Source organism: Diabrotica virgifera, chromosome 3 (genome assembly GCF_917563875.1).
Source record: "Diabrotica virgifera virgifera chromosome 3, PGI_DIABVI_V3a".
NCBI classification, from domain to species: Eukaryota; Metazoa; Arthropoda; class Insecta; order Coleoptera; family Chrysomelidae; genus Diabrotica; species Diabrotica virgifera.
Genome location: NC_065445.1, coordinates 206,913,541 through 206,985,629, shown reverse-complemented (window position 1 = coordinate 206,985,629; position 72,089 = coordinate 206,913,541). Strand labels below are relative to the sequence as shown.

Genomic DNA, 72,089 nt, shown 5'->3' with positions numbered 1-72,089 from the left:
ACGTTTTTTTGTTTATATCTTAGCAATATTCATAGCCTGTAGAATTGTAGTAATTTGACAAAGAAATTTCTATTTATGTTCAAACGTTTTTAATATAGTCTACTATTATTGCTAAACATTATTAATATAGAGAAACGTTTAGTTTTAGTATAGAGGGTTGGTCAAAACTCGGAACTCGGTCTTTTAGTACTGTACTGAAATGATATTTTATGGTACTTTTTTATTTCTTAACCATTCCCTATACCTAAGTGCTTTAATTTGTGAGTTATTCGTGATTCTTTAAGCCAAACATTATTTTTTATTGCAACGAAAAAAGGTACGTGAAATTTTATTAGGTGACCGTGAAAATATTTAATCAAAATAATTTTTCGAAAAAAACACATAATAATAATCTAGACTGGTCGTTACTTTATTAATTTTTGAATTAATTAATTTATTAATTGGAAGAGATATCAAAAAACCTACGTTAAGATTGCTATCGCCTATAATATAAACCAAAACATATAATATTCGCTAACTTCATAAGAACTTGGCGAATCACAACAGCGAATAATGTTTCAAATTCAAATCGAGTTGGTGCTGAATTTGACGCTTTTTTTGCCGCTAAATAGTTGTGAAAAAATTAATATTGCCTCCACTTTATTTTTTTAATATTCGATGTATCGCTAACTTCTATATGAACATAGCGAATCACAACAGTGAATAATATCTCAAATTCAAATCGAGGTGGTGCTGAATTTGTCGCTTTTTTACCGCTAATTAGCAGCTAATAAGCGTCAAGCCGATTCATACATGCAACAGTTATTGTCCATGCTTCCATTTCGTAGAGCAGAACTGTGGATATGTAGCATCTCAGCAGCCGATATTTTGTTTTTAATGATATTATGTCTCGACTGTTGAAAATTGGCCTCATTTTAATGTACGCTGCTTTTGCTTTTATTATTCGCTGTTTAATTTCTGTTGAGTGGTCCTATTGAAAAAAGCGTAAGTATATTGTTTAATTCTTGAGTGATATCTACTTGTCGATTGATTAGCAAATTGTGTTTAAATTTCTTTATATCAGGTGTCTTGCAGTGAAATAATTTATTTTGTGATAACAACGCGAGACATACATTATGTGTTGGTATTAAAAATGCCGGCTAAATTGCATTTTCAAAGAAAGAAACTATGTACATAAAGTTAGCGAATCACTTCTCGCAAACATTATGGCAATCACAATGGAAAGTTGCCGCTTTTTGCCGCTAGTTAGTTGTCGAAAAATTAATTTTGCCGCTTTTTTGTTTTTTTTTTTAATATTCAACGTTTCGCTAACTTCACAACTATCGCTAATTCGCTAGGCACAACTGTCAAAAATTAATCAGATCCAACCAATGCCAACTATAAAATATATGTATTGTAAATGATCTTGAGTTGAATTGATCCTTAATGGACTTGTTTTTCTGCTGCTGCTTCCTGCTCAGTGAGTTTTAAATTGAAAATACTTGAAAAAGAAATTTTATTTTTATACACGAGAGTTTTCTTTTCCATGTACTAAGTGAGAGCTTGAGGTTTGTCTCATAAATAATAAAAGGAATTTTTTACAAAGCAAACATTCATGATAATTTGAGTTTATTTCTATTGAAGGATATAAACACAGAATTTATTTCCACGGCTTGTTACAAAAATTTTTAAAACTTTTTACGTATATAAAAAATTTACAATATGGGGTTATTTTAAATTAAGTCGCGTTTAGTATGTACCCTGCATCATAACATTTACCTGCTTAATAATACCCTGTTGATCCGTTTTTTTTTTCATTTACCGTGTGGCACAATTTTAAGATAAAAATATATAGATAGGTACACAACTAAAAAAAAATATTTAAGAAAAAATACCAACATAAGTCGAAATATGTAAAAAACTAGAGTCACGATGTTTGTTTACGCTAATTTCCAAAACTAGTATATTATGCGGGAAACGATGAACCACATCACTGGAATGGCGTAGGCGTAATTCTGAGCAAAAAGATTGCTGGGGCTGTGATCAGCGTGCTACCTCTCTCTGACAGAGTCATTCTCATGAAGCTGCAAAGCAGGCCAATACCAACATCATTTAAATCTACGCTCCAACATCAGAAAAACCAGAGGAGGACATCGAGGAGTTCTACGTACTTGTACAAAAAGCACTAAAATATACCAAGAAGAACGAGCTTACCATCATCATGGGTGATTTCAATGCCAAAGTCGGTAAAAACAGAATTGAAGACATTGTCGGACAACACGGCTTAGGCGAGAAAGACGAAAGGGGAGACCGGCTTATCCAATTTTGCCGGGAAGAAGATTTTACTATTGCTAACACGTCGTTTAGACTTCCCCCGAGACGACTTTACACATGGAAATCACCTGCAGATACAGCCAACAATATCATCAGAAACCAGATAGACTTTATTCTCATTAACAAAAGGTTCAAGAACAGCTTGACTTCGGTGAAGACCTACCCAGGAGCAAACGTCTCATCGGACCACAACCCATTAGTGGGCCCGGTAGAACTCAAACTAAAGAAACTCATCAAAAGTAAACCTAAACAGAACCTGGATTATGACACTCTAAAATACCCCGTAGTTCGTCAGAACATAAGAGATGTAATGAGAGTAAAACTAGAAACCGCTAAACAACAAGAACAGAGTGGAGTAGAGGAACTTTCAGTACTCAAATCCGAGTAAAGATATAAAAATAATAGATGATGGTTTTGCTTGTTTTCGATTCAGAGGGATGCACACCCACTGGACAGGCTGTTTCTACCATTGCAGGCCTCATCAGCAGCGTTCGTTAGCGTGCACTCCTCTGAATCGAAAAACAGCCGGACCATCAATTTAAAGGGAATCTGAAAGATAATTCAAAATCTTCATTAGGACGCGATACAGCGACATCTCTTAACAAATTGAAGAGTGTCAGATGCAGAATCCACTAAAAATGGTAAATAGTTATTTAAATCGGAGAATATTCGTGTTGAAAGTTCTTTCTGGTACATCCTTAATCTGCGACTTTTTCAATTAATAAGACCGCAGACGACGAATATAGAAAACGAAAAGGAAACGATCACATTCCGTTGTAGTAACAATAGTATATTGTACAACAAGTGAGAAAAAAGACATTTTTCTCACGAGCGCAGAAGTTTGTTGGCACGAGCCGAGGCACGAGGCGAGGGCCGCAAATCATGCGAGAGAGAAATATGTCATTTTCTCATGTGTTGTACACTGTACTTTTTCTATAGATGCGGTTTTGTCAAGAGTTTAAACTTCAAAATTAAATAATGTAGGTGCTTTTAGGTATATTAGATGCATAAATTGAAATACAGTATATTATACATGTAGGTATTTAATATTCTTTAAATTGATATAAGTTATTTATTTAAAATTCTAATTAACAGTTATTTTTGAACAGTTTTGAAAGGTTATTCCTGGTAAATTTTGCTTCAACACATTTTTTTGACAAGACTAATTGTGTTTGTATCGTGCATGTTACCATGGAAACAGCGATATGTATGGAAAACCCTAGGAGAACCCGCGAGAAAAAATATTTCTCACTGCAATGGCCGACTTTTCTCACTGCATGAGGAATTGTTCGTTTTGAATGTTTGTAAGTAGTGAGAGAAGTCGCACATTATTGGAATATGTTTTTGTAATGTTCATATAAACCACCCTTTAGGTTGTTATTTAAAATGTTTATAAAAAAATTAAGTAGGTAGTTGTTGATATAAAAAAAGAGAGTAGAAGTTGTTGAATAAATAAAAAGCAGTTTTTAATGAAAAGTCAAAATCTCTAGTTCTTTCTTAAATTAAATATATAAAATCTAATAGGTTATGTGGCCCCAGATCATACTTAACTATTGCGTATATTTAGTTTAAAGTATCGGTGTATCCGAAAAAGCAAGAAAGTATATTTAAAGACTTTGCCGGTGTGTCCGAAGTATAAGGGTTTGAAAGAAAGAACTAGACCTAGTGAAAGAAAGAACTAGAGTGGCGTGTGTCGCCGGAAATTTGAAGCAAAAAAAAAAATAATGGGTGACAAAATAGATATATCCACAGTTGGTAAATTTGATGGCGTTAACTTTCAACAGTGGAAGTTCCAACTGAAATGTGCCTTAAGAGCCAAAGGTATATATGGAGTTATTGATTGCTCGTTAATCAAACCAGAAGTAGCAGGAGACGAATTAGAGGCATGGTTTAAAAAGGATGTTCAGGCTATGTTCACTTTAACATCTGCAGTGAGTTTAAATCAGATTACTTTGATTGAAAGTTGTAATACTGCTAAAGAGATTATGGAGACCCTTGAGTCTATTTATGAGCAGAAATCAGAATCAAATAAATTGATGTTGCATGAACGGTTTCATCAATATAAGATGAGTAGCCTAGATACTATCGCTCAACACATAGCAAAAGTGCAGAATATTGCTAAGCAAATTAAAGAAGCAGGTGATGATGTGAGTGATATTGCTATTATGAAAAAAATACTGAGTACATTGCCCCAAAATTACAGAAATGTTAGACAGGCATGGTTGTCCGTAGACAGTGCTAAACAAACTATAGGTAACCTCACCGCAAGACTGTTAGATGAAGAAATGAACTTAACTGCATATGAAGAGACAGAACAAGCACTAGCAACAATGTCATTCAAAGGAAAATATGATCAGAAAGGTCAAGAAAGGGGTTTAATATGTTTTGGATGTAGAAAGCGGGGGCACATTGTCAAATTTTGCAGAGAGAAAAAGAACGAACAAGAAAACAGTAGTAGCAGGTCATATAGAAGTTATAATCGAGGCAGAGGTGGCTTTAGTAACTACAGAAAAGGTTATAAAAAGAATTACAGAGCACAAGCTGGCAACTCTACAGAAAATCAGCATGGTGGTTCTTCGAGTAGCGCATATTATAATGTTAATAATGAGAGTGCATTCAACATAGAAGAAAAACAGCTAGAAAAAGTGGATACAAGTGATGATTGGATTATGGACAGTGGTGCATCAGCACATATGTGTTACAGGGAAGAATATTTTTTTAATATTGACACAACTTTTACATCACAGGTATCATTTGGCAATAATCAAACACTACCAGTACAAGGTAAGGGAACTATTAAAATAGAGAAATTGATCAATAGACAATGGTTTAAATCCACTATAAATGATGTGCTCTATATCCCACAGTTGAGAAAGAATTTATTTTCAGAAGGTGTTTGGACAAACAAAGGTATGAGTTTAATTAAGATTAACAATGAAGCCAAAGTATATAAAAATGAGAATCTAGCAGCAGTTGGTATAAAGGATAGAAACAACACATATAAAATGATGTTTCGCACAATAATATATAATGCATGTGTGACTACAGTAGATGATTTAAAGATATGGCATGAAAGATTGGGACATGTTAATAAGAAATATTTAGAAGATATGGTAAAAATGAACTTAATCAAAGGTGTTACAGAAAAGAAACAAGATTTTGTGTGTGAAGGTTGTTTGATGGGAAAGCAACATAAGAAGACTTTTAAAGAGAGACCACACACTAAGTTACCTCCTGGAAAAAGAATATTCAGTGATATTTGTGGACCTATGCAAACTGAATCTATGCAAGGAGCACGTTACTTTGTAACATTCAAAGATGAGTACACAGGGTATAGACTAGCATATTTTATTAGATATAAAGCAGATGTACTAGATTGTTTCAAAGTGTATAATAGCAAAATAAAGACAAAGTATGGCTACTCTGTTGAAAAACTGCATACAGATAATGGTACTGAGTATACAAATAATGCTTTCAAAGAGTATTTAGAACAAGAAGGTATAGAGTCAGAAACCACAGCACCATACACCCCAGAGCAAAATGACAGATCTGAGCGAGATAACAGATTGATTGTATAAATGGTTCGATGTATGTTATACCAATCTGGAGTAGATAAGAGGCTATGGGCAGAGGAAGTGAATACTGTCATCTACATTTGCAACAGAATTACAAGCAGACACCAGGTTCTACAGCTTATGAACAGTGGACAGGGCAGAAACCTGTATTTGACCACATGAAAGTGTTTGGGTGTGATGCATATGTACATATTCCTGACCAGAAAAGAAGGAAACTAGATGCAAAGAGTGAGAAGGTTATATTTGTTGGATATGACAAAAACTCCACAAATTATAGATTATTCAACCCAACAACACAGAAAATAGTAATCTCTAGAAATGTGTTTTTCAATGAGAAAATGTACAGTGCAAAGAAAAACAATGTGATCAAGATAGCAGCAGAAGATGATGTGACAATTTTTGAAATACAAGAAAATGAACTTGAAGAGAGACAAGAAGAAGAACAAATAAACGTTAATAATGAAACAGAAGTTTTACAACATGATGATAATATCAACTTGAGACCACAAAGACATATACGTTTGCCAGCCAGATTAAATGATTTTGAGGTAAATTTTACTGAAGTTGATATACCACAGACATATGAAGAAGCAGTGTCAAGTAGTGACAAAGAAAAATGGAAAATTGCCATAAATGAAGAGTTTGATGCACTATTGAAAAATGAAACATGGACTATGGTTAAGAAGCCAGACAATAAAAACATTATAGACTCAAAATGGGTGTTCAAAGTCAAGAGACACCCAGATGGCTCAATAGAAAGATATAAGGCTAGATTGTGTGCCCAGAGGGATATGCCCAGAAAGAAGGAATAGATTACAATGAAATTTTTGCACCAACAACAAGGTATGACTCCATAAGAATCTTGTTAGCTCTAGCTACAATAAATGACTATGAAATCATGCAGTTCGATATAAAAACAGCATTTTTATATGGACATCTTGACGAAGACATTTTTATGTCACCACCTCAGGGGCTAAAGTGTGAACCCGGACTAGTGTGCAAGTTAGATAAGTCGTTGTACGGTTTAAAACAATCACCACGGTGTTGGAATCGAAAATTCCACTCGTTCTTGGCTAACTACGGTTTTCAAAAATCATCAGCTGATCAGTGTGTTTATACTGGATATGTAGACAATATTAAAGTGATCTTAATCATTTACGTTGATGACGGTTTGTTATTTTCTGAGAAAAAGTTAGCAATAGAGACTTTATGCGCGTTAAAAGACTGTTTTGAAGTGACCGTGTCAGTTGGGAACTATTTTGTCGGACTAGAAATTACAAGAAACTTAAAGGCTGGTACAATGTTTCTAAGTCAAGCAAGTTATAAAAAACAGATAATAGATAGATTTGGTCAACAAAATGCAAATCCTGTAAGTACACCAGAAGATATAAGTGCTGACTTAACAGGTGAATCAAATAAGAGCATGTTAGAAAATGAAATGCCATATAGACAAGCTGTAGGTTCATTAATGTTTTTAGCCGTAGTGTCAAGACCTGACATTGCACATGCGGTGGGAGTAGTCAGCCGTTATACAAACAATTACAATGCAGCACAATGGAATGCCGTCAAAAGAATCATCAGGTACTTAAAAGGCACAATAAATTATGGCATTTATTATGACAAATTCAATCAAGTTAACATGCATGGATACAGTGACGCAGATTATGCAAGTGATAAAGAAACTCGTCGTTCCACCACTGGCTACGTGTTTAAGATGGCAAATGGTCCTATTACCTGGACAAGCAAGAGACAGACCTCGGTATCTTTATCAACAACCGAATCTGAGTTTGTAGCTGCATCACAAGCAACAAAAGAGTTGGTGTGGCTTCAAAACTTTTTATCAGATCTTGAAGAACATGCAAGTTTCACTCTATATATAGACAATCAGAGTGCAATAAAACTTATTAAAAATCCAGACTTCCACCAAAGAACAAAACACATAGCTGTGAAGTTCAAGTTTGTTCGTGAAAAGTATGAGCTTGGATATGTTTCCAGAGTATGTTAATACAAAAGAACAAGAAGCAGACATCGTCACTAAAGCATTGCCTAAAAATCAATTTGAAATGCTTAGAATGAAAATTGGAATTGGGACGACAGAACAGAAATAGTAATTTGTTTTGTTAGCTAGTTTTGAATTTATTTGGTGGACATTTGTTATATTTTTTTATTTAAATGGTTTGTTTATGAGTTGAACAACTAAAAAGGTGGGAGTATTGGAATATGTTTTTGTAATGTTCATATAAATCACCCTTTAGGTTGTTATTTAAAATGTTTATAAAAAAAATTAAGCAGGTAGTTGTTGATAAAAAAAGAACAGTAGAAGTTGTTGAATAAATAAAAAGCAGTTTTTAATGCAAAGTCAAAATCTCTAGTTCTTTCTTAAATTAAATATATAAAATCTAATACACATTGTATAGCATCCATAGAAAAAATATTTTTTCTCCTTTGCACTTTGTAGGTAATTTAATCTATATACAGTATATCTACGTAAATTTGAATCATATGGGAATCTTTTGGTTAAATAAAATATAATAAAAAAAGTTAATATTCATAAAACTCATAAAAATCATAAGTACTCAATTATAAGATGTAACCATCACATATCAAATTTTGTCAACTTTATACGAGGTATGTCAAAAATTATGAATTTCGCTCAAAAATACAGCACGGTTTTCTTTAATGTGTTTTGGCTTAACTTACGTCATTTTTAGTAAGCAAATAAGATAAATTTTATGCACATTTGGATGAGAATGAAGTAAAAATTTAATTTTTTCAGATTTTTGCAGATACGACATTTTCGCTAAGCACGGCATATAGCCGAGCGGCACACCCCTAATTTGAGGCTTAAAAATACAAAAAGCGACCGTAATAGGCGAATATCAAATTCTGGTCATTCTTTATATTTTAGAGGTCGCTGAATACGAATAAGAAGGTTATTTTTATTTAGAATTGGTGGAACATGTTCAAAAATCAAATTTTCTGCAAAAATGCGAAAAATCAATTTTGATGACTTTTCATATTTACCTATCGATCTTTGATCGCTGTAACTATTTACTATTGAATATTTTACTGTATCATCTTTGAAGAATTTAGATAACAATGAGATTTGTTCGAGCTATTGTAGCGTTTGAAAAAACTCCAACATTAATTTAAAATCCCAATTCCCAAAAAGAATGTCCATTTTTTTAATTTATTTTGTGAAGTTGAATATCATCAAAAATATCCCAAGCCGTCCCTGTATACAGCCATTAAGTATTGCACAACATTTCAATGTGTTACAATTTATAAGAAGTGTTGATGCGTAGATGAATTTTCTAGAAGAAATGTTGAACCGAAAGTGACGTGAGTTTGTCATGTAAGCATCCCTAAGGATCAAAATCGCTCGGTACTTCGTCGTACTTTTCCCTATCTGTAGCTTCAGAGCGAAGCACAGATCAGTCCGGTTTTAGATTTCGAAGCGGTATGATCCCGCTGGCCGACTCATTTGAAAAAGGGCGTAGCCCCTTTTGTTCCTCGCCGGTAATAAGCATAGAATGGTCGTTTTAGAAGTTAAGAAGATCTAGTGTGAGTGCACGATGATTTTTCTGCCCCATAGTGGATTTGTATGGTAGAATTTTGTGCTCTCATACTCTGGTTGAGTTGTGACGCAGTTCTATAAGCCGGCATTGTGTAGAAGTCTTTGTTTGTTCCTGTCCCTATGCAAGTTCCAGTTGATTGCCCTGAAAAGTTTCAATTTCCCAGAAGAGCCCCCTTTGTGATTTGTGTATGGAATGTCTACCCCACACCCCACCCTCCAGTGATTGCCCTGAAATTGAAGAAAGAAGCCATGTCCTCCCCCTGCCCCCTGCCTCAGTTCGATGACCCTGTTTGTTGATGAACCCCTCCCCTGTAGTTTGTGACTGTGACGAAGAGTTTTTTTTGTTTTTAAGGTATGATACGTTTTTTTAATTTTACTAAATTTCAAGTGGATAAATTGCTGGTAAATAATAGTATAAAGAAATTTGCTTTCATAATGGTAAAAAAAGGCAGTGACTTATGACATTTGACAGCTACGTCAAATCTTGTGTTGAAATAAATAGGTCAAATTTTATTTGATATATACTGCCCAACAAGTTCAATTGTAATTGTTTTGTTTGTAATCATTGTAATCATTGTTTTTGTAGTAAAATTTTGAATAAACCTGGTAAGAGTTTAAAGTTTTGAATAAACGTTTTGTAAGTGTATCTACCATTTTATTTCTGTAACCTTGTTTTGGAAAAATTTTAACTAAATTCTAATGCAACTGTGTGTAAGTTTTAGAGTAGAAGAAAAAGAATGTGGCATAGAAGCCAGTATTGAGATAAAGTTACCTAGTATAACCCCAAACGAGGAATCTGAGAGGAATGTCTCCCCATTTGGTACCCCATAAGAGAAGAAAATGTCTTAGTAAATACCCAAATATGAACCAGAGGATTTGTTTCGAACGGCGTCCTGTTTTTTAAATAGTAGAAAGATCCTCTAGTCTGAGTAAGTACCCTTTGTATTTGGTTATGGTAGTTTAGTCATCTTAACACCCCTTCACCCTCCCTAACGAATCTACGACCTAGCTCCCGCACAACAAATGAGCTGCCGTCCCGCAACGAGGCTTTATGTGTCTGCTTCTTCTTCTTTAGCCCCATTCTTACCCCCCAGTATCTCTATAGATAGTCTTTCGTTGTTCCCATATGAGCAGACATGTTAAACGCTTCAACTGGCGCCCAACGTGGGGCCTGTACTTTTTTTGGCCTCCCTCAGACCCCATTTGCATGTGCCCACTACCATATCCCTTTAGCCTCCTTTCGGTCTCATTTGTACTACAACTGTTAGGCAGTGCCCGTCCCCTTGGGCAGCCGATCTCAGTTTGTGGTGCACGTGTTTCCGATAACATGGAAGCTCGACTCGTGTCATGTTTTGTATGCCCACTGTTACAAGTCTAGCTTGTAGACATGTTCAACTAGTAGTTAGCCTATCTACTAGTCCCCAATGTCTTTAGCCACCCCCCACTTAGTGTTACACTTGTAATATTTGTAACATACACCCTGAAGTTTGACCTGAGTAAATATCGCCCCAGTCTTCCCAAGTAGTTTAGCCCAGATTCCTCTTGTCTTGCCCCCAGAAACTGTTTCATGTCTTTTAGTGCCCCCGAAACTGTTTCAGTCTGTTAGTCCCCATGAAAGAGCCCATTTTTGTAGTTTTTGTTGCAGAAGTTAATAATTTTTCCAAAGAGGTGTAAGTATGTACACATTTTGTTGTGATGTTGATTTGGTCATGCTGTTGATTGTATAGGCATGTACCATTTCATACATCATAGTGTATTTAACTTGTAACCCCATATGTATACTGGTATTGTATTGTATTGTAAGTATCGTAGAACAGAATTGTATGTTATTGTAGCGTACTAACTGTATTGTATTGATATTGTACCCATGATGAAAGCATTGATTTGAATTTTTTTTGAAAATATTGATGAAATATATAGACAAACAGTTGAATAAAAAAGTAACGTAAAATTTTTTTGAAAATTTTGGTAAAAAGTAACGTTAAATATTTTGAATATTGAATCCAATTATGAAGTATAACAGTATGTTGTATTTTTTGCATGTATTCCTATAGAACAACAGTTTTTTACAGAATAATCGTTTTTTGTGATTTATTGATTTGGTCATTTGAGTAGATGTGTAATGTTGGTATGGTCCGTGTATGAGCTTAGTCCCGTATTGTCTGTGAGAAGTCATCCCCTTGAGGAGTGACCCCATGAAGAAGTGAAGAGGGAAACCGTGGAGAGGCCCCCCACTTATTCAAGAAGTCACCCCTTGAGAAGTGGCCCCATGAAGAAGTGAAGAGGGAAACCGTGGAGAGGCCCCCCACTTATTCATGAAGAAGTGAAGAGGGAAACCGTCGAGAGGCCCCCCACTTATTCAAGAAAAAGCCCCCCCCCCCTTGTCTGTGTTGCCCCTTGTTTTTTTTTGACTAATCTATCTTTGTAGGTGTCAAAAGGATGCCAGAGGTTGGTTGAAAAGAGCCCGCGAAGTGAAGTAGTTGAAGTCCCCCCGTGAATGAAGTATGTCTTTATGTCTTATCCCGTGTGAGCTCATATAGGAACCAAATTTCAATATTGTTTGTGTTTGTAAGCCCCTGAGTATATCTAGAAGTCATTGAGTATGTCGTTGCCTGTTTGTTTGTCTGTCCCTGTTTTGTCTGGAAATTTTAGAGCCCGTTGTCTATTAGCCCGTGTTGTCTATTAGCCCGTGTTGTTTGTTAGCCCGTGTCCGTGCTGGAGTTTGATTTTTTTTGGCGAATAGTTAGTTGACCTCTCTTCTGTTTGTTGATTGAAAGTAGGCCAAGAGCAGAAGCTGTGACAAGGCTGGTGAGGTTAGGATCTGGCCGCGTTGAGTACAGGTGAAGCTTGCTTTCGGTCGATAAATGGAAGCGGTTGTTCGTCAGGACTGTCATACTTTCCAATGTCCCTTTGGTCTTTCCCTTGTGTGTTGCTTTCATCCCCTGTTTTGAAAAAGTAGCCCCCCCGTTTTGAAAAATAAAGTCCACCCCCAGTCTTGAGAAATGAAATGCCCCCAGTTTTGAAAAGTAAGTCTATCCCCAGTTTAGAAAAGTAAAGCCCAACCCCCCTGTCTTGAAAAATGAAGTCTATCCCCTGTTTCGAAAAGTGAAGTGTAGCCCTGTTTTGAAAATGAAGTCTTTCCCCAGCTTGTGATTTGAAAATGAGAGAGTTGTCTTGTGAACTTTCATGAAAGGTTCTTATGTCCTAGATTGGACTGTTGAGTGAAAACGTAATGATGTAGTGTTCTCTATATCATATGTTGCGTTCATTTCCCTTAGTCTTGTTTAAAAAGTTTGATATCCTGTTTGAACCCAGTATACTAGTCTTTTTGGTCTTTTGTCGTTGTCACACGTATCCCCCCTCCCCCCTTGTTAATATTGTCTTGATTTTAGTCCTTGTTGTTGTCATATACCCCTTTGTCTAGCCCTGTCTTGTTTGAATGAGTTGTTGAGGTAAGTTGTTGGTGAGATTTTGTCTCACTGAGGTGTTTAGACTGGATTGTTTAAATCCTCATTTTGCAGAACCGTTGCCAAAATGTCCCGTGAAACTCGCTAGGTGTTAGCCGAGTTTGGGCAGATGTATATCTGTCATATTTTTTTTAGTTTTTGAGAACCGCTCGCGGTTAGGCAACGAGGTGATAAGGCTGTGTCTGCCCTGGTATGTCACTTGTGTTACTGCTGTGGATGTCAGCGAGGTCCACACAGGGCACAAGTTTAGTTTCTTTCCCAAGGCACAGAAACTCTTGCCACCTACAGTTCTTTGTAGAGTCAATAAACATTTAAGTCTACTCGACTTTAAAGAGTCTGGCGATTGATGGCACGCTAGCCCAATCCCTAACGACCTTTTTGTTTTGTTTAATCCCCACTAGCCATTATCTAAATATTTTGATATTGTCGTCCTGTCACACCTAAGATGTCCATGTTGGATTTTTTCTGTTTGTTATCGAAAACTGGATAATCTTATCCAGGTTTCTCTTTTGCGCGGAGGCTTTGTAGCGTTTGAAAAAACTCCAACATTAATTTAAAATCCCAATTCCCAAAAAGAATGTCCATTTTTTTAATTTATTTTGTGAAGTTGAATATCATCAAAAATATCCCAAGCCGTCCCTGTATACAGCCATTAAGTATTGCACAACATTTCAATGTGTTACAATTTATAAGAAGTGTTGATGCGTAGATGAATTTTCTAGAAGAAATGTTGAACCGAAAGTGACGTGAGTTTGTCATGTAAGCATCCCTAAGGATCAAAATCGCTCGGTACTTCGTCGTACTTTTCCCTATCTGTAGCTTCAGAGCGAAGCACAGATCAGTCCGGTTTTAGATTTCGAAGCGATATGATCCCGCTGGCCGACTCATTTGAAAAAGGGCGTAGCCCCTTTTGTTCCTCGCCGGTAATAAGCATAGAATGGTCGTTTTAGAAGTTAAGAAGATCTAGTGTGAGTGCACGATGATTTTTCTGCCCCATAGTGGATTTGTATGGTAGAATTTTGTGCTCTCATACTCTGGTTGAGTTGTGACGCAGTTCTATAAGCCGGCATTGTGTAGAAGTCTTTGTTTGTTCCTGTTCCTATGCAAGTTCCAGTTGATTGACCTGAAAAGTTTCAATTTCCCAGAAGAGCCCCCTTTGTGATTTGTGTATGGAATGTCTACCCCACACCCCACCCTCCAGTGATTGCCCTGAAATTGAAGAAAGAAGCCATGTCCTCCCCCTGCCCCCTGCCTCAGTTCGATGACCCTGTTTGTTGATGAACCCCTCCCCTGTAGTTTGTGACTGTGACAAAGAGTTTTTTTTTTGTTTTTAAGGTATGATACGTTTTTTTAATTTTACTAAATTTCAAGTGGATAAATTGCTGGTAAATAATAGTATAAAGAAATTTGCTTTCATAATGGTAAAAACAGGCAGTGACTTATGACATTTGACAGCTACGTCAAATCTTGTGTTGAAATAAATAGGTCAAATTTTATTTGACATATACTGCCCAACAAGTTCAATTGTAATTGTTTTGTTTGTAATCATTGTAATCATTGTTTTTGTAGTAAAATTTTGAATAAACCTGGTAAGAGTTTAAAGTTTTGAATAAACGTTTTGTAAGTGTATCTACCATTTTATTTCTGTAACCTTGTTTTGGAAAAATTTTAACTAAATTCTAATGCAACTGTGTGTAAGTTTTAGAGTAGAAGAAAAAGAATGTGGCATAGAAGCCAGTATTGAGATAAAGTTACCTAGTATAACCCCAAACGAGGAATCTGAGAGGAATGTCTCCCCATTTGGTACCCCATAAGAGAAGAAAATGTCTTAGTAAGTACCCAAATATGAACCAGAGGATTTGTTTCGAACGGCGTCCTGTTTTTTAAATAGTAGAAAGATCCTCTAGTCTGAGTAAGTACCCTTTGTATTTGGTTATGGTAGTTTAGTCATTTTAACACCCCTTCACCCTCCCTAACGAATCTACGACCTAGCTCCCGCACAACAAATGAGCTGCCGTCCCGCAACGAGGCTTTATGTGTCTGCTTCTTCTTCTTTAGCCCCATTCTTACCCCCCAGTATCTCTATAGATAGTCTTTCCTTGTTCCCATATGAGCAGACATGTTAAACGCTTCACTATTTAAACAATTTAAACGAGAAGTTGTTAATTTTTAAATAATATGTCGTCAGATTTCGTTAGTTTCATATTTATTTAAAAAAAGTTGGGTGACAAACTTTTTAGTTTATAATTATAGTCAACACCACAGCATTAAAACATAAGTCATGAAAAAGTTGTTTTAAAAATTTCAAGTCAAAATATGCAATAGGAAGAAAAGTTATTTGACTTTATAGACGAGAGCCCCCTCCCAAAAAAAAACGTTTATTTTTCGAGATACTGACCACGGTGTGGTGAATGGCTAATTTTGATCATACTTGATGTTTTTGATGGTTCTGAAAACCAAAATGAAGTTTATTTTGAATTATAGATGAGGGAACATTGTCAAAATCGCAAATTTACGTCTTCAGCACCATCAAAAACATAACATATGATCAAAATTAGCCATTCACCACACCATGGTCAGTATCTCGAGAAATAAGCGTTTTTTGGAAAAAAACTGAGGAAGTTCCTCAGTTGGTCTGTGCCCATTGAATTGGCAAGTACCTAGCATCTTCGAGCAGGGAACCATGGCACCCTTTTAGCATGTGTTCCACTTTATCCATTAACATCGACTTGTAGTCATAACATTTTAACATATTACATTATGTAAACCATATATGATGATGTTAACACTATTTACAGTGTGCTAGTTTCAAAATACTCGGCAGGATGCACTGAAGATGTTCTGTTTAGAACGAAAACGTTCTGCAATCGATGACATTTTATAGTTTTAAATAAACGATTTTATACCAGAATACATCTCGAAGTTTTTACTTCTGTATTGGTTTTTAAAATTTAGCTTTTTAATTAGGTTTATGTTAAAATAAAGAATACAAAGAAGTTTTCTGGACAGTTTTAGATCAAAATATTGTTTAGAAAAAAAATGGTGCAACTTTTCATGTCGACATTATAAATGCCCAATATAACGCTTATTTTTCGAGGTACTGAGCATGGGTGAAGAATGGCTAATTTTGGTCTTAGATTATGTTTTTGACCGTGATGAAAACGAAAATAAAATTTATTTTAAATTTTAGATGGGGGAATATTGTCAAAATTGTAAGTGTACCCTAAAAATAAAAAAAAATTAAATCACGTTTTTTGCGTTTAGCTCGCTACAACTCTGGTCCGTTTTAATATTTTTTTCTAAAGTCTCTACACTATATTTTATATCACTCACTTTTTTTGAAGACAATGGTTTCTGCTTTAAGATTTTAGTCTTATTCTAGTAAAAGTTATGAATCTTTTAAAGTACAAGGTGCAGATTCGTGAATTGCAAAGTTTGTAATCGCAAAATTTGTCTGACAAAATTTGAAATATAGATTTTAAGGCTATGGGTACATAATTCGCAAATATTTTACGTGTATCCCTACTTTTTCTGTCTTTACATGGCAAATTACGTGTATTAAAATTCACACTGGTATGGATATGTAAACATTACTAGAATGTCATTCTACTTGAAAATGTCATCATTAATTTAAAGAGATGGGTTTTGAATGTTCTTGGATAACTGTTATTTTTATAATTGCAAATTATTAATTCAGTTACTAAATGTGATAATTTTTTCACTAACTATGTATTCAGTGATTGTAATAATTTATTTGTACAACAAAGACTAATACTCAATCGAAGAAAGAGAAAAAGTGTTAAAGTGATTTTTAATACTATATTGTTATGGAACGCTTACAATTTTGAACATCTTTAACAACAAAATACTTGGATCACAGAATATATTATCCTGATGTACTCTCTGCTTGGATCTTCCACAAATAATACACAATAAATAACTTTTTATTAAGTTCACGTCTTAAATCAATTATTTATCAAATACATTATATATCAATAATATTTAATCAATAACTCAACATATTCCCGATGCAATGTCAAATATTTAAAATTCTCTCTGATTGTCAGTGTGTGACTGACAATATATGCTGACAATATTATATTCGGCTGAGTGCGTTGTAAGACAAAGATAGATTTGGAAAATATTACCACGGCATTGTGTTTATTTTTTTCGAATCCTGAAAAAACCGATAAATATTTTTGAAAAATTTAAACGCAAAATGAAAGACTAAATTATTACCGAGGGCCGAAAGTCCCTTAGAATAAATAAAAAGTTTATTTTGAATGATATATTTGAAATTAAAATTTTCTCTTAGTTTTTCACCCCTGTAACTTATTAAAATAAACATTATAGAAGTTCTCAGGGACTTTCGGCCCTCGCTAATAACGTGATCTTTCATTCTGCGTTTATATTTTTCAAAAATACTTATTAGTTTTCTCAGGATTTGAAAAAAATGAATCCCCATTTGAATAGCATTGCAGCCAAAAATACATACCGATCCTCTTAAATCAAATTCAAAAATAAAACATAAGTACAAAATAGTTTTCTGGAAAGTATTGGATCAAAATGTTTTATATAAAACAAATGGTGCAACGTTTAACATCTACGTTATAAATCCCCAAAATAACGCTAATTTTTCGAGATACTGATCATTGGTGGTGAATGGCTAATTTTGGTCTTACTTTATGTGTTTGATGGTGCCGAAAACGAAAATCAAGTTTATTTTGAATTTTAGGTGGGAAAAAATGGTCAAAATCGCAATTTTGCCCTAAAAATAAAAAAAAGTTAAACCACGTTTTTCTTAAAATTAAAAATATTTTTTCTATAACTCTATGGTTTTCTATAACTTTGAACCCTATGGTTTAACATAAACGTAATCAAATAGATAAATTTTAAATTTTGTCACTTAATTTTTGCGATTTAACTCTGCAATTCACGAATCTGCACCTTTAATTTTTAAAAATTCATAACTTTTACAAAAAAAAAAGACTAAGAGACTACAGTTAGTTTCGTAGTCTTCACAAAGGTAAGAGATATATGCCGTAGAAATTTTAGAAAAAAAAAATGTTAAAACGGAACTGAGTTTTAGCGAGTTAAACGTAAAAATTCGTGACTTCACTTTTTTTTTCATTTTTAGGTTAAAATTGCAATTTTGACAATGTTCCGTCACATAAAATTCAAAATAAACCTCTTTTTCATTGTCAGCACCATCAAAAACATAAAATAAGACCAAAATTAGCCATTCACCTCCCATGGTCAGTATGTCGAAAAATAAGCGCTATTTTGGGGACGTATAACTTCTATATTAAAAGTGGCGCAATTTTTGTTCTATTAAACATTTGTAACTAAAACTTTGAAGAAAACTTCTTTGTACTGTATGTTTTAACATAAATGGAATTAATAAGATAAATTTTAAATGTTGCCTCTTAACTTTTGCGATTAAACTTTGCAATTCAAGAATCTGTACTTTGTACTTTAAAAAATTCATAACTTTTACTAGAATAAGACTAAAATCTTAAATCAGATACCGTTGTCTTCAAAAAAGTGAGCAACATATAGTGTATAAACCTTAGATAAAAATATTAAATGGTAAAATTTTTAAATGGTAAAATGGTAAAATTGCGATTTTGACAATATTCCCCCACCTAAAATTTAAAGTAAATTTCATTTTCGTTTTTAACACCATCAAAAACATAATCTAAAACCAAAATTAGCCATTCACCACACATGGTCAGTATCTCTAAAAATAACCGTTATATCGGGGATTTCTAATGTCGATAATAAAAGTTGCACTATTTTTTTTTTCTATAAAACATTTTGACCAAAATTTTTCCAAAAAACTTCTTTGTACTCTCTGCTTTAACATAGACGTGACTAAAAGGCTAAATTTTAAATTTCGTCACTCAACTTTTGCGATTAAACTTTGCAATGCACAAATCCGTACCGTTCCCTTTGAAAAATTCATAACCTTTATCAGAATAAGAATTAAAGCTTAAAGCAAGTACCATTGTCTTCAGAAATGTTAGAGCTATATATTTTCAAAATTTCAGAAAAAAATATTAAAATTGAAGAGAGTTGTAGCGAGGTAAACGCAAAAAAACGTGATTTATTTTTTTTTATATTTAGGTTAAAATTGCGATTTTGACAATGTTCCCCCACACAAAATTCAAAATAAACCTCATTTTCGTTTTCAGCACCCTCGAAAATATAAAGTATGAATAAAATTAGCCCTTCGGCCCTCCGTGGTCAGTACCTGGTCATTTTAGGGGTATCTCCCGCTCGCCTATTGGTGATTATGAGACCAGTGACGATGTGATTATATTTTTACCATACATATTTTATTTCTATAGCATTTCTGTCATAATTTGCTCTTTTCGGGGTATTTCCATTCTTTTAACATTATTTATAAATCTCTTCTAAAGTTAAAGGTTTATCTGTCAAATTTTATGAATACAAATTATTGCAAAAAAATGTGTAGCAATAAATATACGTAAGCAGTTGAAACGTCTCCACTATTATTTATATTTACAGTTAGAATGTCTCCTGATTTAGTATTTATTTTCACAATAATTATCACGGAACGTAGGTCAGTTATTAATGATGTTTGATCCACATCGAGTGCCAAACTGATCTAATTAATTGATAGTCATTTTAAATAATATTTGGCAGTGATACGAGGATTGCTCCAGAAATTTGTAATAGTAAGAACCAACTTATTCTCAATTTTTTTGGTCTTAACATTTTTCAAAGATTATAGTAAATTAAAATTTTATGACAGTAGGACCTTGTATGTATATGTCGGTTTTAGAACGTCTTTCGACCTTGTCCAATGCCCAACTTCCACGTCCTTCTATCATCACATTGGACATCTCTAAGATACCTTTTACTCATGGTTTTGATTGCCCCTTCTTTCCATGTCTTTTTGGGTGTTCCTCCTTTTTCTTGCGGTTTGGCGGTACCCACTGCATAATCTTTCTGGGCAATCTTCTGTCTTCCATTCTTTGAACATAACCATACCTACGGAGCAGAGACTTGGACTCTTCGCGCATGCGAGCGCCAAAAAATTGATATCTTTGAGATGTGGTGCTGGAGAAGAATGCTGCGCATACCTTAGATAGCTCATAGGACAAACGTTTCTATTCTAAACCAACTCAATATTAAAAAAAAAGTCCACAGTATGTCTGCAATGAATTCTGCAATTCTTTGGTCACGTGGTTAGCAGAGGTGATGACAGTTTGGAGAGATTAATTGTTTCTGGAAAAGTTCCGGGGAGAAGATCAAGAGGACGATCACCAACTAGATGGTCTGACCAAATAAAGCATTTAGCTGGAAACTCATTCAGCGAAGCTCTTAGAGCAGCTGAAGATAGAGACCAATGGAGAAGCATTGTTAGGAATATTGGAAGAAATCACGATCGTAAGTAATGGGGAAACGACAAGAGAGAGAGAGAGATAGAGAGAAAGAGAGAGAGAGAGAGAGAGAGAGAGAGAGAGAGAGAGAGAGAGAGAGAGAGAGAGAGAGAGAAGAAATACTAAATCAACTGCTTTCTCTTAATGTCTGTTGTTAAGTAGCCATCTATTCCCATTCGTCGTCTTATTTCCTCATTTTTAACTCTTTCCCTGCGAGATATACCTAAAGATCTTCTAAACACATCCTACATTTCTACAGTTTCTAATTTTTTTGTCTGTTGTTCTCGGTTATATTATATTATTATTATTCTCCCAGTTTCTACTCCGTAAAGCAGGCCTTTTAATAAGTTTTTCATAAATTTTGTATTTTCGCTCTATTCCTATGTCGGAGCTCCAAAGTATTCCACTTAAGTAGCCAATTGTTCTTTTAGCTTGTGTTACTCTTTTCTTTATTTCCTCGTCATCTTTTTCCGTTCAATTGAAAATTACTCCCAGGTACGTGTATTCATTACAGGATGTGATTTCGTCATTATCGTCTAGTTCGATATTGGATAACTCAGTTCCCATGAGTAGGTATTTAGTTTTTTCAACATTAATTTCCACGCCCTATTGTTCATATTCCTCCTTTAGTTTTCTCGCCATATACTCTAGATCGTCTTTATCATTAGTTAGGTGACTTGGTCATCAGCGACCTGTAAGGTATATAAACAAATTTATCCCCATATACCCATACCGTGACATTTACGTTTCCACTGGCTTGGTAATTTTGTAACATATATCTTGAACAAAGTTAACACTAAGACCCTTGTTAACGATTAACTTTTAGATAGTGTGTTGCCAATTTTTACTTGTGATGTAGAATTTTAATATAAATTTTTCAAGGCTTTGATTAGAGGGTAGCTATTGTTAGTCTCTTGTAGTGATTTCCTCCACAATTTAGTGACAGAAACGCTCTCATATGCTTTACGGAGGTCAACAAACATGAGAGTCAAACATGGGTCTCTTGATTAGTTGCTGATTTTTTTCAATTAGTTGTTTTAGGCAGAAGACACTAACTGTGCAACTCCTTCCAGCGCGGAAACCAGCCTGTTCTTCTTCTTCTTGTTCCCTACACTCCATCTCAATGAGATTTCTAAGAATGTGTCCGTACACCCGGCTTAGTGTACTAGTTACCGATATTCCTCTGTCATTTGAGCAATCCAAGTTATTTTCCTTTGTATGAATGGAAGAAATATAAGCAATAGGTCATGTTCTCCATTACTCAGATAATTGAAAAGAAAGTTGCTCGTGGCCAAGAAGTCCATCTGATGTTGGTAGACCTTAGAAAAGCATGTGATAGAGTCCCGCTGGTTAAGTTATGGGAAGCATTTGCTAAAACAAACGTAAATATAGAATTGGTTGAAGCCGTAAAAACGTTGTACTACCAACAAACAACAAGAATTAAAAAAGGGAAATCTCATAACACCTGGATTCACAGTAACTAAAGGACTAAGGTAAGGATGCTGTATCTCACCAACACTATTCAAAATATACCTCAAAGCAGCACTCAACAAATGGAAAAAAAAATGTACGAATATAGGCATACCACTAACGGACTCAATGACCAGGTGATCATCACACAGGACTCTAAAGATCTTAGTTACATGTTGCGAAAACTATTAGAAGAGTTTACAGAGTGGGGTTTAAAAGTGAATATGGAGAAAACTGAATACATCAGTATCGGTGGAGACCAGCAAAGCCGCCGAGTAGAGGAACATCAAAAAATAAAATTATGTGAAGACTACAAATACCTGGGAGTAAAGATCACTCAAGACGGAAAATTAGATGCAGCTATTACGGAACGAAATATACAGGGAAGGAAAGGCATATCCTTACTGAAGAGCGTACTGTTAGATAAAAACATCTCTAAGAAAAATAAAAGAAGAGATTTTAACACCATAATAAAAAGTATCACAACATATGGATGCGAAGTTTGGCCTCTAAAAGACAGAGCAGAGAAAATGCTTAGAGCAACAGAAATTTCTGGCGCCGTTCGGCGGGAATATCTACACGCGACAGAATAACAAACGAGAGAGTCAGAGCAATCATGGGGGTTGCACATACTATTATTGACGACATTAGGACGAAACAACTCAGCTGGTACGGACACGTAAGGAGAATGCCGGAGAATAGAATACCAAGACAGATCCTCGAATGGCAACTAAGAGGAAGACGCAGACCAGGAAGGCACAGAAGAAGTTGGAGAGAAGGAGTTGATAGAGAAATCCGGTACAGAGAACTCGAGAACGATCTATGGAATGACAGAACGAGGTAGAGATTGGAAATCGGAAGACGTTGAAGAACGTTGTGAACCGTTATTATATATATGAAAATATAAGCTACTTTCCATAAACTGAGTGGTGTGACACCGTGTATATATTTCTTCAGACACCAAGTGCCTGTCCATTCCGAACGTTGGCGATCATTTTGGCTATGATGACTTTGTTGGTTGCTATACGGAATAGTCGTGTTAAGGTTTTTCTATACCACGCTCTCAGGTTAGCCAGCCAGGATATGCTTCTTCGTCCTGGGGCCATTTTTCTTCAATTTTACCTTCTAAAATGCTTTGGAGTAGCTCGTATTTGCCATGATTTCTCATTATATGTCCCAAGTACTGCAGCTTACGGCCCTTCACGATGTTGACTAAATCTGCGGTTGTGTTCATCCTCCGTAGTACTTCTTCATTGGTGACTTTGTTTGTCCATGGTATCTTAAGGATCCTTCTGTACAACCATAGCTCAAAAGCTTGAAGTTTTGATAGAATTTCTGTCTTCAATGTCCACGTTTCTACTTCGTATAGAAGCACTGGGTACACGTAACATTTAAGGAGCCTTATTTTTGTTTTTAAAGTGATGTCATGGCTCTTGAACATAGAGCTCATAATCAAGAAGGCACTCTTTGCCTTTCTGATGCAACATTTAATCTCTCATTGTCCCACGACTCATTGATTACAGTTCCCAAATAGTTGTATTGTGAGACACGTTCAATTCTCATTTGGTTCACATACAGATTTACTCCAGTTATGTTTTGCTAGCTGATGATCATTAGCTTGGTTTTGCTGTTATTTATATCTAGTACATAATATGTTCTACCTGTTTCAGTTATTTTATTCATTAAATTTTGCAGCCCTTCTATGGCATTGAAAAACACTATTGTATCATCTGCATAGCGCAGGTTACTGAGCTTGACTCCATTTATTGAGATGCGTTCTTCAATATCTTTTAGACCTCTTTAAAAATGTGCTTTGAGTACAGATTGAATATCAGCGGTGAAAGTATGCATCCGTGTCTCACTCCTTTTAAGATTTTGACCTGATCTGTATATTCTCCATCTACTTGGAGTACTGCTGATTGATTCCAATAAGGTTAGCTATTATTTTTAGGTCTCTTCCGTCAATCCCTGTCTTCTTTAGCACTTCCATCATTTGTTCATGTCGGACTCTATCGAAAGCCTTTTTTTAGTCAATCAGGCATGTAAAAACATCACAGCTGACGTCTATACATTTCTGAAACAACACCTGCATGCTAAATAAAGCCTCCCTCGTACCAACGGCGTTCACAAATCCAAACTGATTGGACGCAATTTGTTCTTCGCATTTTCGGTAAATTATATTGTGGATGAGAATGACTTTTAAAAACAGCTTGAGAAGATAGCTCATTAGGCTTATGGCATATTAGAGATATATAGAGCTAATTTTTCAACGGTACAGGTATCCTATTCAGTTTTGTTCCTCGACTTTTAGCGACTAGTAGCGAGTGCATTTTTCAAATCTTTTTTTTTCCTTACATTACGCATCAACCACGCAGGGTTATTAGCGTGTATGGATTGTGTTACAAAATTATAACTTAAACATAGATTTTAAACATAACAATAGGAAATTGTAAAAAGCTCTAAATCTACACAAAGTAAAGTAAAATACTATATTTTTGGTAAGAGGTTGCAGTCTTTGAGGAATGTGAAGATGCTTTTTGTATCACTGTCTTTTCCGAGTGCATTATTTAATGTTGGTGGTATGTTGCACTTTTTTCGTTGCACTTTATACTTCGGACACTGCAATAAACAATGCTTTACGGTAAGGACACTTCTACACAAATCACACACAGGTTGATCGGCACGTTGGAGTATGTAGTCATGGGTTAATCGAGTATGGCCAATCCGGAGACGAGTGAAGATTACTTGCTCTCTTCTGTTTTTGAATTGTGGAATTTGATTGTGGTTAATGTCAACTTCGTATAGCTTGGTAGATGAGTCCCTCCATGTATCCTGCCATATTTTAAAAGTATTTGCTTTGAAATATGCTTTCAGGTCGGTGTGTAGGGTTTTCATGTTCTCTTCTGCGTTTGGGTTATTAGGTGCATTCTTTGCTATTTTGTCCACAACCTCGTTACCTTCGATTCCAGTATGAGATGGTACCCAAATAAAATTAACTTTAATATTCATATTTTCTGCATATTTCAGTTCCTTTTTAATGAAAAGTAGTAGTGGATGATCAGAATAGAGTTGTTTTAATGCCAATATCGAGCTGAGAGGATCTGTGATAATGATGTTTCTCTTATTATTTTTGTTAACTATCAGAGCCAGTGCTTTTAGAATAGCAAACAGTTCAGCAGAGAACGTGGTTGTATATGAAGGTAACTTATAAGCTGCTGTGTAATCTGACGAGTAGATTGCTGCGCCAGTTCCGTCTTCGTTTTTGGAGGCATCGGTGTAAACTTTGAAGCAGCTACCATATTTGCTTAATATTTTAAGAAATTCTTGATTGATTTGACTTGCAGGCGTTTCTGATTTGTTTAGTCGCAATAAGGTGGTATTAGTAGAGGCAAGGCGCATTGTCCAAGGAGGAGGGGTTTGGATTGCGGAAATATCGTAGGTGTCTGGAAAATGAATACCTATTTTTGATAAGTAAGTTTGTATGCGGTAATAAAAAGGGTGATCAGTTCTATTTGAGTTTTGGAAACAACTTTTAAAGCGGTCAGCAAATACGTTGTGTATAACTGGGTTATCTTGATTAGAGGATACTGCAGCGGCATAAGAAAGACTTAGATATTGTCTTCTAAACGTGAGTGGGATCTCTCCAGTCTCCCAGTATAGAGTTTGTATTGGACTTGTGTGGTGTGCTCCTAAGGAAATTCGAAGACCTGTATTTTGAATCACATCTATTGTTTTTAAGTACGTCTTTTTTGACGAGTTGTAAACGATTGAGCCGTAGTCAAGTTTGGAACGTACTAGGGCCTTGTAGATATGTAGTAATGTAGACGAGTCGGCGCCCCATTTTTTGTTTGCAAGTGATCGTAACAAATTTATTCCAGGCTGACATGTCTTTTTTAAATATTCTAACTGTATTTTCCAAGTTAGTTTTTGATCAAATATACCGAGAAATCTAACTTCGTCTACATATTTAACCTGTGCTCCATTTAAGTATAAGTTCTTCAGTTGTATTTGGTGACTTTTCGTAAAACACACTGCTTTGGTTTTAAGGGGATTAAACTGAAGTCCACTTGTGGATGACCATTCTTCAATATGATTTATGGCTTTTTGGACATGGTTATGGATGGTTGTTGGGTTCTTTCCTCTACAAAGTATAACCAAATCATCTGCATATAGCCTAGCTTTTACAGGATGTTTAATTTTTGCGGTAATAGAGTTCATAGCTATCAGAAACAGAGTTGTGCTAAGGTTCGAGCCCTGTGGTATACCGTTTTCTTGATTTCTTGTTGAGGAATATACGCCATCTACTCTGACATGAAACTGTCTATTTTCTAATAAGTTTGATATATATTTGAGTGTATTACCTCTAATTTTCCATTCGCTAAGAGTTTTTAATATTGATAATTTCCACACTTTATCGTAGGCTTTACGAATGTCGAAAAATATTCCGATACAGTGTTGTTTAATTGCAAAAGCCTCATGTATTCCCGATTCTACATCAATAAGATTGTCTACAGTAGAACGATGTTTTCTGAAGCCACTCTGTTCTGGTATAATTAATTTTTTTGGTTCCAAATACCACATTAGTCTGTTATTTATTATTTTCTCTAGCATTTTGCCCATACTACAGGTAAGAGATATTGGCCTATATGTTTCTGGATCTGATTTTGATTTATTTGCTTAGGAATAGGAATTATTATTGAATTTCTCCACGATTTTGGAAATAAACTTTTCGAGAATATTAAGTTGAAAATGCTGAGTAAGTGTTCTTTAGATGGGTAGGTGAGGTTTTTTAGAAAAATAGTGGGTATATTATCTGATCCAGGGCACGAGTTCGTACAGTTTTTTATTACCGCTTCTAATTCATCCATCGATATTGGAAAGTTTATGTCACTATTATTTTGATCTTCATAATCTATGGTATATCTTTCTTCATTTCTTTTGTTCCTTAAGAAATTTGGTGAATAGTTTGCGTCACTTGAATTTTTTTTTATAAACTAATGCCAGTATATTTGATATTTCCTTTTGGGATTTAAATATTATATTATTTTGCTCTAACAGATTTATTGACTTGTGTGATTTTGCACCAGATATCCTTTTTACTTTTTTCCATACAGTTGTCATTGGAGTAGAACTGTCAATTAATTTTATATGTAATTACGTGGCTAAAGGTTCTGAACCAAGGCCAGAATAATAATAATAAAAAAAAAAAGAACTGTCAATTGTTGAAACGTATGTTTTCCAAGATTCGCGCTTAGCTTTTTTGATAGTAAATCTAGCTATAGCTCTTAATCGTTTAAATTCTAAAGAGTTTTGTTCATTTTTCTGTCGTTTATATTATTTTTATTAAAGAAAATTACCGCATCTACCAACAGGTTATTAGCGGCATTACTTGATAAACAAAGGTTAACAATTATTTTAACAAGTAAAAAAAAATAACTAGATTTGATACAAAATATTGATAGATATTAGATAGTTGAGTAAGTCTTTTACTGGACAGTTTTCTCCTAATAAAGCTAGTAGAGTGTTTGGTAGATGGTTCATTGAACGTTCACGTTGATATTTTGGACACTCGATTAACAGATGGGTAACGGTAAGAGGCGCAGCACATAGGTCACACATGGGACGTTCACTGGCCAAGAGTAAATATGAGTGTGTAATCTTGGTGTGCCCTATACGTAGGCGCGTTAGAACCGTTTGAATAAACCTCGAACTAATACTTGTTTTCCACTGTCGTGTATCTGGTTTTACCGATTTTAGTTTAGATTGCGATAGAAACCATTCGCGTTGCCACTGACCGATCACTTTTTGTTTAAAAAACGTTTTGAGATCTTTAGATACACACTCGCGCACTAATTCGGACATCGCACTTGTTGCTACATTACGAGAACTTCTGTCTGCCTCTTCATTGCCCATAATCCCTATATGTGATGGGATCCATATAAATTTTGGAGTTGTGTTGTTCTCTTGGGCAATTTGTAGCTCAATTTTTATTAGTTTCTCTAAAGGACTTTCAGGATACAGATGCTGGATTGCGAGTAGAGAGCTGAGCGAGTCGGTGAGAAACAGAGGCTTTGAAATATTTGAAAGGTTTGCATGTTTTAGGGCGAGATACAAAGCAAATAGTTCAGCGGTGAAAACGCTTGAACTAGGCGGTAGTTTAAATTGAAAAGTAGACGTTGGAGTTACAAATGCACAACCAATATCTTCACTGGACTTAGAGGCATCGGTGAAGATGTTTGTGCAGTTTAGGTAGTCCCGTTCAAGAATCTCGTTCAGTTTGTTTTTTATAAGTAAGGTGTTAGTGTATTTTTTGGAGAACTCTAGTAATGAGGTGTTGCAATTTGGGATGTCTATTAACCATGGAGTGGGGTATTGGATATTACAGTGAAACACGTCTGGAATTGTTGCATCGAGTTCATTTAAAATTGATCTTATTCGCATGTAATAAGGTTTTCCGGTACGAGGTCTATTGGAGAAAAAGTCGTGATTATTTTTGGAAAAGGTATTTTCAAATAGTGGATGATCCTTATTGGCAGCTACGGAAGAAGCATGTGAAAGTGTTAAAATTGTCCGGCTATACTGCAATGATGGTTCTCCAGTTTCGGAATATATGCTTTCTATTGGTGAAGTGTGAAAAGCTCCGAGAACGATCCGAAGTGCGGCATTGTGGATTGTATCTAGTGGTTTTAAGGTAGTCTTAGTTGCGGAGGCATAAACAATTGAACCGTAATCGATTTTGGATCTAATTAGTGTTTTGTACAGAAGCAGCAGCGTAGAAAAGTCGGACCCCCCAGAAACGATTTGATACGGTTTTAAGCAAGTTGAGTCTTTTGTTGCATGTTAGCGCCAAAGTGTTGTATGTGCTTTTTCTAGGAAAGTTTTTGATCTAACCACATACCGAGGAATTTCACAGAGTTCTAAGGGAATGACGCTGTTGTGAAGATAAAGGACTGGAGCAACGGGTGATTTTTTCGAAAACAGCATCCCAGTTGTCTTTGTAACGGAGAATTCGAATCCTGTACTTGCTGTCCATTCTTCTAGCCGAGTTAAAAATGACTGTATTATTCGGCACAAAGAGTCTTTTTGTACTCCTTTAATGTACACCACTAAATCGTCTGCATAGAGGCGAGCTTTGAGAGGTTTAGGTAATGTATTTAATATGTTGTTTGTGGCAACTAGGAATAGGGTAGGACTGAGTACTGAGCCTTGTGGAGTACCATTGTCTGCAGTATGAAAATCTGAATATACGTTGTTGACTCTTACTTGGAAGGAGAAGTTTTTTAAGAAATTTTCGATATAGGCTAAGCAGTGTCCTCGAATATTGGATGCGTGCAGTTTTTCAATGATGCTGTATCTCCAACACGTACTGAAGGCTTTCTTTAGATCGAAGAAAATAGCTATGCACATTTGATTCATTGCTAATGCTTCTTGGACATCACTTTGTAGGTCTACAATATTGTCGACTGCTGACCGGTTACGTCTGAAGCCGTTTTGATCTGGTAAGAAAAAATGAGTGTTTTCCAGTGTCCACATAAGCCGGGCGTTGACTATTTTTTCCATTAATTTAGCCATGCCACATGTTAGAGAGATGGGCCTGTATGATTCTGGGTCAAGTCGAGGTTTTCTGGATTTTAAAAACGGTAGAATTGTAGCCTTTGACCATGTAGACGGAAATTGCCGACGTTGCCAAATTTGATTGAAAATTAGCAGAAGATGTTGTTTTGCCAATATTGACAGTTGCTTAAGAAAGAGAACAGGGATATTGTCGGGTCCTGGACTTGAGTTTTTAATGTCCTGTAAGGAGCTATTCAGTTCCATCATAGTAAGAGGTTTAGATAGGAGGTTTTCGTAGGATTCTTCTAGAGACAAGATAGTGCGTTCTTTGTCTTGTTTGTAGTCTCTAAAGTTAGTGTTGTAGTTTTCGCTAGACGAATGTTGTTCAAAGGTGGAAGCAAGAGTTTCAGCAATGCCTTGTGAGGTAGAGACTATAGTATTATTAATTTTAAGAGTGTTAATTGATGAGGAATACTTTAAACCGGAGATTTTCTTTACTCTTTTCCAAACTTCACTCATTGGAGTAGAACTGTTTATTTCAGAGACGTATTTTGACCATGAGGCTTTTTTTGATTTTTTTATAACTATTTGGGCTCTGGATTTTAGGCGCTTGAATTCAATTTTGTTTTCTTGGGTTTTGTGCCGTTTAAACCTATTTAGAGCTTTTTTACTTTGTCGCATTGCTTCTTCGCAATCTTTATTCCACCATGGTACTGGATGATGATTGTATATTTTTTTTGTTTTTGGAATATAAAGTTCGGCACTTTTTAGTATTAAGTCATTAAAATTGGTGATTGTTCTACCGATATCGCAGTAGTTAATTTCACAGCTTTCTATGGAATTATCAATATATGTTGAGAAACTCACCCAATCAGCCTTCTCGGTTTTCCATTTTGGAACAAATGTGTCTTGTATTTCCGGTAGAGTATTATTATTGCAGATTTTTATGGGGTGGTGGTCGCTGCCATAGGTGAACGACAGCACTACCCAAGATAAGGATGGAGTTAAAATTGGATCACAGAGACTTAAGTCAATTGCTGAGGATTCTCCCGATGCTGAGTTGAACCTAGTAGGCCTTCCATTATTAAGACAATTTAAATCCAAGTTATATAATAAGTTTTCTATTGTTCTTCCCATCGAACTTGTGTTAGAAGATCCCCATATTATATTATGTCCATTAAAGTCACCTACGACTATACGTGGTTTTGGAATTTGGTCTATAAGGTGTAGCAAATCTGTGTAATTTACCTGTGAATTGGGAGGAATGTAGATATTACATATATAAAAGGACATGGAAGATTCAATTTTGATGACTATCGCTTCTAAATTGCTTACTACGGGAAATAAATCTGCGTCGAGGGATTTTTTTACTAATGTAATAACACCGCCACTAGCATGGTTAAAAAGCATCCTGTCCCTACGGAAACATGTGTAGTGTTTGGGACTGTATTTTTGTTGGGGTTTTAAATTGGTCTCTTGCAGACAGATTATATCTGGACAGTTTTTGGCAATGATAATCTGTAGCATAGCTAGACGATGGAAGAATCCATCAATATTCCAGTGTATTATTGAGTTGAATGTAAAAAAATAATATAAAATATGGAATATAACAATGGATAGAAACCAGCTGCTGATCTATGATGACTGTGATGCATCACTTTCTATACCGGAGCCCACCTCTCCAAGGTGAGCAAGTATTTTTTTATTCAAGTTAGTCAGCCTTGTTTTTACCGACCTTTCTTTTAAGTAGGGACGGATTTCCTTTAACATGTCACTTAGACCTCTAAAATCAGAAGTGAAGTCATTGATTGGGATTATGGGGTTCGATAAGCCAGCTATGTTTTCTAGGAGGCAGACAAATTGATCACTGTTCAGCGGAAATGGTGGTTCGTGATGTTTTGTCGTGATCAATGAAGGTTTTGGCAGGATGTATCATGGAGCAAATGGACACATTCGAATGCGTTTCTTCAAGTTTAGATGTCTTTGTCTTCTTTCGAGATGCTGTAGATTTTGGTACTGTAAATGGGTTTTCTTGATGTGTACTGTCGGATTCTGGAGAAGCGACTTCACTGATAGAGCGTTTTAAATGAGTGTCTTTGTTTTCAGTTACTTCTGTATTTACGTTTGGTAATTTTGACTCAGTATGTTCTGAAAAGGTACTTTGATGTGATGATATAGTTGGAGCTTGTTTAGATTGGGACGTTTCAGGTTGGTTAGTCGTACTGGTAAGGGTTGGCGTAGGAGTCGATGCTGTTGTTGTTTGTGCAGCCGAGTCAGCTGCAGTTGTAGTATTTGAAGCTGTAGAGCTTAGTGAAGTTTGTTGCGTCGTAGATATATTTGTAGGTTCGGTACAGGCTGCTGCCCTATGTCCCGGATTTTTGTATTTGAAACAGACGTTTCCATCTTGAGAAAAGAATATTGTTTGGTTTGTGTTTTCGAATGTTATTGTTATAGCGCTTGGGATGGTTAAATTATGAGGGCTAACATATACTTGCCGTCGAAAGCTTAGAATATGACTGTACTCGGGAAGATTTGCGCCGATTTTTAAAAATGTTATGGGAGATACAAGATGTAAACCGATTTTTAGCAGTTCTTTTTCAAGAACATGGTGTGGGATGGTCGGGGATACATTTGACTTGACAATTCGTTCGGCTGGTGTTATGAGTCGTCTAGCCTTTAAAAGTTCTCCTCGGATAGTGATTTGGCCATAGTTATCTAAAAACTGATCTAGGATATTTTTATTCGCGAGGTACATGCAAACCCGGTTGTTGGAAAGGCGGGAGGCGAAAATGATGTTTTTAGGTTGAATAATGTTACCAATAGGGATTAGGTAGTCATGAAGTGGAGTATTTTCGATTGCACTGAAGACTAGTGCCTGGTCTCTTGAAGGGAATTTGAATTGATTTGTCACCTGTGAGTAGCTTTTCGGTGAATTTATGTTGTTTTGAGATTGTTGATCCATGCTTGTTTCGGTGGAGATCATTTTAGAAGAACAGGTATCACCCGCAACACCCGCAAGAGTGAGTGCGGCCCTGTCCCCCTATTGGTAACCGACTCCAGTTCTTGTAAGTATAGACCGCAAATAAAATTGAAAATGTGTTTAAAATGTTCCTAGTATATACAAATGTATATTAAAATACAGTAAAAATATTTTTTATTGTTTCAAATAATTACGTGAAAAGTAGTCAATATTCCGTATATCACTTACTTGTATTTACCACTTTCACAAAAACTTAACTTGTATATAAATAAACTTTTATTTATATCTACTTAATGAGCGATAAATTTTCTGCTAATTACTTTTAATAACTATCTAGCTCGTATTCGATACGTGTTAACGGTACGAAGGTTGAAACTAGAATCGTCGTTTATATTTATTAAACGCTTTTTTGGATTGTTGTATTACTTGTCGACATTCATGATTCCACCAAGGAACTGGATGGAATTTACTATTGAAGTTAATTTTTCCAATATTTTGATCTGCTGAATCTATTATTAGTTTTGTAATGAAATCTACCTCTTCGTTCACATTACTATTTTCATTTATGGCATGCAAGTTGCGTTCGATATGAATTTGAAATTTCGTCCAATCCGCATTTTTTAAGTTCCATTTTGCTTCTGATATAGCTGTAGATGCATCTTCGTTATGGATTAAAATAGGATAATGGTCGCTGTCGTATGGCTCTGGTAATACATCCCATGAAAGTGTATGCGTTATTGATGGTTCACATATAGATAGGTCGATAGCAGAACCCTCGCCCGTTCTTATGTCGAAACGGGTATCTTGTCCATCATTAAGTAAATTTAAGTTGAGTTTTTCCAGAAGTACTTCTATTTTTCTACCAAGATGTGTTAATTTTTTTGAACCCCATAAAGGATTATGTGCGTTGAAGTCCCCGACAATTAATCGTGGAGTAGGTATTTGTTCTAAAAGATCCGATATTTCGTTATGGTTAAGTTCTTGATTGGGGGGGATGTATATGTTACATACGGAAAAACTAGTTACGTCTTTGATTCTGACTGCAATTGCCTCAATGTTTGTTTCTAGTGGTATTGCTGTGCTATTAATGTCATCCTTTATGTATATGGCTACTCCTCCACTGGCGATTTTAGCATGTTGTCGATTTTTAAAGAAACAATTAAAGTTTTTTAGTTGATGTGCGGTGTTGTTTTTAAAATTAGTTTCTTGTAAACATAGAATCATTGGTCTGTACTTTGAGATTAGTATTTGCAACATTTCTAAATGGGTGTAATACCCATTCAGATTCCATTGAATTAAACTAGTGAATGATATTGATATTTTAATATGTGTGCGTAGAGGTGTCGCTTTCTGGTTCGGTATGGAAGTCCGGATCAATCTGTCGTAAAATTTTATTTCTTATTCGGGTGCATGTACTTTTAATTTTTCGGTCAATTAGTTTAGGATAAATTTTTGTCAGTAGGTCTGTAGCTTCAGAAATTTCATTGGTATACATTTGTGTAATGCTTATTGGGTCAGAAGAGCCTGTACAATTTTCGAAGGAATCTATTAGTTGATCATAGTTTAAGGGATAGCTGGAATTTTGGTCTCTAAATAATTCTTCTGTAGGTTTCAGCATTTCCTCTAACGTCTTTTTTGGTTTATTGCCTTGGTTTAATTTAGTCTTTTTCTCTTTGTTTTTTGGTACTTCAAAAGCGTGTTCTGATGAAGGAGTTGGAGAACGCTCAGAAACTGTGAGTTTTTGTGATATTGGATCTGTTTCTATTTGGTTAGTTTGGAGTTCTGTGCTTAGTGTTTCATTTTGTACAGCTTGATCGTTAAGTTCGGTTTTATTTTGTGGGATGCCACTCGTTAGTTCTTTAGTCGCCTGATTGTAATTATTTTCAATAGAGTTCTCACCTGATTCTGTATTTTGAGGTATTGAAGTGGTGTCACCTGATACAGATGCCTTTGTTGGACAGTTTTTTGCTGAATGCTTGGTGTTCTTGCATATATGACAAGCCTGGTTGTCTAAAGATATCCATATTCTATATGATGTCTCCTCGTGGGTTATAATAAAAGAATCGGGTAAGGTGTGGTTGGTTAAAGGGGATATATAGGTTTGTCGCCTAAAGCTTAATATATGCTGGAACTCAGGACTGGAAGTCCCTATACGGAGAAATGATAAGGGTGACAAAAGGTTGACACCAAGTGCTTGCCATTCGGATTCTAAGATTGAGTGTGGAATAGATGGACATACGCCTGAGAGTACTAGTCGTTGGCTGGGTGTGATTAGTCGTCGTGCTTGTAAGAGTTGTTGATTAACTTTGATTTTTCCGTGGTAGGTAATAAAGTCGTCCACTAATTTTTCATTTGCTAAGTAAATGCACATTCTGTTGTTGGATAGCTTTGAACAGAAAATAATATTTATTGGTCGAATAATTTGGCTTAAACTGCGGAGGTAATCTTCAATTTTGGTGTTGTCAATTGCGTCGAACACAATTGCTTGGTTTCTTGATGGAAAGACATTAGCGGTTGGTTGTCTGGTTACGGAAGAGTAGCTTTTAGGTTCTAGAGATTGTTGGTCTGGTGTAGAAGTAGGTTTAGTTGACGTAGATGAGGATGCCATGATGTAGAAATTGATATTTTGTTTGCCAAAATATCAATTATTTGGGGCCAGTAAATACTGGCCTATTTTTGAAGTCGTCTATAATATGTATTTAAATAAAGTCACCTTACCAATGTTTATCGTTAAAATAACACATTCACAAAACGCGTTTTTAACTTTTGCAAAAACTGTAAGCGAATATTAATTAGAATTTAACGTATTTACTCGTCGGTTGGTATGATAAGACTCCTTTTCAAATCTTTGGTTTGTCCGATTCGTGTAATAAATTTTTCAGTATAAGTTTTATAGAAATTCAAATTTTTTCCAAAAAATTTGTACAGGAAGCCATGCAACTTTGCAATATATGAGTATAGGCGCGCATTGTGCAATCAAAAAATATGAAGTTGATGTAGAAGCTTCCATTTTTAAGCAATCTGTACTACCTCAACCACCTACCTGAACTTACAGTAAGTTAAGTAAGTAACTAACTAACTTAACGACTAATATTTTAGCAGCCTAATTTTTGTTTACCATTATTATTTCTTATCTACTCTTTTCTATTGCATTTACATATAAAAAATATATGCAACAAATAAAAACCTTATCTTGTAAAAGGTATTTTTAAATATACCTTTTACAAGATAAGGTTTTTATTTTTTACTGATTTATTGTATGCAGGCAGTTACAGGAATTTTTCCTAGTGATATTTTTAAAAAATTATGCGAAATTTGCACCGATAAGTATGTACTATCTTATAGGAATTTATCCAAGAATTATATTATTAAAACATTGTCCAAGTTTATTAGTAAACGAACAGTTTATTTTTTTGACTTAGGATTAGTTCCTACAGTCATAAATAAATTAAATAATATTAAGTCTAGCTTATTTCCTGTTTTTAATTTTTTTTAGTGTAAGGTTATCTCAGCCTGACCGATCAATTTGTTATGACTGTAACAAACATATTATTTTTTTCAACATAATATTTTTTTTTCAATTTAATCATTATAAGCATTTTGGGATTAGGGCAAGGATCACCTGAAATATGAAAAATAAAATAAAAACAAATTTATCATTCAGTGCTAAAAGATTCGAAACTTTGTAGGGACGGTAAACATTTAGATTTTTTTTAAGGAGATCCGACTGATGTGTACCATACTTGCTACAATTAAAAAATAAATTATCCAAATATGCCGGTTCTTTTCAAATATCACAAATATTGTTCTCAATTATATTTATTATTATAAATGGGACGCATGTCCAAACTTCACCTAGGATATGGTTGTAATGTTTCTGGATCTTCTCGGGTATTAGCAAATCAGTAGTTTGAATGTCAGGTTTTAGCAAAGTGCATTTTGTGGCTTTCGTCAAACAAAGATATGTATTATTTAGACCATTTTTAGTATAAATTATCGTTGACTATATTTATTCTCTCTTCAATAGGGTGTAACAGCTAATAAGATTATAACAGCTAATAAGGGTGTAACAGCTTCTCCCAACTGTATGCTTCCTTTAGCTGCTTTAATTCGCTGTTGATTATGTACTTTAGACAGAAACTACAACGCTAAACGGGTTTTATAGTTTTTTATGGTCAATGGACCCCTAAATATAGAAACCGTGGAGTGATACCATTTAAAAGGGTGCGTTTTTGAGAAATGGGTGAATTAGTCCCTATGCACTAGGGTGCATTAGGGTGAGTTCTATGCACTTTTCGTTTATACACATCTACAGAAAAATAAATTACTCCAAATTAAATTTACTACCGAAATGTCACATTCTGAAATCAATTTTTTTTTTATAAAAATACATTCAGAAAACGATGCAAAAAAAGGAAGAAAGCAATTTTGTTTTTTGCCCCATAACTTTTTTCCACGGGGATAAAAGAATAGGTATTGCTTCACAGAAAAAAAAGCTTCTGTTCTTCCTATTTATAATGACGTTTGGTAAAATTCTTAAGAATATACAGTTTCCGAAATATGATTTTTCAAATTTCACCACTCAGAGCAGTTTTGGGCAATTTTCCCTTCTATTTCGCAAAAAGTGTTCTGTTACTCTTTCTACGTAGTTTTAGGTATATGCAATAGTACATTTAGTAGGAACAGAAGTCAATTGGTCTACTGTAGAAGGTTGTACTTTTTACTGACTATTTTTAAGGGGGTAGGTGCAAAATCTTGGGCCATTGCTATTTAAATGCATTATTTTTTTTTCAAATCCTGAGAAAACTAATAAATATTTTTAAAAAAAGTTAACGCCGAATGAAAAACTACATTAAAATCGAAGCCGAAAATCCCTAAAAACATGTTCTTCTTCTTCTTCAAAGGCAAATCCACTAATGGATGTTGAGATCACATTTTCCATTAACTCCCTATTTCTTGCAATGTGTATCAGAGATTTAATGTCGTTAATCTCTGTCTATAACGAAAACTTCTATTATGTTTATTTTAATAAGTTACAGGGGTAAAAATAGAGACAATTTTCCGTGATTTTTAATTTCAAATATTTCATTAAAAAGAAACTTTTTGTTTATTCTATGGAACTTCAGCCCGCGGTAATAATGTAATCTTTCATTCTGCGTTTGAATTTTTCAAAAATACTTATTAGTATTCTCAAGATTCGAAAAAAAAAATGAATACATTTAAATATAATTAGCCTAACATTTTGCGCCTACCCCTTTAAGCAGGATAAATAATATGGTTTTTCAAAGATTTATACTTTTAGCGATTTTTGATACTTTTCATGATTATTTTTAGAATTTCTCATTACAACTTTTTTCTTATACATTTACGTATACCTATGCATTGCTGGTATAAAAAATCTTTAATGGCCCTTACTTTAAAATGGTGTATTTAATTGTAATAATTCTATGACAATTTTTAAACAAAATAATGCTTTTTCAAAGTATGATACATGCAACGATTTTTGATAAATTTTTGAATATTTTTTAAATTCCTCGTTATAACTTTTTTTCTTGTTATAATTTCTTTTAAAAATCGTTAAAATTTTCAAAAAGCATATCTTGCGTAGAAAAAAGTTACAGAACAGTGTTAGCGAAATAATAGGGAACATGGCCCAGAAATGTCGTGAGTGGCGAACTTTGAAAAATCATATTTCGGAAACTATAAATCCTAACGTCATTTAAAGAGGAAGGATATAAGTTTTTAATATGAAGCAATGCCTATACCTTTATCCTCGTGGAAAAAAGTTTGGGACAAGGAACAAAGTGGCTTTGTGGTTTTTGAATATATTTTTGTTTGAATTTAGAAGGTGACATTTCGATAGTAAATTTAATTAACATTTTTCTGTAGATATGGTAGCACTCCACGGCTTTTTCATTTAGATATCCATTGACCATACGAAACAATAAAATCCCTCTGTACCCATTGCAGTTCATTTCAGCCCTCTTATTTTGGACATAATCAATAATTTCTAAAACTCAGAGTTAGAAATAATTTAACAATATTTTACTAAGTGCGGCTATCCACGTTCCGGTATACCTGCATAGGTTTGCCTAGAGATGCATCAAGTCAAACTAGTTTGATTTTACTCAACAAACTTGACTTGACTTGAAAATCAAACTTTTTGTATAAAAAAGTTTGACTTGACTTGATTTCGATATCTTTAGGTTTGACTTGAATTCAAACATCTTCAAACAGTTTGAAAAGTTTGAATATTACGCAACGTGTTTATTTGTTCAGTGGCGGATCAACGGGGGGGGGAGTAATGGGTGGGGGAGGGGTAGGGGAAATCCCCCAATCCCAACAAGGCCCAAAAAAATTTTTTTGACAAATTTCAATAAACAGAAATGTATTGGCTGATATGATATTTAAACCGCAGACAGACAAATAAAACCCAATAAGCGCGCCAGTTAGGATAATAATTATTAAGAAAGCTTTTAGCGTTTTATAGTATGATACAATTGATCCAAAGAATGGCATAAACCAGACATCCAAAGTGAAAGTTATCATCTAACACCAAATTGTTCTATATGGTCCACATGATGTTCAGAAAAAAGTCACACCATTTTGAGCGTCGGGTTTGAAGGGAAGAGAGGGGAGAAATCGGTAAATTCGTAGTCTTTTACGTTTTTCGTCAATATTTTTAAAACTATGCGATTTAGCATGAACAACCTTTTATAAAAAAATGTTCTACATTCAATTTGAAATAAAAGAGGCCCATTGCATAATCCTTCTAAAATGAACGGTTCCAAAGTTACGGAGGTAGTATAGTGTGGTATAGTGTGGTATATAACTGGTCAAAAAAAGGCCCTAACCCAAACATCCAAAGAAAGAGTCTTCCTCCAACACCAAATTGTTCTATATGGTCCACATATTGTGCAGTAAAAAGTTACACCATTTTGAGCGTCCGGGTTGGAGGGGAGATTGGGGAGAAATCGGTAAATTAGTATTTTTTTTACGTTTTTCGTCAATATTTCTAAAACTATACTTTAGCGTAAACAATGTTCTATACAATTCTACATAAAATTTAAAACAAAAAAGTCCTTCCCAACGCTTCCAGAGTTACGGAGAGTGAAAAGTGGAAGTTTTCGATATTTTTTATATTTTTTGGGCAATTGATGATGATTGTGGGTGGTGAGGTTGACGTTTCTTCGAGGGCTTATCACTAACATGCCACTGAAATAGCAAATTTTATTTACAAAACACAATCCTGTTAAAGAAAATTTCTTTCATCAGTAATAATATTATAAATTTCCCAAGAAATATAAAAAGTATCGAAAACTTCCACTTTTCACCCTCCGTAACTCCGGAACCGTTGATTTTATAACAAATATGGATAGGACCTTTTTGTTTGAAATTTTATGTAGAATCCTTTAGAAACCGCATAGTTTTAGAAAGATTGACGAAAAACGTAAAAATCGCCGAATTTACCGATTTCTTCCCCCTCACCCCCCAAACCCGACGCTGAAAATGGTGTGTGTGACTTTTTTCTTACCATTATGTGGAGCATATAGAACAATTTGGTGTTGGAGGATAACTTTCACTTTGGATGTCTGGGTTTGGGTCTAGTTATAAGTTATACCATACTATTAATGCATATTTATACATTAATTTTTAAAAAATTTAAACCCAACATTTGTAGCCTGTCTCCGAAAGAAATTTAAATTGTAGATAAATGTAGGTAAAACCATATAGACCTGGATCCCGCGTACCAAAAAAAAGTTGATTAATAGCAAGCTGAAAATTTGTTAATAGATTAACGGTGTCTAGTCAGAGAAACTTTCATGTATGGGAACACCGGAACAGGTTAAAAATTTGGAACGTCAGACTACGTAAACGTTCCATGTATTTTGTCGGATAGAACTTCCGATTGATTAACATCCAATTGATTTGTTACCCTTTCATTAAACTCTCATGCAAAAATCAGTCTGGTGTTTATCACCAACTGGGTATTTTAATGAGTGGAACATGAAGAACATGTCAAATGACATGACAGGAATCATGTTGGTTAGTAATAGCAGTCTGATTTTTGCATGAGAGTTTAATGAAAGGGTAACAAATTAATTGGATGTTATGTCCGACAAAATACATGGGACGTTTTCGTAATCTGACGTTCCAAATTATTAAACTGTTCCACAATTAAAACTTCTACCGTTCCAGTGTTCCCGTACATCTAAGTTTGTCCGACTAGGCACCGTTAAGCTATTAACAAATTTTCGGCTTGCTATTAATCAACTTTTTTTGGTACGCAGGATCCAGGTCTAATAACCCAATGGTTAGTTTTGAATTTTAAAGAAATACCAACAAATATACAGCAATACGTTTGTATTGTATTTTCGAGTGAACTAGCAGATTGGTATTAACCAGATGTTTTTCTAACTGGCCCTTAAATGCTTTTTTTAATAAAAGAAAGTCATAAAAATTCCAAATCATTTTATTTTGAGCTGTCCATTGAGACACATGTTACTGTGCTTGACTGCTAAATACAAATTTTAAGATTTTTTCACTTGAATACTATTTTGTCGTATTGTCACATGAGCGGAGGTGAGGGGCAATATAATACAATCCAGGGGTTCTATGTAAAATATAAACGAAAGGTGAAAGGGTGGAAGATTGTGATTCGGTAGTTTTTTTTTATTTAAGTTAAAAAAACAATGTTACGTAATAGTGATGTAACGAATATTCGTATTCGTATTCGCATTCGGGAATATCCGCATCTTTTTGCATATTCGCATTCGCATTCGCAAAATTTGTGCGAATGTTTTGCGAATATGAATATCAGAGAAGAGAAATAATAATTTGAAAATAAAGTTAGATTAATAAAATCAAAATCCATTCTCTTTCTCATCTTTTTTATTAAAGAAAGGTAACTTAACCTCGTATAATCAGATTATAAGCCTTCACGTTGTTTTATTATTTGGCATAATGTTATAAAGCTTAAGATTCAGATTGATTTACACTAAATATCAATTAACCTCTCATTACAAATTTAGAAAACATTTCAAAAATAAAAACAAATTAAAAAAAACTGAGCATTCGCATTCGCATCCGCATTCGCGAATGTCGTTATTAGATATTCGCATTCGCATTCGTATTCGCTAATGTTCAAAAAATCACATTTGTTACATCACTATTACGTAATGCGCTATTCGAACCATCCTACCCCCTCCCCGTGTAACGCGCCGTAACGTTTTACATGACTCCCCCCCCCAACTTGCGTTACGTAATACTTGAACCTGAACGCTCCCAAAGTAGATTAAATTACACTTTGTATGATAAAAAACTATCCAACGAATTCTTTGTTTTAATCTAGTAACACTCAGATATAAAAAAGTTATGTGGATAAAACGAAACTTGCCAGCAAGCAGTTTAAGCATTCAGGAATCATTTTCAAGAAATTTAAATTTACGACCCTATTTTGATTATAATCGCTTCCCGTATTAAGTTACTTTTATGTGGCACTCATTGTATTATTAATTTTCTTATCTTAATTGGCAACTAACATGTCAATCTCAGCGAAAAAGTATATCTACTAAATAAATTATTTTTCAAACTCTTTCAAACTAGTTTGACAAACAGTTTGAATTTTCAAACCTGTACGATTGACCAGTTTGGCTTGACTTGAAATATTTGTCAGAAGGATTGACTTGAGTTTGACTTGAAATTAAGTCAAACTCAAGTCAAGTTCAAACATTCAAGTCAAACTTGTGCAACTCTAGGTTTGCCTGTGCTGGCAGGTGACCTGTACAGCTAAACCGGGTCATGTGCACAAAACTGCACAGTTATAGCGAGCTGTGCAGGCGGCCGGAGGCGAATTGAAATTCAGTATTTTCTACCTGTACAGGCCTGTTCATCGAAACGTGTGTGTGAGTCTCTACGGTGCGCTTGTGCAGGTTTTGACTTGCTTATGAGCTCTGTGAAAAGATCTTCGGATTATGTTAGGTTTGTTCTAGGTTCTAGCGTCAGTTTCAAACGGTTTGAAACCATCAGGAACATGCGCATTTGTTTGATGGCGTTCAAGCAACCGATTACTAGTTTGAAACTACTGGTCGGGCGTTCTAACGACAGTAAATTTTGATTTGGAAACTGGCGTCAAACGGTCAAAAGAGTTTGCGGATTTTGTCCGGATTTTAAGTTTGTGCGTTGCGCAGTGGAATTATTTGTTTGACGTTTACAAATTTTAAATGAAAGTAATAGGTTTTGACTATGTTACTTAACATTATTTACGTTTATAATATTAATTTTTAATATTTCTGGATACTTATAAGAATTATATGGATATTGGATACTTATAAGAAAAATGTATTTCTAATCTAACCTCAAAATTATAAATAAAAACAAACAATATGACGTTGGTATTTTACTCCGATAAAAAAGCGTTCTAGCAAAAAACAGTTTGTTACCAGTTTGTGGATGGAATATGCGCAATAAAGCAGTACAATAATTTGGTGTCAAACCATACAAAACTACATACTAGAACAAACCTATTATCGTAGAATACTTAAGACATTCTTACTATTGACGCGTTACAAGGAACCTCGACGTAGCTGTCAGTCTTTCGAGGGGCGAAATAGAAGTATTCATAATAGTATCTTTCTTTTGGATTAGAGGTGTTACAAGTGATAACAGTTTATGATAGGTTTCTTCATTCATCCGCAAATAAGTACGGTAATCTGAAGTAACGGATCTTAAGTTAATTCTGTTAATAATCTTGTATCTCTATATTTTATTCTTTTTATAAGCCAATCTTTATGTTTTCGCTTCTTTTTATACTTTATAACTACTAACAAATCGACTGAAGCGATCGCGTCGTATTTGTTTGCCATTTTTCAACTGAATTTAAATCTTCAGTCAGGTTTACCGTAGCGTACGTGTGCTCTCGCCTGCACAGGTACACCTGCAGAGGTTTACATGTACGGGTATACCTGTGCAGGTATACCCGAACGTGGATGGCCGCACTTAGCCTAACGAATTTTAAAATATAATCCTAGTATCTTTTGTAATATTCCTAGAGATTTTATTAGTAGGGGAGTGCAATTAGAACGAAAACATGCATTGTTCCGGAAAAATTCAAACAAGCTTCTATTTTTCTAAAACTTTTTTTGTTAGTTTATATACATGTTAAAGTAAAAAGTTCTACTCGCAGATTTGGCTGCTAATTGTTTATTAATTGTTTAAACAATAACAATTATTTTGTATAAATAATTTTAAAAATATCGTTACATTCATCATTTTACTTTGATCAAATATGTTTCTATTTTGTTTTTGATTATGCTGAATCCGAATATGGCATTGCAATTTGAAAATTTTTATACAGAAGCTCTTACACAGTGTGTCTGCGTAGCTAGGAACCACATGGAAAACTTTTTTATTATCAATTTTACGAAAAAAGTTATTCCTAATAAAATGCTCTGGATTGTCAAAAATCTAAAACTTAACCATCTGATATCAAATTTTATCAATTTTATACGAGTTATGTCAAAAATTTGAATTTCGTTAAAGAGTAAAATACCTTTATATTCCAGAATATCAAAAAATGCTATTATGAAAAGTTGTTTGCAATTAGAGACTATGTCTAGATATACAATTACTTCATTCTTATCGACAAAAAATTTTTCAATTTTTTCTCAAATTACGGATAATCATCCTCATTTTATTACAATTATGATAACTATTTTATTATTACTTTTACGAAAAAAAGTTATTCTTTATAAAATGCTCTTCCTGGTTTAAAGTCTAAGGTACAACCATCAGATATCAAACTTTTTTAATTTTATACGAGGTATGTAAAAAATATGAATTTTTCTTAAGAGTTAAGTGCCTTTATTATTTACAATATTTTAATTAGAACGATGTAATTGAACACTGAAACAAATTTTTTAATTCCAAACAACTTTCCTTAATAACAATTTTTGATATTGTGAAATGTAAAGGTACTTTACTCTTGAGTGAAATTCATATTTTTTGACATACCTCGTATAAAATTCATTAAATGTGATATTTGATGATTGCATCTTAGATTATATACGATGCAGAGTATTTTATAAAAAATAACTTTTCTTCGTAAAACTGATAATAAAAAAGTTATCAATAGGTTCAAAGTTACGCAGATATACTGTATAAGACAGGGGTGGCCAACCTTTTTAAGTCGAGTGCCAATATGAGAACAAAAAAAATTTGGCGTGCCACTAAAATTTTTCGACATACTAATATGGATACTATATATTAATAATATACGGTACAATATGTATTTCTTATGTAAATTCCACATTTTTCCGTTTAGTCAAGATAGTGGAGGTTTAAAAAATAACGTAATAAGTAAAACATAACAACAAACTTACTTTATTGTTAATAAAAATAAAATAAAAACGTTAAACAAAAAAACTTAAATATTTTCTTATTATCTAAAATTCAAATTATTAAACAGTTACTTATTTAATGTGGTATTTTAACTTGTATTTTTTTAATTAATTCATCTATATTGGGATTAATTTCGGAACTAGCCAACAGAATTAGATTTTTTAAATGCATGTCAGTTAATCGTGACCGATATTTTGATTTTATTATGTTCATAATAGAGAACATTTGCTCACAAACGTACGTTGAACCAAATCTACAACAATATCTCAGAGCTAACTCGTATAAATTAGGAAAATTGTTTGCTGGTACAAATTTCAAAAATTCAATATAATTGGGATCAGTAACAGTTGAAATAATTTCACTATATTTGGTTTTTAGTATAGTGTGGTTCTGTAAATCAATAATTTCGATCTGTATTTCAGCTGAGTAACAATTGATATCTTGCAGAGAAATAGAAAAAGGATTTATGAAAAGGTCAACATTCATTTTGTCTTTTTGAAAATCTTCAAACCGGGTATTGAATGAACCTAGCAAAATAGATATAAGGTTTTTAAATCTGTCATAATTTGGAGTTCTACTGACCTTGTTGGCTAATTCCTGCATTAATGCGAAATGTGTCAATCTCTGTTCTCCAAAATCGTTACAAAAAAGCATAAGTTTATTCACAAAAGAAGATATATAACCAACTAGAGTAGGAAAAATACAATTTTTTCCCTGTAATCTTAAATTTAATTGATTTAAATGTCTCATAATATCAGTGAGAAAAGCTAAATCCCAAAGCCAATCTTTATCATTAAGTAACGAGCACTCACTGGGTAGTTCATTGTTTTCTTGCAAATATTTTAAGACGCACTCCTTCAAGTTCCAAAACCTTTCGAGTGCATTTCCTTTGGAGAGCCAGCGCACACTGCAATGGAGAAGTAACTCTCCATCTTGCTCCGTTTCTTCCGCGAACAGTTCTCGAAATTGTCGTCGATTCAATGCCCGAGCTCGTATTTTGATAATGCAGCGTGTTACAGGGTCAACAACAGACGACATGTTTAGGTCCTTGGCACAAAGAGCTTCCTGGTGAATAATACAATGGTACTTAAAAACTTTTCTTCCCAAATAGTTTTCCATAATGTAACAAACCCCTTTAGTCTACCAACCATGCAAGGAGCTCCATCTGTACAAACACTATCTAATTTTGACCATTCAACTTTGTTGACTTCGATTACGTTTTTAAGCTGTTGAAAAATGTCCTCTCCTGTTGTTGTGACTAGTTGGCGCAAATCCAGAAGCTCTTCGGCATTTTCAAAATTATCATTGGTATAACGGACAAAAATGCTTAACTGCGCATTTTCTGTGTTGTCACAACTTTCATCCAACGCTAAAGAAAAGAATTTGCAGGATTGTAATCCACTTATAATTTGGGAAACAATATCCTGGCCCATATCATCTATACGGCGCATGACTGTATTTCGGGATAATGCAATATTATCGACCATATTTTTGATCTTTACATCTCCCACATTTTTAGCAAATATTGCCAGACTATTTTTAATTATCTCCTCTCCATCAGAGTAGGCTTTTTTCTTCCGGGCTAACAGCAGAGAAAGTTCATATGATGTTTTAACCATAGTTTCCATTTCATCACTTCTCTTCTGAAACAGTGACTGTTGGCTGGCTAGGGTTTTCTTTTTTTTTTCAATAAAGTCGGCTCGCAAATGTGAACCAATAGGATATTTGTTGCTGAAGTCCTTATGCAGTTGTTTATAATGTCGTTCCAGGTTAAATTTTTTCGGAACTGCTACAGACAATCCACATATCAAACAAACAGGCTTTGAAGTATTACGATTAGTAAATAAAAATTGTTCTTCCCAAGCAGGTTGAAAATCGCGAATTGCAATATCATCTTCGTATTTTCGTTTTGAAGTCGAAGGCTTACTCGTGGACATATCGAACAAATACTTTTAAAATTTTAAAGAAACAATGCGCGATGACAAAATGTGCACATACAACGGGGCAGTTTAAAATAAACTAAGCAAGGGTAACGCAGTCCTATTGACAAGAATCTACAGGTCGAGCAAGTCTCGTAAATTTCACGATTGCGAGCCACGCTTCACGCAACCGTGTTTGCATACTTGTGTTTCGAGTTGCGTGGTCGTGCGGAGTTATATTTACCAAATTTAAATATAATCGTTTCTATTACCATGCTGTCAAAATTAAATCAATATGGCTACTAATCTTATTCTATCTGTTCTTCATGAGTTTTAGATAATTTTAGTTGTATTTCTTTGTAATTTTGTGTTGTACAAAGATTAATTTAACATTTTCTCTGGAAGTATTAATTTAGAAAGATAATATGCTTCATTGGTGTTGTGTTTTGAAGTGTGAAATGCAAAGTAATTGTGATAAAGTCAAGATATTCACTTTTAAACTGAACTAAATAAGGTATCATCTGAGAGACAACAATGGTTAAATGCAATACAATGTACAGGTTTTACTAGCGAAATGAAAATTTTCCTGTCCTGTCTGCTGTAATCATTTTATATATGGTAAGTTACAATTGGGCCTTGTTATGCAAAAAGCAACCAACCCACATTTTTGAGGAAAACAAGGTAATGTCACATATCGCTTTAAAAATGTGTATTCTACATTGTGTAAAAAGCAGCCAAGCCATTCTAAAAATTAAACCATGAAAAATACTACTCCAAATTATTTCTGTTTAACAATAGTTCACTTAAGATTTCGCATAAGACAACCAACCCTCTTGGATTGTTTGTGTGTATCACTGGACTGAACATATTATTACATTGCACTGTCGAAAAGTACCAGCCAAGTGGGTTGGTATTGTTATGCCGATTATGGTTCCTGGAATGTTGCATCTTTTTGTTTTTACATGTAGGTACTGACGAATATTACTTCGTGCTTAAATATTAAAATATTTGTTGTGTTATATCTATTATATTATGAAGAAATCTTTGAATCTTTAATGCGAAAAATATGTTTAAATCAAGAACTGTTAAAATAATTAAAGCGGCTCGGGAAATTTCAGAAAATGGTAAGTTTTAGGATTAAGGCTATGTTTATCTTACTTTTTAAATATATTATGGTTTGTTGTTTTGACTGATTATCGCATATTTTTTATTTGTATTGATATTATGTTTAATAGTAGAAATTCTACTGTATGATATTACTGAGTTGACTGAAATTATTCGGTTTTATTCATAGATTTTGTGGGTTGGTTGGATTTTGCAGATTGCATTTTATTAGATATATTTCCAACAACAAAAAGAAAGCAACCCTCAATATGGCTATTTTTTTTGTAAAAAATTATTAAGATAATTTTGATACTACTATGATAAAATTGCTCTAAAATTAAACTATCGATTAGTGAAGTTATCGTTTAAAAAAATACGACGGAAAATTAAATATTTAGAAAAACATAAAAAGTTAATTTTCTCTTAATTTACAAACTGAGGGTTGGTTGCTTTTTGTTTAACATGGCCCAATTACAACAGTAACGATTTTTGAAGATGTTAACATTTTAATCTTGTAGGAAAACCAGCCGACTTAATCGATAATAACAATCTCCAGATTGGGTTCCTTCAATAAATATGGGCTATAAACACAATGGAATAAGTTCCCCAAAATCTAAAATGGAGTGGTATCAAAGGAGAATTAAAGGAAAAAATATTCATATTGAAATTATTTATAAGGCACTGGACTGTCTTAAATTCTACAATAATACTAGGTGGGTAAATGATTTTAGACATTTTTCATTAAGAGTAGATTAAGTAGATTTTCATTCAGTAGATTTAAGACTTGTTTACAGGGGTAGAGTAATGATGCAAGTACTTGATAGAGTAGAGTAACTCTACCTGTAAAAATGCTCAGCACAGTAGAATAGCTGGTAGAGTGTATAGTTGGAGTTAAAGTAGAGTGACTAGCAACCTATGGCAAAGTAACTACTCTATGACCACCACTACTGCCAAAGTGTCTACTCGGCTGCACACTCTACCCATGGAACATGCTCAATTATGGCAGAATAGAGTAGGTAGGAGAGTACATGGGGGCACTGTCATTCTGGCTGGAATTGTGTTTTGTGTAAATAGTGAAAATGAAGTTCACCGAAGATGAAACTTTAAAACTTGTAGAGCTATAATACGGCGAATACCAGTGTTTATGGAATTTAGGTAGTGTATACTACAGAAATAAAAGTTTGCAGCAAGCTGCGGAGGATGAAATCGTCGAAAGAATGCCAAAGGGGGCTTTGGAGTAAACGAGCTTAAGCAAAAAATTAAGAATTTAAGGTGCACTTATAATCAAGAGTGTTTAAAAATACAAAAATCGGTTTCACTATACTAGCATCAGTACTATACTTGTACTCTCCTCATGTGAATGGTATCAAGCCATTTTTGGTAGAGTACTACTGCTACTCTACTCTCCTCAAAACTCTACCCATGTAAACAAGTCTTTAGAAACAGTGGAAAATGAGGTAGCTAGTAGAGTAGTAGTAGAGTAAAATATACTGGTTTAGCAAATTACAATCTTTTAAGGTAATACAGTAGCTATAAACAGGTAGCCAAAACGTGTTCCAAAATTGTCACTGTAATTTTGAATATTTTTTCGAGGCATTTGGCACACGTATGGGTAAAATAATAAAGAATGGCGGTACAGAGCCTAGATTTTGTGTAATTTTGGAACTACTAATGAAATAAAAAATTTTAGTAGTTCCAAAATAACACAAAATCGGATAAAAAAGTTGTATTTGAAGAAAGTGTATTTTTTTGTTCTTCTTAATGGCGGTACAAGCTCGTTTTTTTTATATTGTATTTAATTACAAAGTAATTTCCACATATTAATATATTTTTCAAATTGGGCTCTGTGCCGCCATTCTTTATTATATTACGAATATGTGTGCCAAATATCTCGAAAAAATATTCAAAATTACAGCTGCAATCTTGGAACACATTTTCGCTACCTGTTGATCGATACTGTTTCCTCTTAAGATAGTTTTAATAGTTATTTATGATATAAGTATTAAAAGTACAATTTTAAGACGCGCATGTGAAAGTTAACTTGAAAAAAATAATTTTATTAATGTTTTGACTTCCACATCAGATGTCATTGTCAAAATACAAAATATTCATTATTATTAGGTTTGTTCTAGCAAACAGTCAAACTAGTCAAAAACCATCAGCAAACAGTTGGTCAGTAAAAGAACATAATACAGTCACCAGTGCGATCCCCTCTACTCGCGCTGGTCCACTATTCGCTGATGGTTTCAAACTGATGCTAGAACAAACCTATTATTATTATGCATATCATTATCTGTAAATAATATTTCTTCTGATTGTTAATTGTAAAGGATAGAAAAATGACCATTTATTTTTTTTTAGAATCAGCTGAGAGAAGTGGTCTACAAAAAACCAGGAAGGAAACGGAATATGTGGCTACGAAAGGCAAAAGAAAGGTTTACAAAGCAAATGTGACACATTTTTTTGAAATATTTAGGAATATCAGTAAATTGCATTAAAAAAATGTATGAAAAGATTTTGTTCAATAAAAATGTTTATATTTATCAAGGATGTATTATTTGGTATGGCCACATATCGTCAGTGATGTAATAATACATCCTATCTGTTTTTTCATGAGTTTTGTAAGAGAGACTAAAAACTTGTCTTAGGGTCACCTCCTGTTTTCATATGATATTTTTTGACTTGTTTTGTAGTAAATTAAACTATCTATGAACTACAAAACAAGTCAAAACTTACATATGAACACAGGAGGTGACCTTAAAACATGTTTTTCCATCTCTCATACAAAACTCATGAAAAAACAGATAGGAGGTATTGTCACATCAGCAAGGATGTACAGTGATGAGTGCCCTAATAACCGGCAAAATATGGGCAACATATTTAGTTGTGAGATAAAAAGAAATGAAACTAGTCGAGCTGGGAAATTTAGCGAAATTAACCTTTAAATTTACGTTATATTGATCCCACCTTTACACATATCGGAGGAGTATGTCAACTAAAACTGTCACTGTGACAGTGGTAGTTTCCAAACTCGTCTGATACGTCTGAAGGTGGTACACAATCAATACAATCTAAATGTATTAAGTTAATATCGCTAAATTTCCCAGCTCGACTAGTTTCATGCTTTTTATCTCACTACTTAATACATCTTTTGTGCTATTTTGCCGGTTATTAGAGAGCTCATCACTGTATTTCTGGTATATCCATGGAATGTCTACAAAATATATTTTGAATGTCCAGAGAACATTCATGGAATGTTCCAATAAGACACTCAGGTAATGTTTAAAATGCTGACACAGGATTTTTCTGGGATGTTCAGGGAACATGTTTTAGGGGATATTCCAGGAATTTTTCAATGTCTGTGTACCTTCTATGGACCTATATGGAATATTTTGGTGTTATTACCGCCGCACTCCACTTGCGATTTGTAATCAGGAAGATTGAACACATTGTTACAAATACAAGTTAATCCATTTGTGACTAAATAATCATGGATTGACTTCTATTTGAAAGAATGTGTTCAATCTTCACAACTACAAATCGCAAGTGGAGTCCGGCGCTTAGGGCTACTTCCTCTTCGGTATTATGTATTATACTACAGAAATCAGGAACTTTCCTTCTAAATATATGTATGCATCTTGGCCATCAAACATATTCTTCCAAACATTTTTTTAAGGGGGTACATAGGTCTTGTGGGTAAAAAAAGTGACTTTTTAAAAAAATTATATCTCGAAAACTAAAATTTATTTTTATTTATAATTGGAACATATAAAAGTATAGTACTTAAGGTAGTCTCAAAAAAAGTTTCAGCCAAAAATATTCATTTTTGTAGAGTTTAAGTTTTTTTGCGTTGGCAGCATAACTAAGTCCAGTCTCATCTGAAATCAAAAAGTTTCTTGTAGTTTATACCTCTGGCTAGAATATGAACGAAGGAATTAAAAAAAATGAAATTTGAAGATTTTACATAAGTTTAAACACATTTTTGACCCTAATTTTTCTCATTTTTAAAGTAGTTTTTTTTATAAAACAAAAATGACCTCATCTAATAAAAAATCCTTTGTTCATTCACTAGCCAGAGGTATAAACTACAAGAAACTTTGATTTCAGATGAGACTGGACTTGTTATGCTGCTCACCACAAAAAGGGCTGTTGTTGAAAAATTGCAGTAAACTCTACAAAAATGAATATTTTTGGCTGAAATTTTTTGAGAGTACTATACTTTTACATGTTTCAATTATAAATAAAAATAATTTTTAGTTTCCAAGATATAATTTTTTTAAAAAGTCACTTTTTTACCTGCAAGACAACAACTTAACAAATTGTTGATTTCAAATTGTAACAGTTGTTTTGCAAAGTATGCTGCCCTCTTGTATTTTCTGTGTTATCTTCATCATACAATTACTTCATCTAAAAACTTTCTGCGATATATTCGTTTTGTTGCTAAAATTATTTCCTGGTCCATGGGTTGAATAAGCGATGTTGTATTTTTTGGCAAAAACATACAACTAAAGTTGCCATGTTTTGATCATAGAATATTTTCAGAGGGATGAGCAGGACCATTGTCTAAAATCAAAAAACATTTCACCTCTTCCGGCAGATTCTCAGTTTCTTCTCTTGAAATTTTTTCACTGCAGGTACAGTCGGAGAAATGAAAGAGTACCCATGAACGATCACATATTATTAAGATAATTAAACTATCTCTATCGTTTGTTATTTATAGAAAAAGAACAGCAAATATAAAATATGTGATTGTATCTGATTGACGTGACCGTTCATGGGTATTCTTTCATTTTTCCGACCGTACAAATTCTTTAAAAGGTCAATTTCTTAAGATATCTGGGGTGAACCACTATGATGAAATTATTTATTTTTATAGCTCCACAATTATATACAAATCCTACCTCAAAATATTTGTAAGAATTTAAACTCTTGAATGCCTTCATTTGTTGACCTGTGTCAGACCAAGTACTGTAAGCATGCTGTATTTTTTATTTCTACTCAAAAAATAAAACAATTTTATTTTAAAATATATATTTTATATTAACATATAAAAAATAAATTATTTTTCAATCTTCTGATGATGCGGCTTTGGAAGTTTTGATCTTTTTTTTCCCTTTATTTTTTTTGTTGGGAAAAAGTTCCTCTGAGGGAATATTTTTTTATTGGAGGATATTCTGCGTGTGGATGGAAAACCCAAATTGATATCTTTTTGATTTCTTATAGCATCTATGGTGGGTTTTATCGGGACTACAATTTTTTGTACAGCCTTTAATTCGTCGAAAGACTCTAAATCATTTATTTGCCCTGTTATCTTTAAACTTAATTTTTCCTTAGCTTCTTTCAGAGAACTTTCCTCATTTCTTCTTATTTTGCTAACCGCACCTATTAAAGCCCTTTTCTCGTCATCGCATTCAATCACCAGGTTGTCAGCATCACCTAAATAAAAGTAATATGGGTATATCAGGTAAATAATTTATTTCGTTTATAAATAAGTTATACACAGCCTGAAATAGAGGAAAAATTAAATCATTATTAAAACACCATCAAAATGATATCTTATATATATCGAACTGTCTAATATTACTGCCACCCATTATATTCATCAATATAATATATAGATCTAACATAACTACCAAAGGAAAAGATTTAAAAGTTTTTTATATAGACCAAGCCACCCAAGCTAGGAAAATTACCTACATTAAAGGGTACATACTTTTTTTATCGAAAACTTCAGATAACACATTCACGGTCATGACTGCATATGAAGTCATTTACTCCATAAGAATACGTGTATAAAATGACAGGATAACTGATGTAGGCACCTATACCTAATTAAAAAAAAATAATAATAATTTTAGGAGCATAAATTTTTTTAGAATTATACAACACTGTGTTTAGGTCAGTCTACTTATAAAAAATTGTTAATTCCCAAAAATTGTATCAATAAAATTAATCTGTAATTTTAGCAACCATTGCACAACCATGTAGGTATATTTATAATGATACATATTATTTTTTTTATTTTTATATATCTAAATACTAAGGTATAATAAACTTTACCTGCTAAGAAATTTATGTTTGGAATGGTACTTTCTTTAGTCAAATCCATTTGAGTATACTTGCAAATTAAGTGAATATGTTTACACATGTTCCATTTTATACATGAATCCAAGCATGTACAAGTATAGCAGTGTAGACAAGCTTCGCAATCTTCACACACTAACCTACATGGACAATTTTCTTTTACCTTCTGAATGGTATACATTTCATTCCTTGAATTAGAGGGCACTAACCAACCAATATCAGATTTAATTACTTTATTCAGATCAAGAGACTGACTAGTAACATGCCTTTTTCTTAATTCGTTAATTTTTGTAGAGACTTTACCTTTGTGAATCACAATAAGTCTCTCAAATAATTTGTCTTTAACAAATTTCATAATAGCACATATTGCCTTATCTAATCTCTTAACGAATTTTCCATGTAAATAAATGTGTTTTATCGTTCGGTGCATTCTTTCAATATGCATATTAGTATTTAGGCCACAATGCAACCTAAAACAATATGCCCACTGCTCTGCTTTACATGCATAATACTGCTCGAAATACATCGCAAATTCCAGGGTATCTGAATCTTCCTTCAGATATTTCAGAAAATTCAATAATAATTGATTAAAAGCAGTGGAATCAGTTTCTTGCAATAATGTCCTGAGCATATGATACACCTGAACCTAAAAAATGTTCAATTAATTTAAAAATACAATATTACAGTTCTTATGATGTACAGTATCAATAAAATTACATTAACATAATTAAAAGCTTCAACATTGTAAGCAAACAATATTTAGTTGATGGACTGATAAAGTTTGTACACACTTGAATGAATGAAGGAAGTGAAAAAAGTATATTAAAGTGTGTAAATGTATTTAATTTCCTTAACTGAGCGCTTTCGATAAAAATGTCATCCTCGGAGCTAAGGGTCAAAGTATAAAAACTTAATATACCTACTTTTTTTCACTTCCTTCAAAAAATATTTACTTACTTTTTTTTCCTTATTGAGCACTTTTTCTAAATTTTTTCTCCATGCCTTGTCAACATGCCAGGTGCAATACAATCTAAAAATATATAAATTTATAGCTTATTAAACAATTATATTTCTTTTTAATGTTACCTAAATTCAGCTGGCTGCATAACCTGCATCCATGATTTATAATAAAAATCTGCCATATCGGACATAAAGACTTTTGGTTTAATAGCCTTGCCAACTCTTTCCTTAATGCATTGAAAAAAAATTTTCATACCAATGGAATCACTGCGATTTGATATCAAAAATGCTGTTGGGTAGCCCTCTCGCAAATCATCCAGTACTAGGATGGTATGTAGTTCAAACCCATAGGCATTTAAACCATGGGTCCCATCAATACAAATGCAATCCTCTCCAAATCGTAGTAATAGGTCTTTCTGTCCATCTGACATTATAATCAAGAAAAAATCTTCATATTGTAGTTCTGGATTTTCTTGGCATATAGTTTCTTGTGGTTTATAGAAAAGCACACATTCTGAACTTTTCATCTCACTAACCCATGCATCTACACTTATTGCATCATTTTCATGGCGTACTGATGAACTGCATAAATTGAAACACTTCTCAATATTATAGAGATCTTTTTTTTTTAAGAGATGCAGCCGTTCCAAACGAGAGTTGGACACAGAATCTCTTATTTCATCCAAAATGATTTGAAATGGAATTTTGGCAGCTATCTTTGCTGCCACATTTTGTTTGTCTGATTTACTTAGAAAGAGATGGCCTAAATCTTGCTCTGGACTGTGTCCCACATGAGTTTGACAAAAGTTGACAATATATTTTTCATTGTCCATTAATTTAACATTAATTCTTGCAGGACAATAACCATTAATTTTATTTGAGCCTTGAATTTTAAGTTTCCTGATATTCATCCCTTTCTTTTTATATATACCTGAAAAAATTGATACAGGGTGAGTCATGAAGAACTGTACATACTCCTACCTCGTATAGAGGCTCCTATGGGGAATAACAAACAGGGTGAGTCATGAAGAACTCTACATACTCCTACCTCGTATAGAGGCTCCTATGGGGAATAACAAATGACCATTAAAAAGTGTCTGCTCCCATTGTTTAATAATATACAGGGCGAGTTTCGCATGTTGACCGAAATTTGTATTCGTCATAATTTTTGAACGGTAAGATTGATGTGTCTCTTATTTTGGTCAATCGTTACACTATTACTACCCAATCAACTGATTTGGTCAAACTAGAAAAAAATCAGGCCCGGCTTAAAAAAATTAGTTCGTTTGGGTTTTAGAAAAAATTTCACCCTGTATACGCTTTTTGAAGACTCTAATATGAATTTTACAAATTAGACAATTCGGCAATTAAAATGGAATATTTTTTTTTCAGCACACCATTACTTTTACACGATTTTTTTTAAATCGTGTACAGTACACTTCCTCATGACTCACCCTGTATAAGTGTCAAATAACCAGAATAAAATTTTTTAAATTAAGAATTAAAAACAAAACAAAAAAAGAATTAAACTCACCCGACCTATGACAACTATAGTTTGTTGTGGTGCAGTTACTGGTTTTCTTTGAACCATACATTTTTACAAATGATGAGAATGTTTCTTCTTCAACCTTGCATTTCCATGATTCAAAATCTTCAAAAGTATCAAATTCCAGATAATTATTTTCAATGTTAATGAAATGGTCACTCCTATAATGTAAAATTAAATTTTCTCGACCAGAATTATTATATTGACACAACGCGCACTTTAATTTTGTTAAGGCATTATTATGAGTTTGTTTATGAGAAACTAGTTTTTTTAAATTGTGAAAACTTTCAGAGCAGCTGGAACACACATAAGTTTTCTTGTTAACAGGTGCTATTTCGTCTAATTTATCTGAAAAAGAAAAAACATGTATGTAATTATTGTATTTGGTTATGATTGTACTGGTATTGGTTATATGTTATACCTACCTGGATGCTGCCTTTTCACATGAAGTCTAAGATTGCCCAGATTTGAAAACTTTTTATTACATTCTAAGCAAGGAACAGTAGATTTACTTTGTTGAACGTTATTTGGCAGTAGTATATCTAGCATATCTAAAACATTAATTGTACGTACTGCATTAAATTAAAGGGTAGGTATACAGGATGTTTGGTAAAGAATTAGCCATAGCTTAACCTTAGATTCATGAGGTTAAAAAAGGTCGATTTAAGCTAACTTACCTCAGTACGAAACATGATAAGTAATAACCGAAATACAGGGTGTCAAAGTTAAACTTTTATTTTATTTATTCTTGAATATTTCCTAACAGGCATGGGATAATAACACGAAATTTGGTGAGCGGGGTTTTTTGGGATGAAAAATCGAAATTAGCCACAAAAAATTATATATTACCGAGAGGGCGCCAAATACGCCTTTCAGTGCCCATTTATTATTACTGTTATTTTTTATTACCCACTCATCTACATACTTTTTGAATCAAAACCTTTATTCTCTTAATGTTTTTACTTAAAAAAAGGTATATACTACATTCATCTCGCTAAACTCAACAGTTATCGAGATAAACGCATTTTAAATCTGCGAGACAACATAATTTTTTGCATAAGTAATATCTTTGTAGTTACACCTAAAAAATAATTTAAAATCATAAAAATTTACAAAAATGTAATGACATAAATATGAGAACTGGCACAATTATTATGGTTTCTTGTTTATTTTTTGGGTCTAGCTACAATGATATTATGCAAAAAAATTATGTTGTATTGCAGATTTAAAATGCATTTATCTCAAAAACAGTAGTTGAGTTATGTTGTGAGATGAATGTAGTATACCTTTTTTTAAGTAAAAATATTGAGAGAACAAAAATTTTTATTGAAAAATATACAGTCATGGGCGCAATAATAACCGGCAAAATAAAGCAAAAGATGGAAAAGATATTAAGTTGTGAGATAAAAGATATGAACCTAGTAGAGGTATTAAATTTAGCGATAGTAACTCATAAACTGACATTATACTCATGACATCGAACGAGTTTGGGAAATGCCACTGTCACAGTGACAGTTTTAGTTGACATACTCCTCTGATACGTCTAATGGGGCTAGTACACGTTGGGCCAATCAGTTGGGCCAACGTGTACAGGACCACTTGGCATGAGTTTGCGATTGGCGGTCAGCGTTGGTCTACAAACCGAATTTTGTCGGTATTTGGTGCACAAATCAATGGATTTTTGGGACTTGCGCGATCTGCCAAACAGCTGTTTGGTTATGAACACGTTGTTGTCGTTGAGTTTAAAATATTTGTTTTCTCTTCTCACAATACTGATACTGTTTATAAGTATTAATTTTAAAGTTGTGTTTTAATACTTTTTTGGTGTAAAAGCACCGTCGTTTGCGCCATTGTTTTTTAATCACTCTTGTTTGGTACACTTTTCTATAAGCATTTAACGAGTTGTACAAATTAATTGTGGCGGCTGCTACAGTCTCCACATCCATATCCATAATCAGAGTTTGTTTTTTGTTTATCCACTAAGAAAGGTTAATGCAGACTGATAGCTCCACCAACGTGTAATCACCATGTATTCACTGTTCTTACTTGGCCCAACTCATTGGCCAACTAGTTGGCCCAACGTGTACTGGAGCCATAAAGGTGGGAAACAATCAATATGTCAATTTATATTATGTTACTAGACGCCCTCTGGGTAATACATCAGTTTTGGTGGCGAATTTAGATTTCTCATCCCAAAAAACCCCCGCTTACCAAATTTCAATATTCAAGATAATAAATAAAATAAAAGTTTAATTTTGACAAACTGTATTTCGGTTATTATCAACTTTAGTACTAAGGTAAGTTAGCTTAAATCGACCTATTTTAAGCTCAGAAATCTACGGTTAAGCTATGACTCATTCGTTACCAAACACCCTGTATAAAATATGATATTACCTGGATGTTTTCTTTTTGCATGTGCCCTCATGTTATAATATTTTGTAAAGTTTATGTTACACTTCGTACAACGATTCATTTTCTACCTACAACGAAAACAAACAAAACAAAAAAAATAAAACAAAAGTTTAACCACCTTCTTACCACAGAATCAAGCAATCAAGTTAGACAAATTTTCAAACACCTCACCTGACACAGCGTCTCAAGTACGATTGCGCGAATTGGTAAATATAACTCCGCACGACCACGCAACTCGAAACACAAGTACGCAAACACGGTTGCGTGAAGCGTGGCTCGCAATCGTGAAATTTACGAGACTTGCTCGACCTGTAGATTCTTGTGTCCTATTGCACATTACGACAGCTAGGGTCACGTGCACCAATCGCAGCAATATCGCTCGCCAGAGGATGCAATGATGCCGCATCTATCGTAACTTCCGTAAACCTACCAAGTTTCTTCCTATTATTTTTTGTTTTTCAAGTTTTAATTTTTTTGAAAGTTTTTTAATCCAAAACGCTACGCGTGCCACTGATAGGACTCAATCGTGCCACAGAGTGGCACGCGTGCCGCGGGTTGGCCATCCCTGGTATAAGACCTAAAAAAATTTTTTTTTGCTGAACATTTATTATTATTGAGGCTTATTATTAAATGTATTTTAGGTAAGTTTTACAGAGAAAAGTTTTGATCACTTTGTAGTAACATTTTTTAGCTGGTAATTTTCGGTTTTTTTATTACATTTTTGTTATCTTTCCTAATTCTCTTAAAAATAAATAGTTTATTTCATTTCTAAGTAAAATAGTTAAATGCATATTAAAGATTACATCCTAAAAAACTTTAATATATGTGTTCAAACTTGAGTAATACCGTCTTAAATTGGTGGCAATTCTATAAAACTATGAAGATTTCAAAAATTACATTTTTTGGGGCGTCATATCAGTTGAATTAAATTTTTGAGATTTTTTTTAACAAAACATAATTTAGTATGATACTTGATAGGTAAGTTGTGCAAAATTAGAAGTCTTATAAGAAAAATTCTATTAGTTACACAATTTTAAATCATTTTTAAACAAAATTCATGTAAGGCTTATTTTCTGCCCACACCGTACTTATGCCCATAAATTTTATGTCTTTCTATTATACCCATAAGATAGCTTAATTATTCTTCTTTCATGTTCAATTTGTAAAATTTCATTTAATCCATTGGTTAAAGACTTACATTAAAATAACTCAACCGTACACTTCGCCGTACGTTAGTTTACAGTGCGCCAATGTTTGTGAGAAGCAGAAGAAAAAATGAAGCACCCACTTCTCGAGTAGAACTTTTTGATATTTTGTTTATTAAACATTTCTTAATGAAATTACAAAAAGTTCTATTTTGTTTGATTTTTTCCGAAGTGAAAATCTATATTCACTCTCCTATAGTATCCCAAAAATTTTTAGAATTTTCCTCGTAACTATAATATTTATTATTGTCAAAACATTCGATAATTTTTGTTAGGAGTAATGGCCTGATTAAAAACTTAATTATCGAATTTGAATGGCCCGATCTATTTAATTCAATTTTAAAACACTTTGGGTGTTGTACAATATTATCAAATTGATGTAATATTTATATTTTAACTTATCTTTACGTTACTATTAATAATAATTTACGTTATAAAGCGTTTGATAAAATATTGCATACACATCTTTTTGTATACATAAAACAGTTATCATCAAAGTTCTCGCCAATCTCTATTTTCCTTTTTCGAAATCTAAATCTAAACATTTTCGTTTTTTTTTCGTATATTTTAAAATATAATTTGTATTTGCTCTAGAGGTCATTTTAAAATGTCATTTAAGGTATCTTTTAGAATATTGTTTTAGAATTTGTATAATATACAAATTAATTCTAAGAAAATATTCACATATTAAGTGCTAGGGGTCAAGGTCATGTCATTTTATTGCCGCTTTCTGCGTTTCCGTCTTCTGTGTGGTGTCCTGTTCCAGATTTTGGCAAAGATCACATTTTTGTAGATCCCGCTGAAAAATATTATAAGTACTTATTTGGAAAATGACGGTCCATCGGATGTACAACTCGATAATCGTCACATTTTTTTGGGTTGGATGTTCTTGTAAAGTCATAAATGTTGATTTAAACCAGTCTAGAGGGATTTTACCTAGGTTATAGATTTAGTTAAATATCGATGGTCTCCTTCTTCCTTCTTATAAGAAATGATGCTTGTTTATTGGCGTATTAATACCTCTATGGAAGGTTGTCACTTCATCTTCTGTCGATTGTCCGATACTTCTTCTATCGATTGGTGATTTATCTCTTGCATTGTTGACTATACATATCTCCCCGATTCTGGTTATGTGGTTATTCCATTTTTTTCGATTTAGTATCTATTCATTTATATTTTGCACGTTACACTTTCTCTAATGTCTCCACTCCTCTTTAAATGGCAGCTAATCTGTAAAGTTCAACTTAAATGGCGCTTGTGTAATTGGAGGTCACGTCAACTTACGTCAACTATTCAAATCAATCTATTTCTTAGTAAATATTGCATATTTGTTTTGTACTCCATTAAAATGTTACATTTTTTAAGCCGTACCTTGCATTTGTTAGAGGAGTCAATTTTATTTCTTTAATGTATAGGGGGGATTTCTTTAATGTATAGTATTTCTTCAATCACCACAATACAACAGGCTCAAACTAAATACTGTCCAACAAACCAAAAAGATGAAAAACTAAGTCAACCTACTAAAACCCTTATAGAACTAAGACGACAGATGAAAGGAGATACAAGTTCCAGCAAAGAAGCGCTAAATCAAATAAATAAGAATATCACAAAGTCAATAAGAAAAGACATAAGAAACTACAATGTAGAAAAAACAAAACAAGCAATAGAGCAAAATAAGAACATGAAAGTTTTGAAGAACGTAAGCGTACAAAAAGGAAAAATAGAAATCAACAAACTAAGAAACAGAACTGGAAAAGAAACTACAAACAGAGATGAAATATTAACAATAGTCGAAGAGTTCTACACAGAGTTATACAAATCAAGAAAAAAAGATGACAATGCGCAACCTCCAATTACAGTAAAAACTGGGGTATTAAATCAAGGATCGGATTTAATGCCCGATATAACAAAATCAGAAATCAAAGAGGCTCTGAAGAAAATGAAAAATAATCGAACCCCAGGTGAAGATGGAATAGTATCAGAAGCACTAAAAATTGGAGGAAATATACTACTTGAAAAAATTAAACAACTTTTCAATATCTGCCTTCACAACGCCAATATTCCAACAGACTGGAACAACGCTACTATGATTCTATTACACAAAGCAGGAGACAAAGTCAATTTAGAGAATTACAGACCGATTAGCCTCCTCAGCCATTTATATAAGTTATTTACGCGAATAATAGTTAAGAGAATGGAAAGAAAGTTAGAGACTTATCAACCAAGAGAACAGGCAGGATTCCGAAAAAATTACGGAACAAATGACCATTTACAAAGTATAAAAACCCTGATAGAGAAAGTAGTGGAATACAATAAACCCCTAGTTCTAGTTTTTATCGATTTTCATAAAGCCTTTGACACAGTTGAACTTAGCAAAATATTACAGGCGCTTAAAGAATGCAGGCTAGATTATAGGTATACAAAATTATTACACAAAATATACTTACAGGCAACAACCACTGTCAAATTACATACTAACAGTAATCGCATAAAAATAGAACGGGGGGTTAGACAAGGAGACCCAATGTCACCTAAACTTTTTAATACAGTCTTAGAACATGCTTTCAAGAGTTTGGATTGGATGACAAAGGGAATAAAAATAGATGGAGAATACCTAAACAACTTACGTTTCGCCGATGATATAGTCATAGTAGCTGAGGATCTAGGTATGGCAAGAGAGATGGTACAAGAACTCGTTGTAGCTACAGAAAATGTAGGTTTAAATATAAACATCTCAAAAACAAAAATAATGACAAATTTGGTACCCAACCAGAACATCAGTATTGGTGGGAAGGAAATAGAACTCGTAGATAGATATAAATACCTGGGAGATGAAATTACGATTGGCAGGGATAACCAGACTCATGAGCTGAAGAGAAGAATCGGTCTTGGGTGGGCAGCATTTGGAAAACTGAGAGAAACTTTTAAAAGTGAGTTACCCACATGTCTAAAGAGAAAAGTATTCGATCAGTGCGTCCTCCCAGTCTTGACGTACGGATCAGAAACACTTACCTTAACTACCAAACCTTAACTCGGCTACCAAACTAAGAGTCACGCAGAGAAGAATGGAGCGGTCAATGTTAGGAATAACTCTGCGAGACAAAATCAGAAACGAAGAAATCAGGAGAAGAACAAAGGTGACTGACGTCATCGAGAGGATAGCCAGGTTGAAGTGGAGATGGGCAGGACACGTAGCCAGAATGACAGATGTGCGATGGACGAAGAGGTTATTGGAATGGAGGCCAAGAGAAGACAAGAGAAGCGTCGGTCGACCGCCTACAAGATGGACTGACGACTTAAGAAAGGTAAATAAAAACTGGATGAGGGCGGCGCAGGATAGATGGGGTTGGAAACGAGGGGAGGAGGCCTATGTTCAGCAGTGGACTTTTGAGGCTGGATGATGAATGTATAGGGGGGATCAGTAGAAGATTAAGTTCAAGTTTTTGGGGTCGCCACCCTTGTCCCCCGGCCGCCATCTTGGAAATGGTGTGCAAAGTGGTTTCGCGCTATATCTCGTAAATTACCAACCCTACGGAAAATATAATTAAACATAAAATGTAGCAAATTAAATTTTCTACAATTCTATTTGTATTAATTTTTATCGTCAAGTTACCAACAAAAAGATATAAACAAAAATATGTACAAAATTTTTAACAAGATTCTTTTTGGAGGTTATAACTTTTTTTCAGTTCATTTTAAAATAAAATAACATTATAGCAATTTTGTAGAAGATTTTTCAGCAAACAATTTCCACTATAAATTTGTTTAATTCTATTTATTTATATAGGTGTTACAGGGCTCCAAACTTGACCAGATTCTGGAATGCTCATAGGGATATAATAAAAACAAAAGTTAGGCTTACTTTGCTATCTATACATGTTTTTTCTTCATACAATTTATTATGATCTTAACATTCCTAAGCTATTATTAATCTGTTTTTGACCTTTCTCCCCACTATAAAACTTATAACCCGAAGCATATATAGAAACGGCCCAAGAAGTAGTTTGAGGACAAATTCGCCGGTTCAGAAGAAGAATGACGCAACCGCATATTGCAAAATTCTAAAGAACACCAAAAAACGAATTTTTGTTATCAAAATTATAAATTATGATCAAAATTAGCCATTCACCACACCGTGGTCAGGATCTCGAGATATAAGCGTTTTTTGAGGTGTGCCGCTTGTTTATGAAGTAACATAACATTTTTCCTATTGTATATTTTGACTTAAAATTTTCCAAAAAACTTCTTCATGAATTATATTTTATTGTTGTGTTGGTTAAAATTATAAACTAAAAAGTTTGTCACTCAACTTTTTTAAGTAAACATGAAACTAACGGAATATGATGACAAAATATTTAAAAACTAACAACTCCTTTTTTAATGTGTTTAAATATTTAGGACAAATTACTTTGTTATCTGCATACTTTAGAAATTGTAAAATTTTCAAAAGGAAATATTTACAGCGACCGAAGATACAGCGAGGTAAATTTGAAAAATCATCCAAATTGATTATCGGCATTTTTGTATAAAATTTGATTTTTGAACATGTTCCACCAAATCTAGATAAAAATAAACTTCATATTCGGATTCAGCTACCTTGAAAACTTAAAAATAGACCAAAATTGGTCATTCACCTTAAATTTGATTTTCGTGGTCGGCATAAAGATTGCTGCTGCTCGACTAATATATTAGATAGAAAAGTTTTTTTTTATTGTATTCCTATGACAACTCGAGAATCTGGTCAAGATTGGGGCGCTGTAAAACCTAGACAATAAATAAAATTAAACAACTTTATAACGAAAATTATTCATTGAAAAATCCTCTACAAAATCGCTATGATGTTATTTTATTGTAAAATGAACGAAAAAAAAGTTATAACCTCCAAAAGGAAACTTCTTACAAAATTTTCTCATATTTTTATTTATAACTTTTTTGTTGGTCACTTAACGATAAAAAGTAGTAGATATAAAATTGTATAAAATTTAATTTGCTTCATTTTCTGTATAATTAAATCTTCTGTAGAATTGCTAGTTTAGAAGATACAGCGCGAAAACCCTTTGCACCACTTTTTCCAATATAGCGACCGGGGGACAAGAGTGACGATCCCAAAAACTTGAACTTAAGCTTCTACTGAACCCCCTACACATTAAAAAAATAAAATTGACTCCTCTAAGAAATGCAACCTAAATGTAACATTTTAATTGGCTGTGTGAATTTAATTTGAGAAAATTAAATGCCTCAATGTTGTGCTGTGCCTATGTGGTTATTGAGAACATCAGGATACAGGTTTCCCAAAGATATTCTGATGAGAAAAAAGTGGATTATAGCAATAAGAAGGGATAAATGCCTGCCGACAACAAATGCATGTATCTACAATAAACATTTTGTTGAAACAGATTACGTATTGCCCCTGGATTCGACTGTAAAATATCGAATATTTCACTACAAAACTCAGATCAACATAAATATTTTTATTTTGGTCTGAGCCAGGGCCGCGTTTAGGTCAATTGCCGCCCTAGGCAATTCTCTAGTAGCCGCCCTTCAAAAATGTACCATTTTTGCGAAAAAAAAAAATGAAAGCAGAATTTTTTATTTAGGGGGCGTTCAAGTATTACGTAACGCGATTTTTGAATATTTTTGACCCCCCCTTCCCCCCTAAGTAACGCAATTTTTGAAGATTTTTGACCCCCCCCAACCTGCGTTACGTAATACTGGAACGGTCCCTTAAATAAGAAATGTATTGTTTGGAAATGTATTAAAAATATTCTTTATTTTACATCAAGCGCAATGTTACATATTACTATTATAAAAAGATGCCATGCATTTATTTTGACAATATTACTATATGACATTACAGTTCTTACAAAGGACAGAAACTTGTCACTCACTGCTGCCAACACAACATTTCAAAGGTTTGTTCCCACAGTTCAGTGTACTCTAACACCCTTCCTCAAACCTGTAAAATGCTTGGTGGTGAAATAAAAATATCGTTTGCTAAAAAGAAGGGTTTCAGGAATTCAATTCGGACTTTACGGTGTGTTTCAGTTAAACGATAAAGTACCTTCGGTCTAATTACTGGACTGCGTACTCTCAATAGCTTTGGTATTAATTACTGGACTACACATGTTTAAACCTTTTGTTTTGTTGAAAACTCGAAAGTGATTTAGTGAAAATATCTATTTTCTTAATCATATCATTAATGATCATAGAAAAAGTTAAAGTATATTTTAATAAATAAATTATTTTTTTAAATAATAATTTATTGAACATAATTTATTAAATTTATTCATTAAAATATACCTTAACTTTTTCTATGATTAATAATGATAGTATCATTACCAAAAATGTATTTTTGAGAAAAGATTATTTATTCAAAAATTGTTTAAAAAAATTAGACTGTTTATTAATTAATAATTGTCTAGACAAATTGCATATTTGTAATTTACACAAAAGTACATACACATTGAAAGAAGAAATATCAAAATCCATTGAGTAGATCCCAAGATATAGAAAATGAAAGTTGCTTTTTTAGTTTTTGAACTCGTGCATTTTTCGGCTCCCGCCAGGTAGCTGACAACTGTTTTAATTGTTGACCTATAGGATGAAAACCTACATGTTTCCTGCCTAGAGTTCGCGTTCGTTTTTAATTATTAACAATTTAGTGCAATCAACGCAGAAGCTCCCCCTTCACTTACTATGACTAGTCATCATTTGAACTACATTTTTAAAAATTCGACTAAAATATCATCTTTCCGAATACCTATCTAAGAAGATGTTTTCTACGGACAAAATTTTTAATGTTATGTTATTGTAAATGTTTATAAACTAATATTTTTTACTACATTAGATAATTTTTTACCTTTTCTTAATACATTTTGATATTATCACTTTTCTACTTTCATTTGACATACGCATCTTCATTATTCTCTGTCATTTGTTATTGCAAAACAAAGGTCTCTGGGATAAACAAATAGAATACCTAACTTTTAAACTAATTAATGGATCGGTCTCAAGTTTTGGGAGTTTGTTATGTACCCCAATACCCAACTTTGAGTAAAGTGAAACACTATAGTTCTAAGTTAGTTTTAGTAAAAGTTATTAATAAATAACGATTTTCAGTTAGTTTGCAGTTTACGAAGCAACAAATTAACTTTTTGATTTTCAAAATCGTCATTTTGAAGGTTTTTCAATGTTCTAAAAAAATAAATTTTGTAATTTTATGTCAACTATTTAGCTTTTTAATTGAGTGCAAAAAATGAAAAAAATCGCGTTGATTGCACCAAATTGTTATTAATTAAAAAACACGAACTCTAGGCAGGAAACATGTAGGTTTTCATCCTATAGGTCAAGTCAACAATAACTAAAAAAGTCAGCTACCTTGATATTTCATTGTCCCGAACATGGTCTATTTCTTGCGTATTTCCTTGGCTGGAGTATTATATCAGTGCGACGACACGAATGTAATGTTATGTACTTGTAATAATACAGTTTGAAAATCCCAACTCTAACTCGATTTCCTACTGAATCTTTAGTTTCTGCAAATGTGCAATATTGCTGTGTTCAGTCAATCATCGTCTTTGCCGAGCTTTTGGCGGCCCAATAATCACTAAATTTATGACTTCCGTTTTTTTGGATGAATAGTGTTAGGTTTAAGATAACATAATGCTATGTTTGTTTTATTTTTGATATGAATGCAATTTCTTTTATTTAAAAACGAATGCCCACTCCTATTTCATTGATGCATGAATGATGAATATACATATTTATTTGGTATTCGGTTTTAATTTTTAAAAACAAATACTTTCTTGTACAGTATTTTTGCCGCCCCAGGGGCGTCATTTGATAGGGTTAGGGGAGGCAGTTGCCCCCCCCCTGAAATTTAAAATGACTGAAATTTACAAAAAATACTTTCAGTTTTTTATCATTACATCATATATAATGTATTGTATGTCGCCCCTGTGCCGCCCTCTCACAATTTGCCGCCCTAGGCAGCTGCCTATATTGCCTAATGGATAAAGCAGCCCTGGTCTGAGCTATAGAAATAAAATATTAAGACGATGACGATGACGATGATTAATATAGCTTACCCTTCGATGAGGGCTTCCTTTTATCCAGTAACGCTCGAATTCCAGCAAAAAGAATATCGAAAAAGAAAATGAAAGGACTGAAACTTATTAATGAAAAGGCGCTTCAAGATATTAATCAATTACGAAATGAATTAAAGATCTCCAAAGAAAGAGTACAAAAATTAGAAAGAGAGTGAACAAAGAAAACTATTGTGATTCAAGGACTGCAGATTGACACCGATCAAACACTCTTGCTAGGGAATGAGGTAAAAAAATTCATAGAAAAGGAAATGCGAGTAAAAGTAAATGTTAATGAAGGAAGAAAGCTGGGAGACAAAATATATTTGGTAGAGATGGATATCAAGACAGAAAAGACCAAAGTAATGCAAAATAAGATGAGACTCAAGCAACCGAGAGAAAGAATATGCATAAATGATGATCTGACGAAGGACGGATAGGGAAATAATGGCCAAACAAGAAGAATTGCTAAGGAAGAGAAAATCAAAGGAAATAGCAGGATACCAAAGACAGACAATAAACAATGAATTATGTAAATGGAACAAAGAAAACGAGCAGCTGGAAAGAGTAGAGGAAGACATTGCAAAAAACTAGAATTGACTTCAGTATTAGGAGACCCAACAAAGATGACCTAGCAAAGAAAACGGAAACCAGAATCGAAAAATAATAAAACGAGATAATGACAATAAAGAAGAACTAGTTAAAATAGCGACGTGAAATATAAGGGGATCATTCCAGGAACGAAAACTGAGGCATCTAGTAAACAAAGCCAAAAAATATAAATTTGATCTTGTGGCAACAAGAGACTAAGAAACTGGGATAGGGCAGTTAGGAAATAGATGGCTATATAAACCGTGGAGGCTGTTAAAGGGCTCCCTTTTTTCCAGTAACTCTCGCATTCCTTCTCCTTAATTCGATTTTCAACGTACAAACAATCCAAGATCTGTATTTTTCTGCCATAATTTATTATTTATTAAATCGTAAACAAAAACACCATAATATACAAATTTCACGAATTGTCAAAACGTTGACTCCCCAAGTATACTAGGGGCGCAACGGCGTACATAGCTGCCATTGACGATTCATATGTTGAGTCTTGTTTCTGATGCACATATCAATATGTTTCTAACATTGGATTCATAAATTCTTCACTTGTCTGACATCCTGCTAGCCATTTAGTTATTACACCTGATGTGTCACTTCTTTGTCCTGGTCTCTATAGCTGGACAGTTAGGTCTAAGGTACCTTATTTTCATTACTTGTTCAATACTAATGCAACAAATTCCTATTTGACATCTGATTTGGTTCATTGCTGGGTACTTGTTTGTTGTTTTAGTTTTCTGAGATGAGATTTTCATATTAAATTCTTTTGTTTTATGTTAAATCTGTGGACTAGTTTTGGCAGGCTATCTTCATCTTGAGTTGTCAATATTGTATCGTCTGCGACCAGAGAATTTTGATTTCTTTGCTACCTATTTTGTATATTATTGCTTTGTTGATACTTTTGCTGATTTTATCCATTATTAAATTGAAGATCATATAATTCAGTGAGCTCCCTTATTCTGCTCCCTACTTCTCTAGGTTCCGTAAGTTATCCATATATGCTGACCACAATTTTCTTGTTTTGGTAGATATTTTCAATAGTTTTTATGATATTTTGGGGAACTTTGTTAGGTTTCAAAATCGTACTATGACACTTGAAGCACGACAAATTAGATAAACATGTGATGTACATAAACTTGAAAAAAATTCGTGCTACATAATTTAAAATCGCACCGGCGGCTCTAATCATCAAGAGATTTTAGGGTGTGAGTTCATACAACAATATTTAAGCTAAAGAAAAGAAATTATTAATTTTTTGGGCGCCATTAATAGATCAGAATCTATTGCTATTTATCCATATAAAAATTACAAAAATGTTACGAAAAAAATGGTATCCCTTTGACTACTAATGGTACTTACCCTTGTTGTCTGTGGTAGGCTGCGTTTCCTAATACAATAAGGATACATAGATGGATTGTGCGAACAGAAAAAGACGAAATAAGTTTTAACATAGTTACCTTTTATTTAGATAGAAAATTGTCATTAAACTGAGTTGATTAGAAAAATAAAAAAATAAGTCTTTCGCGTTTCATCTTAAAAGTTAAAAAAAAAGAAAAAGGAACGAAACAGTTTATTGCAAAATACCTGGTGATGATCCATTGTTGTTGAATTGCTGGAATCGGGTTAGCTCGCCAGAGTTGTGGATACGACGAAATCACTTTCACTTTTCACTTTCATTTTTAGAGTTAAAGTACTGTTACATAATTGTTATTATATTATACGAAAAATAAAAATTCCATAGTTCTTTTTGTTTTATGAAAAGAAAATAACTGCATTCATGATTATTAGTGATACTTCTCACTGACTTGATAATTAAACATATTTTATTTAGACCATTGTCTTAAAAAAAAATGGAACTGCGTTCCACGAAGATTGAATTAAGTGCGGTTTATATGAGACATATTAAACGGAAATCTTATCCGCAAAAGTTAAACTAAGTTCTGTTTGCACGAAACATATTCACGCCGTACTAAGAAAACTATTATTTTATCGTACCGGACACAACACAGAGAATATACCGGTATGGTATTTAAGACAACATATCGCACTTGCGATTTTCACGACAGAATCTTTAAGATTCCATTTTGCCTATTTAGGCACAGACAAGAAAAAATGCAGGTCTTCACTGCATGACCGCTAGAACTTAATTGATTCCTTCTTGTCCTAATCTCGGACAAGATTCCTCTCTGCTCTCTATATTCACCTCCCTTTTTCACAGCTATCACCTAATTTTACCAATAATCATCATTCCGAAATTTTCGTACCAATCACATAGCTGGAAAATAATGTTTAGACCAGCCTTATTATGATCATACGTTTCTTTTTCGGCCAATCACCACGAGTGTCCTTTTTGTAACCGTTTAAAGATTCCCAGGAAAGTTACTGCGTTGTAATTTGTGGAATTCCTAGATTTCTATCACTCAAACATTTAGCAATCTTTCCTATTTTTCTTTTTATGAGGCATATCCTGTGCAAAGTAAATACTTTTAGGAAAGCTGTCTCCGAGCTCTAAGGTGTCTTTGTGATTTTACTGCCTGCAATAGCTAAATTATCAGCTTAGGCGTCTAGAATTTCTTAAAATATTAATCCTTCCGCTTTCTTGTGGGTGGCCTAAGAGAAACGCGTTGGGAAGTACATTTCGTCTTATTTCTATCTATAACGACAGAGACGGACTTTTGCCATATTTAGATTGTGATTCTCTGAGCCTGTTCCACTGCCTCCCCCACGATTTCAACTTCGTGCTAACCAGTTTGAAATCGGAAACGGAAATAAAAAAATGAAACAGCAAAAAAAAATGAAAACCACATTTGTTAGTCACCATATCGTAATATCGTTCAGAGGCCTTAGGCTTTCTCTAACGATCAATACATGTCTTACAATCTAGACATGGACGCGTTAATCATAACACAAAAAATTCACAAGAATACAACGACGCAATTCGTCATCGTAGACACAAAAAAAATAAAAACACAAAAATAGGGCAAGATATGTTAACGTTTTTTCGGATGCATAGGTTTCTTTCAACCTAGACTAACACCACGAATAACATAAGAATAATGATGTCTTAGCATCATTAACGCCATAAAAAAAATAACATGTTATCCTTGACTTGGATGCATAAAGTCTCTCATTCATGACTTATTCCAGAGAAAACACAATATAATAACGCCATAAGCAGTTATTACTTACGGACCAAAAAAAAAACAAAAAAAAAAGGGAGTTACTGATAGTTCTAAGTTGGACCTTGTAATTCTATAAAGATAAGCCTGTAATTAGTTTATTGTGGAAAAATGGACACATTGCTTTTCAGAAACTTACTACTCTTTCAAGAACAGGGGGGATTAGGAAAATATTGATATTTTAACTTCGTTGTGGTAACCAGAACAAGCGATAACTGACGCGTATCATACGCCTATCATAGGAACATT

At 33.7% G+C, this 72,089-nt stretch overlaps 1 protein-coding gene and 2 long non-coding RNA genes across 5 annotated transcripts; 2 read left to right on the top strand and 1 right to left on the bottom strand.

Moving 5' to 3' along the window:
* The first annotated feature begins 9,877 nt into the window (after window positions 1-9,877).
* LOC126881513 (uncharacterized) lies at window positions 9,878-14,561 on the top strand. The gene is made up of 2 exons (XR_007696885.1): window positions 9,878-9,967; window positions 14,418-14,561. It is a non-coding gene; the product is annotated as an uncharacterized LOC126881513 (long non-coding RNA).
* Window positions 14,562-46,796: 32,235 nt separating this feature from the next.
* Window positions 46,797-50,246, top strand: LOC126881512 (uncharacterized). Its single transcript, XR_007696884.1, has 3 exons — window positions 46,797-47,281; window positions 48,286-48,480; window positions 50,129-50,246. It is a non-coding gene; the product is annotated as an uncharacterized LOC126881512 (long non-coding RNA).
* A 2,535-nt stretch (window positions 50,247-52,781) lies between these two features.
* LOC126881510 (uncharacterized) lies at window positions 52,782-59,001 on the bottom strand. 3 transcript variants are annotated; one of them, XM_050645805.1, is made up of 8 exons: window positions 58,896-59,001; window positions 58,752-58,837; window positions 56,783-56,908; window positions 56,346-56,705; window positions 54,938-55,742; window positions 54,809-54,881; window positions 53,828-54,497; window positions 52,782-53,595 (listed from the first exon to the last, which is right to left on the bottom strand). In XM_050645805.1, the coding sequence occupies exons 2-8, from the start codon at window positions 58,828-58,830 to the stop codon at window positions 53,498-53,500; spliced, it is 2,211 nt and encodes a 736-aa protein (XP_050501762.1). In that variant the 5' UTR covers window positions 58,831-58,837; window positions 58,896-59,001; the 3' UTR covers window positions 52,782-53,497. The 3 variants fall into 3 exon arrangements, with proteins under 3 accessions (XP_050501762.1, XP_050501760.1, XP_050501761.1); XM_050645803.1 differs by having other exon boundaries at window positions 52,782-53,203; window positions 58,896-59,000; XM_050645804.1 differs by lacking the exons at window positions 58,752-58,837; window positions 58,896-59,001 and adding an exon at window positions 57,035-58,663 and having other exon boundaries at window positions 52,782-53,203.
* Between the last annotated feature and the right edge of the window lie 13,088 nt (window positions 59,002-72,089).

Bases quoted from the DNA above. Each gene is read 5' to 3' on its own strand.
- LOC126881510 (XM_050645803.1), bottom strand. From the start codon at position 58,830: ATGAATCGTTGTACGAAGTGTAACATAAACTTTACAAAATATTATAAC. The intron at 56,909-58,751 runs GTAATATCATAT...TTAATGTTTTAG, and splicing joins TGCAAAAAGAAAACATCCAG to ATATGCTAGATATACTACTG. The intron at 53,204-53,827 runs GTAAAGTTTATT...ACTTTTATTTAG, and splicing joins AAACATAAATTTCTTAGCAG to GTGATGCTGACAACCTGGTG.